This window comes from Pseudorca crassidens, chromosome 11 (genome assembly GCF_039906515.1).
Source record: "Pseudorca crassidens isolate mPseCra1 chromosome 11, mPseCra1.hap1, whole genome shotgun sequence".
Lineage (NCBI taxonomy): Eukaryota > Metazoa > Chordata > Mammalia > Artiodactyla > Delphinidae > Pseudorca > Pseudorca crassidens.
The window spans coordinates 58,434,245-58,506,311 of NC_090306.1; the positions used below are offsets into that span (position 1 = coordinate 58,434,245).

A 72,067-nucleotide genomic window follows, 5' to 3' on the forward strand; every position below is an offset into this window, starting at 1 on the left:
CACACACACACACACATACACTTACACGACAGAGGGAAAAACCAGTAACAATGTGCCTTGAAGGATCAAATTTCAATATTGTTCATTTGTGAATGAAATAACATAATAATATTTAGGGTTAATGACTCTCAATGCTACTGATAACCATGCTTAATTGGAAGTTAAACAGCATGACTCTTGTTAATGCAAATAATCATTAACCATTAATTAGGAAAATTGTAAGTGTGAAGGTTTTTTTAAATCTAATTTTGCAGTTGCAATAAGACCTTTACTTATGTGGACTTTTTAAATGAAACTAATGAGATATAAATGGTATTTGAAGTAAAACTTCTAAAGAGGCAAATACATGGAAAATCGGAAATACCATATCAGGTTAAAGACAGCAAGAGTTATGGGTGAGCACACTATTAATTCACTTCCCCTAAAGAGGGAAAAACTAATTTTGAGCTTCTTCTAGTCTCAGGGGCTAAGACATGGCTATTTTCTCTACTTTCTCTTACAACAGTTCTGTAAGGCAGAGGTTATATATCCCCACGTTGCAGATGAGAAAACTATGCCTCGACACGATTAAGGAATTTGTGCAAGACTATGCAGCTAATAAGCAGTGGAGCTGAACTCTGACTCTCGTGTTGTCCACTATTCCACAGTACCTTAGGAACAGAAAATTCAACAATGCCTATTATATGAAAACCACCATACCAAACATGAGAAATATTTATCCTTATCTTATGGACTTTATCTCCTAGTACCAGTAGGACCTGCTACATAATTTGAGGGACCTAGGGCAAAATGAAAATGCAGACCTCTTGTTGAAAAATCATTAAAAATTTCAAGATGGTGCCATCAGAGCATGAAAAGGATCATGGGGACTTTCTAAGCACCGGGCCCTGTCACATGCCCCCGAAGCTGGCCCTGAGTACAAAAGGGCAAACAATGACAGCCTGTTTTTGTTACAGACATGAGCTAGGATAGTTTTCACATGTTTAATGATTTTTTTTTAAAAGAAGATTTGTGAAACATGAAAATTACATGAAATTCAAATTAGTGTCCATAAATAAAGTTTTATTAGAATACAGCCACACTCATTCTTTATGTATCCTATGGTTGTTTTTGCACAACAAAGGATTGAGTAGTTGTACCAAAGACCATCTGGCCCACAAAGCCTTAAATATTTACTATCTGGCTTTACAGAAAAAGTTTGCAAGCCCTTGTTCTAGTAGGAGGGTAGAAAACAAGTGACAAAAAAAGAGAGCAATAGTGTTATGGGGATTCAATAGAGGAGAGCCCACATTAAATTGGAAATATCAGAAAAGGTGCTCTTTCTTGGAGAAAGTAAATGGACCTTGAATAACAGGCAGAGGTGGGAAGGGGCATTCCAGACAGAGGAAATCACCTCTGCACACCAGAGAAGTGGGAAAGCACTATGTCTGGGCAAGATGAGAAGTCTACCTGACCGTAAGGCATTTTTTAAGTGAAAGGGAAAAATAAGATACAAGGATTTTTAACTTCAGTAGGGCAGGGGAGTAAATGAATGCTCTTTGGCAAAGAGAGTGACTTGGTCAGTATGCTTTAAGATAATTCATCTGGCAACAATGTGTAGAATGGATCACAGCAGAAACAGACAGGAGGCCACAGGCAAGGTAGGAAGGTTCACCTGAAGTCCAGGAGTTGAGAAGTAATGCCAACCCAAACAAGTGTGGTCTCAGTAGAAATGAATTGCTATCTAATAGATGTGCCAATTGACTGATGGTTTCAGGAAAGGCAGAAAAAGGAGTATCAGGATTGAAGACTGGGTCATTTAAAAGATGGCGATACAGTTAACAAAAGGAGAGGAAACTGGTTTGGTGACAAAGGTGATGAGTTCAGTTTGCACACATGACCTGTTCAAGTTGCCAGTGGAATATCCTGGTGAAGTTTTCAAGGGGATAGGAACGAGGAGCTCAAACCCATAAGTGAGTTCGGTGCTTAAGAGATGTACAGTCTGGCATTCTCTGCATAGAGATAATAGCTTAATACGAGTGAAACGATTTCCAGTGTAACAGAAGAAAACAAATGTATTTTTAATCTAACTATTTTACATATTCTCTCAAATTCTAAATAATCCTAGCTCCAATCTTCTGAAACTGACTCTTTCTGGGGAAAAAAGAAAATCAATTGCACAAAGGTCAAAGAGTTAAAAAGAGAGAGAGAGAGAAAAGAAAAAACAGTATACCCAGGTAACATTTTCTCCCATGAACTCAGTTTCAGGCTTTCAGACTTCTCAAAGTTTCATGCAATAATTGAAAAGTTAGTAAAGTCAATTTATTTGAAATTCATTCATTCAGAATTTACAATATTTCCTACAGACTGCTCTGACACGTGCCTTTGAAATTCCCATCAAAAAACGGTTTTTCTAAGGAAACAGAAATTACCAAAATATTCAACATATTCAGTTAACCTAAATCGTGAAACACCTAGAAAGCACTTATACAGAAAACTTAGGATAATTATAGTTCATTCTTATCTATTCCTTTAGTTTTCAATTACTAGTATTCTTAAAAGGAGTGAAATTAATCATATTTTTTGCTCATCTTCCAAATTTATAAAAGTTCATAAAAATTTATTTCAAGAATGCCTGATACGGCTTCCCTGGTGGCACAGTGGTTGAGAGTCCACCTGCCGATGCAGGGGACACGGGTTCGTGCCCCGGTCCGGCAAGATCCCACATGCCGCGGAGAGGCTGGGCCCGTGAGCCATGGCCGCTGAGCCTGCGCGTCCGGAGCCTGTGCTCCTCAACGGGAGAGGCCACAACAGTGAGAGGCCCGCGTACCGCAAAAAAAAAAAAAAAAAAAAAAAAAAGAATGCCTTATAACACAGGGCCCAGTTAAACTCTGAACTAAGCAAAAATTAGCCTTTAATGACCCCCCAACCCCTACTTTTCCCTGCATATTTGCCCATCTTTGAATATTTTTGCTCTCTCTTTGAATATTTTTGCCCATCAAAACCCAGTTTTCATAAAAAAGCTAATATCTTGTATAAAGGGTAGTCGTATTTTAGTCTTTTCTCTAATAATGGTAAATTCCACTGTTAAGTTCCCACCCTTTTTGAAACAAGGCATTTGGAACAGAAAGTCATTTCTGTTGCCCAGTAGTTACATCATAGACCACCTATGGGTAACCCTTTAAAGTACTCTAGTCACGCATTTAAATGTGCGATTTATTTTACTCATATAAATAGTTGATTTAGGTACAAAGTTGTTTGGAATCTTGGATTAGTTAACTGAGTTTGACAGGATAATTTGCAAAGAGTTGTCCTGGGTGAAGACGCTTGACAATTCACGAGAAACCACTTCAAGAATGAAAAAGACTGTGCCCTATTCAAGGCACCCTCACGGGAGCTCTAGGTGTGGAAATTGAGCGCTGTTACTTCTCCAGCCACTTTCCCCAGCACAAAGGAGTACGGGAGCACCAAATGTTTGGTGGCGTTGGTGACTGAATTACAGTTTGCATGAAAGGCACCTTTTGAATTCGTACGGTTTTTAAGCTCTTCGCACCGTTGTAACCCGCTAGGATTTGGGAAGCCGAGGGAAGGCCGAAGAGGCAGTAAGAGGGAGAGAAAAACACCGCGGGTGAAACGCCACGAAGAGTGCCGCGCGCTCCCGGTTTGCGCTGCGGGGACGCGGAAGGCCCCGCCCCTCGGCTCCCCTCGCCCCTCCCCTAGGCCCCGCCCCTTCCCGGCCGCGCACCCGCGCGCCCCGCCCGCGGGCGGAAGCGAGAGCGAGGCTGAACGCTTGACGTCAAGGCGACACCGCCAAACCTCGCCCAGAGTCAGGCGTGTAAGCCAGCCGGAGCGGCGGCGGCGGCGGTAGCGGCAGGACCGCCGTGGCGCCGGTAGCAGCGACCCGGAGGGAGCGCGAAGCGACGCTGGCTGCGGGGACCCGGTGACAGCGTGAGAGGTTTGCAGAGTGCGTGCGTGGCCGCTGAGGGGAGCGGCGGCGGTGGCCGCGCGGGGCGGGGGCCGGGCGCCGGCAGAGGGGAGCGGGTGGGGTGCGGCGCGGGCCGGGAGGGGCGCGCGCGCGGCGGTCAGGGGGCCGGGGCGGCGGCGACGGCGGCCTCAGAGCGCGGCAGGTGGTGCGAGGGCTCGGGCCCGGCCGGCGAGTGCGCTGCCTCCCAGGCCGGCGGGCATGAGCCGCCGCCGCCGCGGGGGAACAGCGCGCTTTGCGGAAGGGGTCAAATGTCTGAAATATGGCGGAGGAAGTGAGAGCCCGAGGACCCCCCCACCCCCACCCGCCTGCTCCCTCCTGCCCGCGGCCGCCGCAGCCTCTCCCGCTGCCCGCGGTCCCCCGCCGGCTCCCCGTAAGACTCGTCCCCCCTGCCCCGGAGCCCCCTCGCCGGCCGCCTCTTTTCCTCCCGGGTGTGAGTGGAAGTTAGAACGGAAACCAGAAAGTTATCCTTTGAGGAGACCCAGCTTCCCCCAGTCCCGAGCTGGGGCGAGGAGCGTTCGGGGGAAACCACTCCCCGGCGTCCTGCGGGCTCGAGCCTGACAGGGAAAAAGTTTGCCTGAAACGGGGCTGGTTTGCTCCATTTGTTGCGGGAAGTGGCAGGAGGAAGGCAGCGGAGGGAGCCCCACCTAGTCTGGCAGCGGCCACCGCGTAGAGAAAAACTGTTAAAGGGGCCTTTCCCTTCGTCAGCAAGAGGAAATCTCTTTCTCTTACAGAGGGAGAGAAAATCCAGGAAGTTTGTCTTCTCTTTTTCGCCATCTCGATGTGTGTAATCCTAACGTTGACTGTCAGCGCCGTGAATCTTATTTAAAACTACCCCCAGTGAATCGGGCCATCCGAATATTTCTTGTGGAAAAAAGAAAAAAACCTGATGGCTTTTGGAGAAAAGATCATCCTTGCTGAGTTTAAGCAGACGATTTTCTTCCCCTTCTCCTGATCCCCCACCCCCTTTTATTAGTTCAGAACAACATTTTTGCCCTGCAGCTCTTGTGTGAACATAAGCAGTTCTGTGTTACAGTAACGGGAAATCACATTTTTAACGGGGTAGAAAGTTGACGCTAAATGAAGATTGTGATTTTAATATTTTAAAATTAATTCAACCTGATTGGATTTTTGTTTTGCTAGTAGCACAGCATCTAATATATAAATATCTAAAATATAATTTATCATGCTTATAAAACTTAAAGCTTCCAACTCGTAAATTCATTTTTTAACCCTCTTTTTTGTAATTAGAATGCTATTTGGACTTGTTCAACAAAACCTTAGCTTAGCAAGAAGTAACATAAAAAGGGTAGACGTTCATTTAACTTAAGGCTGGTATTACTCCTAAAAGCTGACCCTTGAATTGTGTTTGAGTCATATGGAGTCATGGGACTTTTTAAGGGCCGGAAAGGGCTATTTAGATCATCCAGTCCCACCCTCTGATTTTACGGAGGAGGAAACTGAGGCCTGGAAAAGATAAGATAACTAGTCAGTGGTCCTGCTGACTTGTAGGACAGTAACGTACCATAATAGAGAACCTGGAGGGAAATATATGACATTTTTATAGTGAATTACATTTTACAGAGAATGGTCGTCCCATCATACCCCAAAAAAGGTGAGTACGTTAGTCAAACAGTGTAGAATCATTTGGGTAGTTTCATTACCAGGTTTTAAGAGAGGAAGTTGATATCAGAATGGTGAATTAACTTTAAGGACACAGAGCCCTGAATGATAGTCTTATTTGAGCCCATCCATGCTTTTGATCTCTGCACTACGGGAAAGTAGTTTCACTTGCATTTTCTTTTTGTCATTCATAATAAATTGTGAAGCTCCCTTATCTGAAGAAGCCGGAAAGTAAGTCTTTGAAACACGTGTATCCAGTTTGGTTTTAATGTGCCAAGTATGGTAATACAACTGAAGAACCCAATAATAAACTGGCTTAATTTTAAACTTTGGTATGGGTTCATGAAAATGATTGCTCTTTCTGCCCCTTCCCACCCTCCCCCACCCTATGAAAGTCATCTCTCTTCCTTTCTATGACAAGCGTCACTTCCTACCTCCTGTTATCATTATATGTGTTTTTTCTTATCCCACTAAATTATAGACTCCATGGACAGGATGTGTTCTTTGCACAGAGACAATACCAGTTTGTTAAATGTAAACACCATGAGGGTAGGGACTTGGTCCATTTTATTTTCTACTGTATCTTAGTTACTAGAACCTTGCCTGTGCACATAGTAAGTGTTTAGCACTTAGATTTAGGGATTAACTGTAATAAACATTTAAAGAGATGATATTTGAAGAGAACTTTGTCTTCCTTCAAAAAGAAACATTTCCACATTGGTTTTGGAACCATTTTAAGTTTACAAATTGATTTCGATTTTATCCTCAAAACAGTCCTTTACTGTGGAATTTCAGTATTTTCTCTTAGCTGTGTAAAGGGAAAGTGAGCCCCCATGGTAAGGAGCCACCATGTAAGGAGGGTCTAGCGAGGTGTGATAGGGAATTCATAAAAAACTTTGATCCATGTACAGTAGGATCTTACAGGTGTATCTTCCAATATAATTCAAGATTGGTAGAAGACCTATGCAGAGATTGATAACATAGTAACTAATTATACATGTTGTTTTAAATATAAAGTCTAAGATTTGAATGAGAAACTGTCCATGTTCAGTTTTCTTTGACTTCTGTTGTAGGTATTTGATCAATATTTATTAAGGCAGTGAAATTAAATAGGGAAACTGGATCTCATACAAATAGGATTTGACTGATTTTGCAAAGGTGTCGTTTATTTTTCTTCCAAAAATGTAAGTAGGGAGTTTTATTATTGAATATTAAGGTCTTACTGGTATGCATGGGTCGTCATTTTCCCAAAGGCTCAAAATAATGTGTTTCTGTGTTATGTATTGGTAAAGAAGGGGTGGGTATTGATCTTTAGTGTTTAGATTTGACTGGCACCAGGAATAGTTTAGTATTTATGAACTGAATATTCAAAAGCTGTCTTTTGTATTATGGCAGTAATGTCACATGTTCAGTCTATAGAAAATCTTGATGAAGATTGATCTTAAACTCTGTAAGACCATATAGGGTTGTGACTAAATTTATGCCTTGATTTTTCTTCCCCCTCCTATAATTTTTGAGACCCTTAGAGTCAGAGATTAGGCTGAAGTTTTTACAGTTACCCTTTTCAAATTGGATTTCTTTTAGAAAAAGTTAAGAAACAGATATTTTGGCTGATGCAATGATTCATTGTTAACACTGGATAGATTTTTCAGCAAGCAGGAGGTCTGTACTGTGGCTTACCCTTGTGCTGAAAGCCTGATGTTTTTCAGTGTTAAGATATTTTGCAATAGTACTTAAAGGTACTAATTACCATTTGAAAACTTAAGTCTTTTCATTTATTAGTCCTTTGGAAATGTTATGAACACAATGGAAGCATTAGGTGCAAGGAATAGGATGAATTTATCTATTTGCAGTAAAGACTGGCTTGCTGTATAATCTCTTGTACTTTGTTTGAACGTAGTTGATCACTGGATTCTAAGACCAATCCCTTTAGTCATAGAATTTGTATTTTAGAGAAGAAAGACTATCAGGAACTTTTGTGCTGCCTTCAAAAAATTAAAATCACTTCTTAAAATACACCACTAACAAAAAGAAATACCACTTCTCCATACTTCCTAACACTGGTGTGTTTATTCCCAATGTTAGTCAAATTAAGGCTACAACAGCAACTGATTATTATTTCAGTAGCGATTTATGAAGAATTTTTCTTTGCATCAATAGTGGATCAAAATTTGTAAACAGTTTCCAAGGAACCTTAAAACTTACAAAAGAAAGAAATGAATATTTGGGGAATTCCCTGGTGGTCCAGTGGTTAGGACTCCACACTTTCACCGCAGAGGGCCGAGGGTTCAATCCCTGGTCAGAGAACTAAGATCCCACAAGCCGCACGGCGGCCAAAAAATAAAAAATAAAAAATTACAACATAGATTGCAGAATTTCCATTTGGTTTTTACTATACAGAACAATATTCTGGAGTATTACCACACTTAAAATTATATATGAGGTGCTCAGGTACTAGAAATGTGTTCACTTTTAAATTAATCTTAGTCTAACTATACAGAATAATTATCTAACGTTCTGATTTTGAATTTTATATTGGGCTGGTTCCTAACGCTTAACTCTTGTAGTTATGCTGTTTTGTAATTTTGTAGTTGTATGTGTGTGCGTATGTATGTATGTATTTATTTATTTCAGTGAGACATTTTAAATTTAAGCTGGATTCTGATCCCATGAGATAACTTGCTAGGTAATCTTTTCCAGTGGTGGGGATAGAATGTTTTTAACTGTTGTACAGGCAGACTAAAGATGTTAAAGGAAGAGAGCATCCATTAAAAGTAGTTATACGTAAAAAAAAAAATAAAAAAAAATTTTAAAAAAAAGTAGTTATACGTAATTTTGAACATTTTCAGTTATTGACTTCTTGGAATCATCACTTTTGCTACATCATGGAGCTTCTTGCTGAGTTTTTCAGTAGTTGCCTTGAATATTTATTTCAGTAAATATGTACTTTTAATTAAATAGTTTTCTCTCCTCTATTTAAAACTTAGCATTTTGTTAAGTAACTTTATTTTGAAAATATACAGTGAACTAATTGCCCCATTGGTGGATCACCTTTACCTGTTGCTTTCCTCCTCTTTGCCTTGTGGGAAGGGCACAAAGATGAAAGAAAATCTGTTTGTCCATTTAATAACAGTTTTTGGCAAAAGCTTCTAGAAAGGAAATGGAAAATGTTATGCAAAATTCTAATTATCTGAGTTTTCTATAATTTATCCTTCTTATTAGAATATATTTTTCAAGTCACTGTATTCTATAAAAAGGGGGGGGGAGTTTCTAAAAGTTCTTAGTTACTGGGAATGAAGACTATAAATATAAGCTCTTTTTGTTTAATTAATAGTTTGTAGGTGTCAAAGTGGTGTGCATATCGCATCCAACTGTTAGCTACGTGTTGTTAGATTGCAGTGAGATTACATTATGCTAACATAGTTATAGCTGCTGCTTCTAAGATTTATAAGTTATCATTAAGCTCCTCAGTAACTATAGCAAAACTTGGGAATTCCTCAGGAACTTTGAATTCTGTACTGTACAGATAATAACAAGGGATAGTAATGAGGTATATAAACATGTGCATCTGTTATTCTGCTCTTGAAATTGTTGAACTTGAGATTTTGCACTAAAGTGTTTTGAATACAGAAAAGTATAATGAAGAAAATAAGTATTGCTTGTAATCATACCAGTGCAGTGAGTTTTTAGGCAAAGTTTGTAAGCTTTCCGAACCTCTTTGCTTCCTCAGTGGGAAAGATGACGTATAAAGCTTCTGTTCACCTGTAGCATCGCTAGTGCCAATTGAAGTTGATTAGATTGCTTAATTTTTAAGATTCCTATTAAGGTATGAATGAGAAGTAAGGAAGAATAATTGTGATTGTGACCAGATAAATTGTGTAGCTCAGTGGTTTTTAAAGTATGGTTCAAGGAATCCTGGGGATTGCCTAGACATTTTGAGGGAGTCTACAAGTACAGAACTGTTTACAATAATACTGAGATGTCCTTTGCCTTTTCTCTGTGTTGACATCTATACCAATGTACAAAAGCAAAAGTGGGTAAAACTTTTGACATCTAAGAACAAATCAGGTGAGAGTACCTCCCTGTATTAGCAGTCATGGTACATATCCTTCAGTGCCATGCACTCACAGTTTAAAAAAAAGTCTAAATGCACTTGATGAAGAAGTAAAAAAAAAATTATCAGATCTCAACTTTGTACATATCATTTTAATGTACTGTGACAAAATAGGAAGTATGCTTAAAACGCTTTTTCTGCTGTCATACTGAAATATGGTTGCCTCTAGGGAAAGCATTTGTGTGATTTTTGAGTTGCAAGCTGAATTAGCCACTTTTTTCATGAACACCATTTTTACTTGAAAGAATGCTTGACAAACTGAAGAAGTTTTTCAGACTTGGGTATTAGACTGACATTTTCTCAAGAAGCGAACCTGGATCTTTAAAAGGAAAAGATTGACAGTATTTACGGGCAATGATAAAGTTCTAGTTTTCAAGGGAAAATTAGAATTTTGGAAGATTTTTCCGATGATATTGGTGATGTTAATGGACATGATTTTTAAAATAATGTATAATGAAATATGTCAATATTTGAAGATCCACATGACTCTGTAAGCCAATATTTTCCAAGTCACCAGTGCATGATATTATAAGATCACGCAAGGATAAGAAACAAAGATCTAGCTAGACCAATGGATCATTTTTTTTTAATTAATTTATTTTTGGCTGCGTTGGGTCTCCGTTGCTGTGCACGGGCTTTCTTTAGTTGCGGCAAGTGGGGGCTCCTCTTCATTGCGGTGCATGAGCTTCCCATTGTGGTGGCTTCTCTCTTGTTGCAGAGCAGAGGCTCTAGTAGGCGCGTGGGCTTCAGTAGTTGTGGCACATGGGCTTAGTGGCTCTGCGGCATGTGGGATCTTCCCGGACCAGGACTCGACCTTGTGTCCCCTGCACTGGCAGGTGGATTCTTAACCACTTCACCACCAGGGAAGCCCCCAAGACCAGTGGGTCTTAATGTGAATGTAGAGTTTATTGATAAGGTTACCCATTCCAATATATTTCAGCCAATTGAGTTTTGGTATAGTATCAAAGGAGAATATCCACATTTATCTGAAAGGCCATTAAAATATTCCCAAATGTCTGGTTATTATTTACTTTTTTGTGTGTATTACTCATTTTTCCATGCTTTGCAGTATATTGAACATATTTTTGTTGGAGGAGTAGAGAAGAATAGGAACCATAGATAAATGTGAGGCAGTGTTTTCATGTGCTTTATCTTAGAATCTCATTAATATATAATCATTTTAAGTTTAATTTCTTTGCAGTTTTTTCCATTGAGCAGTCCATTCAACTTGCTGCGCTGCGCGGCTTGTGGGATCTTAGTTCCCCAACCAGGGATTGAACCCAGGCCCTGGCAGTGAAAGCACCAAATTCTAACTACTGGACCGCCAGGGAATTCCCCCCATTCAACTTTGGATTGCAGTAGGAGATTAGGTAATTGTTATTTTTTAAGTCAATTTTTGGTTTTAATACTTGTTTTGTACGTCTGATTACTCAACCATAGATAGGTTGCTTATATGTTCAAGTTTTGACATAACCCTAAACAGATTTTTAATAGTTGACTTTCACAATTTTAGGATATGTAGTAGCTTTCATGTAGTAAAGCTATGTACTTTTTCCCACTTCTAGTTTAATCATGTGTCCTTGACCTGAGAATTTGATGTCCTTGACCTGAGAATTTGATGTTGTCTAGATACTTTTCCAAAACAAATGAGAATGTTTTTACCTTCTGGGAGAAAGTTTTTTCTTTTTCATGTTTATTTAAGAATAATTGTAGCAATCCTTGTTAAACAACTCTTTTCATAAAAGTCATGTCTTAGGACCATTCCAAATTTTAAAGGATTTTTAGGACAACCTGCATTTGGTTCAAGTAACAAGTTTCAGGTTATGAAAGAAGTAAGATACATAAGTTGTAGTTTGTAGTTTGTAGTTGTAGTTTGCACCCAGTTTCTTGGAAATTTAGTGCCAGTTATTTCCCTAGGAATAATAAAATGGGTGTGAACAAAGAGAGTATTGAGTCTGAACACCACTGTTTGTAAGAACAGGGTTGGCATCAGAGAAAGAGAAAGATTCGGAGTGGTTTAGGGAAGAAATAAGTGTAAAAAACTAGCTTCAGGATAGCTTCAGGGAATAAGCCCTATAGAATTCCTGCCCCCCCCCCCCCCCCCCCCCCGTGAGCTAATCCCACAGTAGGGGGCGTTCATTTAATAGGAAGCTTTAGTTCTCCCTATATTAAATAATTAACTGGTCAGCTGTTCTGAATTAGGGAACATACTGAGATCATATTTTATGTCCTGGACATCCAAATTAGTCACAAAGTTGCCACTCACTATTGCTTATATAGTTTAAGTTGCTAGCTGAAAAATGTTTGAAATTCCCTGTATTTTAGGTTTTTTATACTTAAGTTTTTTTTTCCTCCAAGAGCCTTGTCACCTTACTTGATCTTCGTTGAACAAAGAGAATACAGGATTTGCAAGCTTTTAAGGACGGAAGAGCATTTATAAAAGTTTTCTATTGTTTCCATGAAAGTGATGATGGTGATAATAGTGAAGAGGTGGAAGGGCAGGAAGTAGAACAGAAGAGAGTGAAGATGGTGATTAAGAGGTTCTCTTTCTAATGAGCAGGGCTGCTGTTACTGCTATTCACTTTAGAGTTCTGGTTGAGCAAAAATGATAAACTCCACTTTGAAAAGCACTTACGGTGCTTTAGTGATTGATACGTCTTGTCCACCAGTGGGTCCTATGTAGAGGATAAATTGATATTTTCTATCAGTTAGAGATTATGGTATTAGAGTAGAAGTTTCATAATTATGCAGTGTGAGTTGAGAGTACTTTTGCTCTTTTTACTCCCAACAGGCCCTTATGCACTTTTCTCTGAACCTTCAGGTGCTCGGATTGGACACTTAACTTATTTCACTTTTTCTCATAAGTTTTAACTGATTCCATTGAGCATGAGGGCTAAACTGAGAAATGATGTGCTAGTTTTGCTTTTTTGTTTGTTTGTTTGTTTTAGAATATGCTGTATTTATTTTTTGATGTGGACCACTTTTAAAGTCTTTATTGAATTTGTTACAATATTGCTTCTGTTTTATGTTTTGCTTTTTTGGCCCCGAGGCATGTGGGATCTTAGCTCCCCCACCAGGGATCGAATCTGCACCCCCTGCATTAGAGGCAAATTCTTAACCACTGGACCGCTAGGGAAGTCGTGATGTGCTAGTTTTGAGTAGTTTGATTCTACCCTGTTTAAGTAGCATGGTTTAGTAGTGGTAACTTTGACCTGCGTGATCTAGGCTTCAGTTCCCTCTGGCACAGGCCATGAAGCCTAGAACAAGTTAACTCCTCTCTTAGAACTTATCTTTATGTAGACAAAGTTTGATTAACAGTTAAGGTATTTTTGAGCTCTAAAATCCTGTGTTGCTGTGATATCACCCTTGTTAAAGCCGCAGTCATCTTTGCCTGGACTCCTACAGGAACTTTCTAACTTGTTGTCATTCCTCAGTCTTCACCCAGAAGACAAAGTCATCCTTTAAAAATGTAAACCAGATCATGTAATACCCTCCAGTCCCAATTTCCTACCCCAGTGGCTTAAAATAAAAACCAGGTCCAGTTCTTGCTTACTTCACAACTTTATCTTCTTTCCATTGCTCACTAAGCTCCAGCCATACTGGACTTCTTTCTGATCTTGACCCCACCAGCCCTTTACCACCTTTTGAGTTTTTGGTGCTTACAACTGCTTTCTGTCTGTCATGCTCTTTCTTCAGCTGTCCGCAGTTCTGCCTTAGTCTGAACCTTACATGTCAGTTCAGATGTCTCATCTGCAGAGAAGTTTTTCCTGATCACCTTATATAAAGGACTATCCCCTCTTTATTACCTTCACAGTTCTTACCAAATAATTATATTTATTTATTCATCTATCCTCTCTTCCCCTCGAAAATGTTTCAAGAGAGAAGAAACACCATGTCACTTTTCCAACACAGTCTCAAATGGTAATTGGCACACATAGTAAGTGCTCAAATTTGTTTTATTTTAATTGAAAGAATACATGAAGAGTTCAGTGGTTTGTCCTTATTAATTCCCATCATAGGCTACTTCTTACACTAATTTTTTTAAGTGTTACATTTATTTCCAACTATAATCCCTCATTACTTAGGGCATCTGTCTTTTGAGGAGTCGTTCATCTGACTGCCTATAATTGGATCTGGTTGATCTCAGTTGCTGTATGTTATGATTAAATTGAGTAATTATGCACAAAAGGTTCTTAACAAAGACATGAAAGTTTAATCATCATGAAATGTAAATAGTTCAAAATAATAATAATACCCAAATGAGTGATATAGATGAGTGCTTATAGAATCAAAGGAAGAAGTGAAAACCTTTAGGCTTTCGTAGTCCAAGAAGACATTAAAAATGAGGTGGGGGCTTCCCTGGTGGCGCAGTGGTTGAGAGTGTGCCTGCTAATGCAGGGGACACGGGTTCGAGCCCTGGTCTGGGAGGATCCCATATGCCACGGAGCAACTGGGCCTGTGAGCCACAACTACTGAGCCTGCGCATCTGGAACCTGTGCTCCACAGCAAGAGAGGCCCCAATAGTGAGAGGCCCGCGCACCGTGATGAAGAGTGGCCCCCGCTTGCCACAACTAGAGAAAGCCCTCGCACAGAAACGAAGACCCAACACAGCCCAAAATAAATAAATAAATTAATTAATTTAAAAAAAAATGAGGTGGGATCTGTACATGATATTAAAAGGGTACGTAAGTTTTAGACTAACAGTGAATCAGAGTAGACAACAATTTAGAAATTGAAAAGTGCAGAGTATGTTTAAGAGAGTATTTTGCTCTAGTAGATGTTTGTGAAATGGATTATAGGTCTGTAATACCTTACCTATATAACCCTTGGTGCCAGGTGTTTTGGAATTCAGAACTTTTTGGAAAGATTTATTTTGCATATTAGTAAGAGTAATCAAGCACTTAATATTTCTAAAGTGAAATATGAATAGTTACACTTAATGGGATAAATAAAAACTAAATAGCCGCACATCAGTGCTTGGGTGAAGTTTTGCTGTGAAAAAAATTTATGTTGGGTCAGGTTTTGCCGCTAAATTAAACTTGCAGATTTCAGAGATTTTCTGATTTCAGAATTTCTGTGAGAAGTGGGTCTGAAATAGTTGGAAAGGCTTTACTCTTTATTACTTTGTGTCTTTGGGGAGGACATCAAGGTCTGAAAATGTTAGTTTGAGGCAATTAGCTTAGAAACAGTTTCTGCCAAGGAATTTTTGACACAGGCTGAGGGTGGAAGGCACTACTGAGAGTGATGAGTCTTTACAGGTATGGGAGAACCACCTAATTCCTTAGAGTCCGGTTAAATGTTTGGAAGTAGTGGAAATTCATCAGTGTATATAGGTGCCTGGAAAATAGTAAATGTTAAAAAAAAAGTGTAATGCTTGAGAGCTCATATTTTAGATGCGATTTCTTCTTTATCAGTTTTTAAAGTCTTAAACCCTGCAGTTTGTGTCCCAATTGATAGATTTGTAAGCATTACATAATACATATAATTGTGAGGTAAGAGCACAAGAGAAGGTTAGAATAGGAATACTGTAGGACTAATGTAATCTGTTTTAACATCCTTGATGGAATCACTTGGTATTGACAAGGAAAGAAGTAAATATCTGAAGATGCTACTTTGAAACTCAGGATTGATTATAAGAAGTGCCTGCTAGCTTTCTGTGTTTTCCCCACTGCTCTCCTTATTCTTGCAACCTAATTAACACCCAGATTCAGTCCTCATTGTCTTTATCCATTCATTTGGTGTATATTAATGTCCAAGAATGAAAACATGTGTGTGCTATTTTTGTATATTGACTTGTATCTTATAGAATTGCCAAGATAGGCATGTTTCAAAACTGCTTTATAAAAAATAAAAGTGCTTACTGACCTAATAATTATGCAAGTAAGTGGAATAATATATGGAAAAGCCAAATGTAAGCATTATTTATGGCTTACAAAGTGTGGCGTGCCTTTTATTTTTCTAAGTGGTCTTTATTATACTGGGTACTAAATGCCTCTTTGAATAAACTGAAGAGGCTAGAGTATAAAAGGAAGAACTGTTACATTAGTCTAAAACAACTTTATAAGACAGCTAGCTGCACAAGCCAGTGTGGGCATTAACTAGCATAAACTGCTGCTTAGATTAAGATGTTAAAATTATTAGAGAAAACTATGAGAAGTACCTGTGCTTCCACTGTTTTTTGTTAGTTGGTTAATTATTCTCCTCTGAACTTGTGGCACATTTACTAGGGGATTTTCCATTAGGAATGTCCTGGTCTTGAAATTTCATTTAGAATGCAATGCAGATTATAAACCCACAATCTGAAATTATGGCATTCTTATTACGGCTTCAAATGCATTTGGGGGCAGTCATATTAAGCTTTGTCTTAATCTTAGGAAGGTAACAGTAAAATGAAATAAAAAAATTGTAGTCATTTGTTCCTTCTCTCATGAAAGACTAATTCTGTTTATTTCTGAATTCAACCTTGTGTTGAAATAGACTGTAAAATTGTTTAAAAAATGTTCCCCCATCCTTGTGGAGGGTGGTGTATTATAAAATCTGAGTATCTATGTTAAAAGAAATATTTGTGGCATTCTTCCAGTCATAAAAGTGGGTGTGGTTTGTTCTGGAGTCCTTAGCCTTAACTTGAATTCTGGTCTGTCTGCTGGTAGTAAAGAGCCTCACTTTGATTTCTTAAAATGCATGAAAGCACATATTTTCCCTAACTAATGGGGATATCTCTGTGGTTGATGTAATCATCTCATTCTGCAACCTATTCAGCAAACATTATTGAGCACCTTCGGTGTAAGTGTTACATTCTGGAATCACAAATTCAGGAGACTTGGAGAAAATGTGGCTTCACTAGGAACAGAGTAAAACATCTGGTTAACCTTCTTAACCCTTTGCAGTGGTGGTGTCCTTTTTTTCTGTGACATGTGGAAGCTAAGATGTTAAGAGTGGATTATTTAAATGACTGAGGATTATTTAAAATACTGATTTCTGGAGACCTGAGGAACACAGAGACCTTCCTTTTCTGTGCTAAATTAGGGGACACTTACTTGGAATCAAAGAAGACTAATAATATGAGCTCTGATAGAGCCTGATCTTTCTTTGCTAGGATATAGGTCTTAGGGTCTTAAGGAGGAAGGGAGGTGTTAAGAGTCTTCCAGAGGTGCTTTTTAAAACTTACACACACACACACACGCACTCCCACTCCCTACAATAATCACAGAAACCACTGCTCTAATGTCACTTTAATTTCTCCCAGGCTTCTGGGTCTTCAGATTTAAATTTGATCTGACCTTGAGACATCGCCTCCCACCATTCCCATCAGTGATTTTGTTTTGCCACCTCCTCAAATACCCTATGCCTGGCTCCTTAACTTCCTATCATGCCAGGGTGTGGCCCATATGGGCCAGGCTACATCTAATAGAAACATAATATCTGATGAAAAATGTCTTATTATATGGACATACAGATGTGTGTGTTTACATTTATCTTTAGAGAGACTCATCAGTGTCTGAATAGATACAGACCTAAATGAGTCTTGATGTATAACCTTGCTTTATAGAAAATGAAAATGGTAGGTTTTTCAGCCTCTCTTGGTAGCTAGGGTGCAAGTACTTAACATAGGACCAAGACACAAAGGATTTTTCTGAAACAAGTCTGAAAGGAAACTTTGCAGAGCCCTAGTGGCATGAATGCTTTAATCTTAAGCTGTTTATTATGTTAACTACTTCCAAAATCAAAGTGAGCAGATTTAATAGATCAGATTTAGCTCCAAATGTAAAAATTCAGTGCTTTACCCAAGATGCCCTTCTCAGTTTTATCTGTAAAGCTTGATGGAGTTTTGGGATATGTTGGGGTCTTACATTAGGTTCCCCTAATAACACTGTTTTTTATCATCCTCACAAATGGCCTTGACAGCTGAATCTGTTGACTAAGTGTATAAGGTGCCTGTTGAATGTTATAAAATAGAGCAACATCAACTATGCCAGAACCAAAATTGTTTTTGATAGACAGTCTTAAGCATTCAGGTGGACCATCCTCAGTGATTCCTTTCAAGGTTTTTGTTGTTGTTGTAGAGGTTTTTGCGTATTATTTTGCAGCTAACTAATTCATCTTTGTAAAACTATCAGACAACATGTTAGCTATGTGAAATATTCTACAGCAGAAATTTTCAAATGTTTTTTAGTTACAGTCCTGTTTCTCCTTTCCCTAAACCATAGTAGACATTGATAACTGAGAACTCTTTCCCTTTGAGTCCAGAATCATTATTAACACTGCACTCCAGGTAGCCATTAATATTTTGAGTTGCTGTTTGAGCTAAAACCCATTTGCCACCAGTGAATTAATGGACAAGATCTATCCTTATCTCTTCCAGGGCATATCAGCACACTTTCTGTAAAGGGCCGGTTAATAAATATCTTAGGCTTTGTGGACCACGTATTCTGTCACAACCACTCAACTCTGCTGTGTTAGTAGGAGTAACCATAGACAGTACGCAGTTGTATGGCTGTGTTCCAACAAAACATTATTTACGAAAAACAGACATGGTGAAGTTTAGCCTGTGGGCTGGAATTAGCCAACCCCTGCTCTAGGGCAAGAAACTGGTTTTGATTCATTCAACAAATAATTGCCTTCTGTATTCCAGGCACTGTGTTAAGTGTTGGTTATGCAGCAATTAACATTATACATAGATCTCTGGCCATGAACTATTTAAGCCTTAACTGAGTATTTTTTATGCTTTAGGCATATCCAAAGGGGCTTTTTGAGGAAAAATATGGCCTGGCCCATACATCTGCCTCATTTGTCAGTACAAGTGAGATCTTAGGCAAATACCCTAAGTGCCATGTTCTGTGGTCGTGGTGTTAACTAAAAGTAATCTCAGTATGCTTTAAATATCAGATGCTGTGGTATCAAAGTGAACATCCTGTTATTAAAAGGGGGAGGCTTAAGATGTGTGGATCTAGTATCTGTACTGCCTGAACATAGTAGGTACTTAGTGTTCGTACGGCGTTGTGGGATAAAACTGAAATTACCAGTTGTCTTAACTATCTTCTGCCAGTCCCTTGCAACTTCTTTCCTCTATGCAGCATATTGTTTCTGACCTCTTAATTTTGGTTTTCATTTTGTTACAGGTTTTTCTTGCAAATCAATCCATGCATTTTAAAAGTAGGCCACATATTAATCATATTTAATAAAATGCTTAACTTTTCTAGATGTATTGTCCAGATTTCTGTTAGAACTCCTTTTATTTAAAAAGTAGCTTTAGGGCTTCCCTGGTGGCGCAGTGGTTGAGAATCTGCCTGCTAATGCAGGGGACATGGGTTTGAGCCCTGGTCTGGGAGGATCCCACATGCCGCGGAGCAACTAGGCCCGTGAGCCACAACTACTGAGCCTGCGCGTCTGGAGCCTGTGCTCCGCAACAAGAGAGGCCACGATAGTGAGAGGCCCGCGCACCGCAATGAAGAGTGGCCCCCACTTGCCACAACTGGAGAAAGCCCTCGCACAGAAACGAAGACCCAACACAGCAAAAATAAATAAATAAAATTAATTTTTTAAAAAAAAGTAGCTTTAGTTTTTCTCAATATTGGTATGTTTTTCTTCAAAATATCCAGTACTGTTGATTACAAAATGAGTCAAATCTCTTGACTAATACTCAGAGATCTTCATTATCTTAACTGTAGACTCTCTTGCTAATTTTTTTTCCTGTCCCTTTGTACCTTGAGGTCCACTCAGACCGTGCTTTCTACTGTAGTCTAATCATATTCCTACATTTTGCTGCCGACCTTTTTCTGAATTTCCATAGTATTTTTGTTTTTCTCATGATATTTTCCATGATTTTTGTCTCACCTTTCTTACAAAATTGTAAGCTTCTTGAGAGCAAGTATGTTTCGTTCATCTTTGTAACCCTTGTGATCACTTGCACTTAATGCATATTCAGATACTAATTCTATGAAAGCTATACTTTTCTAATTAAGGGACAGTGTTCCTTCATGACAGATTCCTTGAATTTTTATCCAAATGAGAAAAGTCGTGTCAAAATACATTGTAAATTGTAAAGGCCATACAAATATTGTTTGTTACCATACACACTCAAACTTTGCTCTTATACTAAGTGATGTACACAGTTTGGTTTTTAGTGTCCATGTTTTATTTCAGAGAAGAGTATGATCACATTGTGAAAAAAAATAAGCTTGTACATTTGCAAGATTTTTTTTTTTTATTGATTGCCGGGAAGATGTTTTTATTTATTTATTTGGTTGTGCTGGGTCTTAGTTGTGGCAGGCAGGCTCCTTAGTTGTGGCAGGCGGGTTCCTTAGGTGTGGCATGCGAGCTCTTAGTTGCGGCATGCATGTGGGATCTAGTTCCGTGGCCAGGGATCGAACCCTGGGTCCCCCCGCACTGGGAGCGTGGAGTCTTAACTCCTGCGCCACCAGGGAAGTCCCTGCAAGATGTTTTCTAAGCCTTCACAGTTCCACATCTTTAAAATTATGAAACATGAGAGGAAGCAAATTCCTATCAATATGTATTCCACAAAAGACGACCAGCCACCTTGTTTTTCTCAGGACTGAGGATTTCTTGGGACATAAGACTGAGTGCTAAAATCAGGACTATTGGTCACCCTGATTTCACTTTGATGTGGCTATTTTTTTTGCTTATCACTGTGTTAGCACAGTTTAATAAATGCCTGGTAACTAGACAGTTGGCTTAGTGGGAAAGGGGTGTTGGGACACTTGGGCTTTTATTTCTTAAGTTTCTGAATATTATTTATTTTGGATAGATGTTCTTTAATATTCAAATGAAAATACAGAAGTGCATTTGATTAATTATTTAGGAATATATTTGTGTATGACATCATGGTGTCCTTATCAGAAGGTGGTGCTACTAAATTTCTTAACTAAAAATTGTATCATCTGTCGGATGATTAATGCTTTATTTAAATGTACTTTATTAGATATAGCAAAGTCCTAGGCAGCTTGAAATTTTCCTCTTAAAGCGGTTTAAGCTTTGATCACAGATTAACAGAGACGGTGTTTGTAAGGAAACATCTAGGGTAGTGTGTGCCTAGTCATTCCTGTGCTGCAGTTAGCTTTTGTATGTGTTCATGTTATGTAAATCAGAGAACACCATGGCTGAGATCTCTCTAATAGCAGGTATATAACTTAAAGTGGCTACTAAAAATCCTTACAAATTTGGTCAGCAGTTGAGCCATTGTGGGACATAAACTATTCTGAGACATGCACTGTGCCTGGTAGTATTGATGCAAAGGAGCCATTAAAAATATTGTTACTTATACCAAAAAGATGTCCTTAATTTGATTAATCTATTGGCTAAAATAGGCTCTTCTGGGATGGTGTGCTTGGTTGTTATCCTTTCATTATTTTTCTTGTTTTAAGAATGTGAATAGAGTCCTTCTGTTATTTTAGCTTTTTATGGTTCTTTTTGCCACCTTGTGAGACTTGCCAGCTTATATCATGGACATTGTTGTAGAAAAATTACTTGAGCCTTTAAAGCAAGTGTATCCAACATTATATTCCTGTATAGAAATGTAAAGGTCGGATTTGGGTGATGAAAAGACTTGAGAAGACAAGAAAATGGGAACATTTAGATTAAAGTCAAAAAAGAATGGTGTCCTTTTCACAAGAGAAGGAGGAAATCTGCATTTCTTTGCTTGTAGTAGTTTTTGTTGATTTTTAATAGATACATTTTATTTTTAGACTAGACCTTAAAAGAATGTTGAGTAAACACTAGCAATGGTGTCACCATAGCCGTAGTATCTATTTATTCCTAGAGAAATCAGAAATAAGATGTAAGGTGCTTACTTCTGCCCTGTTTACAGAAGGCTTAAGATAAAGAGGAAAAGGACGAAGGACCAAGTCCAAAGACACAGTCTAGGCAAGTGATTTTTATATGTTATGGTTTATTGTACATACAATACAAGCTAGTCACTGAGTATTTTACACTGAGAAGCTCATTAAGCCTAGAAAGATTTTTGGTTTTGTACAGTGCTAATTTTTTCTGTTCATATTCCTTTTTCTCATAAACTGGCAAAAGACTCCATCAAAGATAAAGGCTTACAACTAAAATTATAAAACCTTAAATTGAGATTTGTAATCATCTAAATAAATTGTATATTTCAAATTAATACACCAGAAATATTGAGTGAAACAAATTACACATGGTACATTTATAATCTTCCTAAACAAATCAGTGTCCGTTCTATACCTGAAGCCTTTTGAACACAGGCATTGAGCATCTTCTTTCTAATCACTTTGAGAATAAAAGATGCTACTGCCATGTCCATACTGTTGTCAGTTTTTCCTCCATTGTCTTTGAGACCTATTCCAAAAGATAAAAGATACCTACTAAACCAAGTGTGTTCCTCTTAGGCTCCCTATCTGTTTTAATGGTGTCACTATCCATCTTTTTGATCATGCTGCATCTCATCTTCCTTTCCTCACCCAGTGTTGTCTGTCCTCATGTTCTCTTGAGTCTGACTTAGAAATTTCTCAAATATCCTTTCTCTTTATTCCTTCTGCCACTACACTGACTTAGGTCACCATCTCTTACCTGCATTAAACTCCTACTGAATTCCCAGAGTTCAGGAAACTAATACGCTGCTTCTGTATTCTTTCTAAAACACAGATATGTTCATATCATTTCCCAACTTGCAAACTTTGTTTCTGTTTCTTATAGAATGCAGGTCAAGGCTCCCCTTCCTCTTGTACCTAACCCCCTTCCCCATGTACTCATGATGTAATGAATTCTCTCATGCTAGTCCTTTTTCCTGGAATGCCCTTATCTCTCAGTGAACCTCCCTATTCCCTTAAAATATCCACTGGTCTGGCTTAAATATCCACTTAGTGAAACCTTGCCTGATATATCCTTACAGTCAGACAGTTCTCTTCTCTGCACCCATAGCATTTTGTTCTGTAAAATTGACTTGATTGCGAGCTAACACAGTACAAACACTATAAACATTTTAAAGTTCCATACTTACAAAGCATCTTCTGGGATGTAAAAGCCACCGAAATATAGCTGTCATATTTGTTTTTTCTCAGATTTCTGGAATGCCCTACCTCTTTGTCTTCACAGTTAAAACTAACATCTCTAATCTGTTCATGGACATTCAAGTGTATAATAAATTAACGTTTTCCCTTCATATTTGCATCCTGTATCCCCCTTTTTTCCACATGAGAAATGAGAGTTCTTATGAGGTAATGGAGTGGAGAGAATGGAATTGATTTCAGAAACATCAGGGTAGAATGGATCAGACTTGGTAATGGGGTGGAGAAGAGAGACAAATGACAACTCCTTAGGGTATACAATTTTCTGTAGTATACTATAGTATGCTTTTGAAGTCTTATAGGTGCTTCAAGTTTTAAGCACTGTAGACAGCTAGATAGGATAAAAAAATTTTCAAGTACCATTTACTGACTGCTTATTTTGTGTTAAGCATTTTGCATGGAATAATTTATTTTATTTGAAATTTTTTTAATTTTAAGAAGTACTGTTTTTTCCCATTTTCAGATGAGGAAATGAGGCACAGAGAGGTTAAAATATCATGACCAAGGTCACTTAGCTAATATGTGTTAGAACTGGCATTCTAATCCAGGAAATCAGATCTAAAGTCTATGCTTTTTTTTTTTTTAATTAATTTATTTATTTTTGGCTGTGTTGGATCTTTGTTGCTGCGTGCTGGCTTTCTCTAGTTGCAGCGAGCGGGGGCTACTCTTCGTTGCACTGCGCAGGCTTCTCATTGTGGTGGCTTCTCGTTGCGGAGCATGGGCTCTAGACGTACGGGCTTCAGTAGTTGTGGCATGAGGGCTCAGTAATTGTGGCACACAGGCTTAGTTGCTCCGCAGCATGTGGGATCTTCCCAGACCAGGGCTCGAACCCATGTCCCCTGCGTTGGCAGGCGGACTCTTAACCACTGCGCCACCAGGGAAGCCCTGTGCTCTTAACTGTTGTTATATTTTCCTATTTTACCGTTTGTTTGTTTGTTTTTTCAATTTAAAATACAGTTAACTAAGGCCTCCGTGTGAGTGAGTGAGTATGTGTGTGTGTGTATCAGATTCTAAGATATATAGCAAATAATAAAGTTAATGTCCATACTTGGGTTACCTAAATTCAGTTCAGAAGACACAGCAGATTTTGAGTTATGTATGCCTATAGAATTTACAGCTAGATCTGACAGAGGAAAAAAACTGACAGGTTAATTTTTAGGACATGTCCAAGGACCTGGGGAGCAGGGGAGAGGAATCTGTCAGATCCCTCCAAATCCAACCTGTTTGGAGGGATCTGATAGAAACTAATATGGTGATCTTGAGCCCCCGTTATTTCTTCTTGCCTGATTTTGAAACATTTTTGGGATCTCTGTTTTTTTTGTCACTTAACTACGTTGCTCATGTATTGTTGACTGAGAAATCTATTAAGATTTCTTTATATGGTTTTTCTGCAGTTGTTAGATTAGTGATAAATTTTTATGCTGTAGTTAATATATTCTCTCAGAGATGTGATCAAGTACTGAACTTCGAAAGGTAACTACAGTGAAAAGTCCAGTAATAAAACTGGAAACATGACTTTAAATTGCATGTCATAGTATATGTTAGAATAAGCTTCATTTACTGGCAACATTAGTCCATGAAAAGGGTAAAGGAAGAATTTTATTCCTCTGTGAGGTGTTATAAATATGGTCAGAATAGAGAAAATGCTGTAAAACAGTTTGACAGTCTACAAATTCTATGCTCGACTAGATTTAGAAATCTAGTTCACAGAGAAGACCTTTCTTGGCAGAATTTAAGTTAGTAAGATTGGAAACATTTTTAAAAGAGGGTGTGAGGTAATGTTTGGACCTCTTAATTTTTCCTCCAAAAAATAATTTTTTAATCTGCTCAGAAGTTTTGAACACTGTCATTGTGTCCAAAAGATTAGTCCAGTTTCTTTTAATGTTTGAATTAGTTAATTTTATTTAGGAGTGAGAAGAGAGCACAGTAATCCTCTTTAGCTGCTAAAATACTACTTCGGGAGTTGGAGGCGGAAAGGAGAAATCAAGTATCATCTCCCCAGAAAGTGCTTAGTGGGAGTAGTGTCACTTGACTTCAGGAACCAGTAGTTAAGTGTTTTTACTTAGCCCTTTATTTATAATTTAAGATCACAGAATTTCAAACTGGGGGGGATGAAAGGGGGGAGGTCGTAGCTGAACAACTTGAGGATAGGAAAATTGCTAGTTACCAATGTTTTGGAAGAATTTTAATTTGACTGTAGCTATTTGGAGAATTTTAATGGAAAGGAACTATGAAATGTCGCTGATCACTTTTTAAGTATTGTTTCTTATTATAACCTATTTTTTACATTTATTAATGAGACTGATTTAAAGAATAAGTCAGATTAAAAATAATAATAAATAAGTCAGATTATGGGGTTGAGAGTAGGTGTCTCTGGAACCCAAAAGTTGTTGGTTTTAATACTATTTGTGCTGTAGAGCTTTTTTTTTTTTTTTTTTTTTTTTTATATTCCTGGCTGCTTTGGGTCTTCATTGCTGTGTGCAGGCTCTCCCTAGCTGCAGTGAGTGGGGGCCACTCTTCCATTGCGGTGCGCAGGCCTCTCATCGCCGTGGCCTCTCCTGTTGCGGAGCACGGGCTCTAGGCACCAGGCTTCAGCAGCTGCGGCACACAAGCTCCAGAGCGCAGGCTCAGTAGTTGTGGCGCACAGGATCAGCTGCTCCGCCGCATGTGGGATCCTCCCGGACCAGGGCTCAAACCCGTGTCCCCCCCGCACTGGCAGGCAGACTCCCAACCACTGCACCACCAGGGAAGCCCAGAGCATTTTCTTTTCTACTGAAATTACAATTCCTACAGGGCAAATATAAGAAACTAATATTAAAAAAAAATTTTTTTAAAGATATATGCCCAAAGCATCTCAAACGTTCTTTCTTCTCCTCCCCTCTCCCCCCTTTTCCTTTTCTTTTTTTTCTTTCTTTATTTTTTTGGCCACGCTGCGTGGCATGCTGGATCTTTGTTCCCCAACCAGGGATCACACCCATGCCCCCTGCAGTGGAAGTGCGGAGTCTTAACCACTGGAACTCCAGGGAAGTCCCCTCATTTTTTTTTTTTAAGTCTTCTCTTTTTTATTATTTTTATTTATTTATTTATTTTATTATTTTTGGCTGCATTGGGTCTTCGTTGCTGCACTCAGTCTTCCTCTAGTTGTGGCTAGCGGGGGCTACTCTTTGTTGCAGAGCGCGGGCTTCTCATTGCGGTGGCTTCACTTGTTGTGGAGCACCGGCTTTAGGCGCACAGGCTTTGGTACTGGCTCAGTAGTTGTGTCTCGCGGGCTCTGGAGTGCAGGCTCAGCAGTGGTGGCGCACGGGCTTAGTTGCTCTGCGGCATGTGAGAATCTTCCTGGACTAGGACTTGAACCCGTGTCCCCTGCATTAGCAAGCAGATTCTTAACCACTTTGCCACCAGGGAAGTCCCCCTCATTTTTTTTTAATGTCAAGAATTCCATTGGAACTCATGACATCTGTCAATAACTGATGAACTTAAATGGCAATTTACCTAAAAAAGTAACTTGTTAGTGGTCTTTTAAAAATCTAAGTATTTCTTTCCTTTGCTGGAAATGAATTATTAGTCTTTAGATAGTCATTCTTTTATTCAACAAACATTTCTAGACCAAATAGGGAACACCAAAATAAATAAATAATGGCTACTCTGCATCTAATTGATAATGTTAATGACTAACACTTAAGGCTTTTATAGATAATATATATTCTTATTTAATCTGCCCATCAACTCTGTGAAATTGGTATTTACATTGTCCATATTTTACACATAAAAACACAAGCCTAGAAATAAGTGACAGGTCACTTGTAAATTGCATAGGTGGCCAGTTCTAGGTCTTCTTATTTCTAGAATCCATGTTTTACCACCCTGGGCTGCAAAGGTAGTATAAGTTTTACTTTTATGGTATAAGGAAAAACTAAGTTTGGTCCTCAAACTTAGCCAAATGGCTTCTTTATTTATTGATAATGAATTAGCCACACTTGGTTAAGGAATGTCTCTAAAAATATCAGTTGATTATTTGTTTTGCTTAAAATATAGGATTGCTTTGTGTTATTGAAACATAGGTCCATCATTTAAAAACAAAGAATCAGTGTATTTGCTTTTCAAGATAATCTTGATTTCAAGCATTTTCAAGGTACCCTTGTGGATACAAATTTTGTTACTGGATTAATATAACCAAAGTTTCCTTAATTCCTTTGGTTTGATGGTGTATTATATTTTATCCTGGATAGGATTAAAGCAGTCTTTAATTAGAATCTATTATTCAATGTTTTATGGGTCAGCCTGGTGACATTTGGTCCCCACTCCACATTTTTTGCATATTTTATATATAGACTTCTCCTTTACAACCACTTTTTACTTCTTTTTATATTTTACTTCCCAATCTTAATCCCCATAATCGATATGTATAATCCCCTCTACAACCAATCTCTTCATTTGGGGTGATAGTTGAAGAGAAGTATATTTCCTGAGGGAGAATCTCATGCCCATGCCCTAATCTTAAATTACTTTGAAAGAAGCCTTAACTGCACAAAGCATCTTGGACTAGCATGCCAGAAGGAAGAAGAAAATGTAGAAGGCGTTTGCATCTTGCCTTGGTTGAATGCCCAGTAGTTGTTGACAGATTTTCCCATAGGACAGCCTATGAATAGGGAGATTGTCCTTATTGTTTCCAGTCTTTTATTTAGTTTTATCTATATTATATTTGAAAGATGATAATTCTAAAATGTCTATATAATATTAACCCTCCATTATGAAGTTAGGAAAAGAATATTTACATTATCATTAAATTTTATTACAAACATAGAATTTTACAATTGACCCTTGAACAACACGAGGGTTAGGTGAACCAATACACGTGCAGTCGAAAATTCAAGTATAACTCTACAGTCAGCCCTGAGCATCCAAGGAGTCAACCAACCTCCAATTGTGTAGTACGTATTTATTTTTAAAAATTCATGTATAAGTGGATCCCACATGGTTCAAACCCATGTTGTTCGAGGGTCAACTGTGTATCGTTTTTTATATTAATTAAGAAGAGGGAATATAACATTAGGATACTTTAAAAATTATATCTGAATTATAATTCTTCAAAACTTGATGTAACAGTACATTTTGGAATTGAAAGGGACCTTAGAGTTCATCCAGTCCAGAAGTAAAAAACTGGTGTCCAAATCTCCGTAACTCAAATAGATTTGTTGGTTTTCACAATATTCACAGTTTTTAGAATTTGAAAGATTTTAGCTGTATAAGCATTCGCTCTATTTGGCTGCAATCCACACCATTCCCTAATATTAACACCTTGCTGCTTGAGGCATTTGCATGCCTACCGGGCTGAGTAAGGCATCTCTGCTCAATACTTCACTTTCCCTTATTTCCTCATTTTACAGACAAAGGAACCTGGAAATTGAGAATAAATTTATTTATCTCAAATTATTTAACTTCTAAAATAGAGCCAAGCCTCTTAAATCACAAGATAATGTTGCTTTCTACAGCTTTTTTCCTCCTCTTAGAAGACAAGATAGTGTATGATTAAATCCTAAAGTATTTGGTGCAGCCTGTCAGAGGAACGATCAATGTGGGCTGAGATAGTGCGAGGAATACTTCAAAGATGTTTCCTGGACACTACCCTCCTAAGGACTGCATCCTGAGTATTCATGAGTCAGGAGCATTCTCTTCTATCCTGATCTATGTGTTATTCTTTCTACACAATGGGGGGAATCATGAATATCCTCCTGTCCAGAGCTGGCAAAGGAAATCACCGAGGGGCATTTTGTACATGTTGAATAACGGTACCTCCTAAGACCAGCTAATGTTTAGATTCCTCCAGAAATCCCATTTATACCCCTATTAGCAAAGGAAGAAGGGGCATAGAAGCCATGAGCTCTCTCGTGGATCCTAGACAAAATCTCTGTGACTCTCCCCAATCCACATTTAACTTCAGCCACAAATTAGTTGGAACGTTATCCCACCAAAAATATTAAAGTTACTGAACAGAACAAAGCCTAATGGTAGAGTGTTTTGTTAAAAATAGGATTTAATATCAATTTGTTGAAATGACTGGGTACTGAGCTATAATCTCTCCATTCCCACACTATCTCCCTTAACTTGTTTTATATGTTTTTCTCCATAGTGCTTGTCAGATTGACATATTTTATATTGATTTTATTTATTCCCCCACCCCACCCCAGGGCAGTAAATTATTGGGGCAGTGTCTTTTATTCACTGCTTTATTCCCTTTGCCTGGAACAGAGCCTAACATACAGAAGGGACTCACATATGAATGTTGAATATTGAATGCTATAATACAGTAATCTTGATTAGAAGGTGTCATGTCTTAGGTTTTCTTTTTTAATCATCAGGTTCTAGCACAATTCTTGGTTCACTGTAGGTCTTCAGTAAATGTCAACATGAAGTAAATAACCAAGAGGTTTTTTTTAGTACATCTGTTTATCATTTTGTAATGCTTTTTAAAATTCCCCCGATGATATTTAGATTTACTCTTATAGTTCTTAATTGGGGACAGTAATATCTGAACTTGGGTGTGCCCTAGGTCTTGTTAAGGAAAAATATGCAATACAGAATGGTAGATAATTGAATCAGTTGTTTGCTTTTTGATATGTACTTTTATATAGTGAATACATTTAGACTAAAACTTTACTGATTTTTATTTTCTTTGACTCATAAATGTCTTCAGAATTTTCTGCTCAGAATCGTTATAGCATCCATTATTGTTTTGTATTTTTGTAAAAATGCCAATCATTTCTGATTGATGAAATATTATCTTAAATAAATTTACTGAACTTTATGTAGAATATGATTGTGTCTTCTTTCCTCAACTTTCATTTCAAGCAATTACAAAGCCGACACTGAAACTTGACTTGAGAAGGAACCATAGGGGTTTTATTTTCTTGTCATTACATATCTTTGCTATGATTTTCTCTGAGACTAGAATTAAACACTTGCTTAAACTGATAAAAAGAACCAATGAAAGCAAAGATAAGTCTCTAATGTATCATTTACTTCGATTGATCCAGGAGTTGGTTGTAGTCCTACAAATTTTAGGGGATCTATATAAGTAACTAAAATTAGGAATCTTTAAATGCAAACGACATATAATACCGAAAATTACCTCCTAAATTTTTTATTCATAGATAAGTAGCAGAAATATTTATACATTTGAAAAATTAGTGTAGAAAATACTTCCAGTTGTAACCATAGTGGAATTTTCCGTGTTTTGATAGTTCTTTACAAATTTAATTGATTTTCTTCATTTGGAATGTTAGATTGTTGGAGAAGCTGTGTGAATCATGCTTCATATTTATAACTGGATAAATGTCTACTTGTATATATGCACTTTCTCGCTGATGAAGAAGTATAAATGAGAAATGGCACTACTGATAAATTCATTTTGCACGTATTCTATGTTCTTGCCTGTTTAGCCACCCCCCAAAAAATGGGCATCTGAGTTTCCCTCATTAACTAATGAGTTAATATAATTGGTGAATTCATAGATTAAAGCTTGATTCAAATAATTCTGGAATTTCAGATTAATATATAAACAGGTTATTGTTAATTTATAATTCATTACAGATAACTTCCAAACTGCATTCAGATTTTTTGGATAAATGCCATTACGTACAAGAAATGCCATAAAAGAGAGCATATATAAACCAACAAAATCAAATCCCATCACCTACAATGGAAATCAAACTAGAATGTTTTACAGTTGACCAATAGCACCATAATTCTTGGCAAAATATTTAGCCGAGATATCCGCCATTGCTGACATCTTCATCTAACACTTTTTGATGGTGTTGCCGTTAACTTGAAGGTTGTTAAAGTCTCTTTCAGTGTCAGTTTTTCTGTTGATTATAAAATAGTTTTAATTGTTCTTCCCATCTCTTTAAATGGCAGTCCACTGCAATAATACATAATAGTCAGAACTCTAAATTTTTTTTACTGAAGTATAACAATGTTATATTAGTTTCAAGTGCTTCAACGTTTATATGCATTATGAAAGTTATGATCACCATGATGTCTAGTTACCATCTGTCAGTAATTTCTAATATACTTCTAATAATTTCTAAGATACTTTGTATCTTTGTGTGTGTCTTAATCCTTATTTCCTACTTATGTACAAGAAGGCACAACAGATCAGCAGGCTTCTCAGAATACAATCCAAGTACTTAGAACTTAAATACTTTGCTACCCTGTTTATCTTTTCTTTCCAGATTTTTTAGCATGATAATTAATAAAAAAGACAAATACAGCTTATATAAGAGAGGAAAATGTTTAAAATGTCAATATTTACATTGTATAGAGTATTTTTCTATAAAGCACTTAAAATAATAAGTTTAATTTTGTAATGTTTAATAGTTAACTCTTAGCCCTTTTTGAGAAGAGGCATACTAGTTATTAAGGTTTAAAAATAGAATTGAAAGAATTTTAATTGGTTCTTCTAAGCTTGTCTTTTCTTTAAACATACATCACAATCAGCATGTTATTTATCTGAAAAATTCCCTTTTTTGCCAACATGAATATTTTATAATTATAATTCATTGTGAGTTGAGTGACAGGCTAAACTTGGCATTTTTGATTTTCTAATGGCCACTTTTTTTTCCTGGTTTTATTGAGATAAAGTTGACGTACAAGTGCTGTATAAGCTTAAGGTGTGCAGCATAATGAACTGACTTAGATACATCATGAAATGATTACCACAATAAGTTAATGAACATCCATCATCTCGTATAGATACAAAATTAAAGAAATAGAAAATAATATTTTCCTTGTAATGAGAACTCCTAAGATTTATTACTCTATTAGGAACTTTTGTGTAATATAAGCAGTGTTAATTATATTTATCATGTTATACATTACATCCCTTTTATGCACTTATAACTGGAAGTTTATACCTTTTGACTGCCTTCATCCAATCCCCCCCCCTTTTTTTTAACTGCCAGTAGTTACCAATATATATATATATTTTTTTTCTTGCGGTACACGGGCCTCTCACTGCTGTGGCCTCCTGTTGCGGAGCACAGGCTCCGGACGCGCAGGCTCAGCGGCCATGGCTCACGGGCCCAGCCGCTCTGCGGCATGTGGGATCTGCCCGGACCGGGTCATGAACCCATGTCCCCTGCATCGGCAGGCGGACTCTCAACCACTGTGCCACCAGGGAAGCCCCATTGTAATGTTTTTTAAAGACTTACAGGAGAGTTATTTCCCAGTCTTTCTCCCTAAACTACATTTTTAAATGATTAAAAATACTGACATATAATTAGCTTTTTGTATTGACAAGGGAGTTTGCTATAAGGTACATTCCAGTTTCAGAGATGTTAAAATGTATTCTAAAAGTGCCTCTTAGAAAACCATAATTCAAAAAGAGTCATGTACCAAAATGTTCATTGCAGCTCTGTTTACAATAGCCAGGAGATGGAAGCAATCTAAGTGTCCATCATCGGATGAATGGATAAAGAAGATGTGGCACATATATACAATGAAATATTACTCAGCCATAAAAAGAAACGAATTTGAGTTATTTGTAGTGAGGTGGATGGACCTAGAGTCTGTCATACAGAGTGGAGTAAGTCAGAAAGAGAAAAACAAATACCATATGCTAACACATATATATGGAATCTAAGGAGAAGAAAAAACAAAGGTCATGAAGAACCTAGGGGTAAGATGGCAATAAAGACACAGACCTACTAGAGAATGGACTTGAGGATATGGGGAGGGGGAAGGGTAAGCTGTGACAAAGTGAGAGAGTGGCATGGACATATATACACTACCAAACGTAAAACAGATAGCTAGTGGGAAGCAGCCACATAGCACAGGGAGATCAGCTCGGTGCTTTGTGACCACCTAGAGGGTGGGATAGGGAGGGTGGGAGGGAGGGAGACCCAAGAGGGAAGAGATATGGGAACATATGTATATGTATAACTGATTCACTTTGTTGTAAAGCAGAAACTAACACACCATTGTAAAGTAATTATACTCCAATAAAGATGTTTAAAATAAATAAATAAAAGTGCCTCTTAGATGATGCTTAAATAGTAAGTATAGCTAAAGAATTACAATATAGTTCAGTTGATTTTAACATGTTCCAAACTGGTTGTAGTGACAGGAGGACTAAATTAAGGATAGAAACCCACATATGATTGGAAAATAGTTTTAGGCTATGCATTGTATAAAATAGTTCTGGCTATGCATTGTACCTCTTTGCCTAACTAGAAGAAACTTTCTAAATTAGACAGAAGCTGGATAGCAGCCCTCCTCCTGCATTCTTAATGTTTTATTAAGCTAGTAGGTAAAAGGGTAGAGCAGTGATTCTCAACTGAGGGAACATCAGTTCTCCTACACTGTATTGAGCAGTAGCCCAGACCATTGCTGTTATAATTATTTTTAAAGCTATCTTTTATTGATTATTACTATGTGTAAGTACTCTTGAGGGAAATCACTACATTTCATTCTTTAATTAGTTGAGCACATACTATATGTCAGTCACTGTTTGAGGTTCGGGGATATTATAAAACAGACAAAAATTGTTGTTTTTGTGGAGTTTATGCTCTTGTGTATCCATCTCACAACCTTCCCATGTAGGCATTACTGTCTCCATTTTCCCTGTAAGGAAAGGGAAGCTCTGAAAGGTTTCATGACTTGCCAAGTTTATACAGAACGAGGATTTAAAACTTAGGTGCTGTGAACCACTATGCTATGCTGTCAAAATTGTCCCTCTTTTGGAGTTCAGTGAAAGAGAACAGTTGTTCTCAATGTCTCAAACAGCAGTTATCACAAATCCCTTTGAAATTCTGTTATAACTCTACCCATCTTAAAATTGTGCATGAAATTTTTAAAACAGAAGTAATGGTCATTGCCAGTCAATCAGAGTTGGCATTCATAATGAAATCCACGTTTTATCCCAGGCTTAGAATATGTGAACAGTTTTTCAAAGCTGGTGTAGTAGAAGGCACAGATTTGAAAAGCAGGTATTAGCTCAAATCTTGGCTTTCATACTGCTAGACTTTTTTTTTTTTTAAGGAAAATAATATCCGTAGCATTGGTATTTATTAGGATTTAAATAAAAATATTTTGGTCGTTTGTCCATATTAGGAAATACTGGCCAAAAAAATTAATGAAAGAGAATGACTGTTCATTTGTGGTTGTTACTTACCAGTGTTCCTTGTTAGAAAGCTGCTTATTGGTAAGTTAGATATGTTTTGTCACTATGTTTTTAAATTTGAAAGTCTATTGATGACTTTCATATTTCCTACTTCAAAATTTGAAATGTTCTCAATTTCCTGTGATCTTAGAGATCTGCAGTAAAAATTCTTGGTTGAGTTACTAAAATTAAAACAAATTGATAAGCATTATTTATAATATCCACAAGCTGGAAACAAACCAAATGTCCATGAGCGGGTGAATGGATAAAGAAAATGTTATCTATATCCATACAGTGGATCTGCTTTTTATCAATAATAAAGAGATAGAAGGAACACAAATTACTAATAGAAGCAATAATATGGATGAACCTGACTCATTCTAGCAACAAGTAATACTCATTTATGGGTAAATGAAGCAACTGGGAAGTAGGACCCCAGGCATCGCATTAAGAAATGCAGTTCACATAAATGTTTACTTTTTTTAGTCAGTATGTACAAGTTTCCTCACCCATAGGCCCCCATTTCTTAGAAAACAAAGACCTTTTGGTTTAATTTTTCTTTTTAGCTTGTTTACTTTGTGAGGATCTCTGAAAATGCTCAACTATTGTAGATTTTCTGATTTTCCATTTTCAGTTTCCTATTCAGGTCTGAGCCCATTTACAGAAAGAAGGGACATGTCTCCCTTTAAAATTTCCTGGAGTCAATTTTTATTTTGTTTCCTATCATGTAGTGTTCATTTTGTCTACAATACTAAATGTTGACCAATCTAGCCCTGAAATAGTGTATTTCCTAAATAGGTTCTTGTTCTCTCAAGGCCAATTTTTTTTTTTTTTAACAGGCTGGGCTGTTTGAATCTGGTCTTGACTATCATGCTGCTTTTAACCTTTTTCCTCTATGATGAAATTAAGTAATTAGTAAGTAAGTTGGGATCCTGCAACAAATTTCTGTCAGTCTACCTGAGATTTAGAAAAATCTTTAAGCATAACTCCCAACTAAATTCTAGACCAGTCTTTAAATTCAGTTTCTATAGCTCTGACTTCCACTTCAGCAATTTAAAGAGGCGGTTGTTTAGTATAATTTTTCCTTTGCTGAGAAACCCCCAAGAAAGGTAGTTCATTTCAGAGGTATGAGTAAGGAGCAGATGGAATAGAAGGGTATTGTGGATAGTATAAAGAGACAATGATTCAGGGAGGGTAGGTTTCCAAAGGTTTGAGCAGGGGAGTAAAGAGAGACAATCTTAGTCATTTTATTTTGAGGCTTCAGAATACCAATTAGAGAAGTTGATTATTGAATGTTATTTTTGTCTCATAATTTTTCTATATTTATAATTCCTCTTAAAGTATTAATTTTGACATTTTAAAAGTTGGCCGTGGGCTTCCCTGGTGGCGCAGTGGTTGTGAGTCCGCCTGCTGATGCAGGGGACGCGGGTTCGTGCCCCGGTCTGGGAGGATCCCACATGCTGCGGAGCGGCTGGGCCTGTGAGCCGTGGCCGCTGGGCCTGTGCGTCTGGAGCCTGTGCTCCGCAACGGGAGAGGCCGCAACAGTGAGAGGCCCGCGTACCGCAAAAAAAAAAAAAAAAAAAAAAAAGTTGGCCATAAGTCCTGTTGTTATGTTGCAGTTGTCAAAGTCACCATTTTTGTAATTTACCAGTGTAAGTGCAAGAGTTGAGATTATATTGGAAGTTTATAAAAGACACAGAAGTTTTTCCTAGAAGAGGTATGGCCTTGGCAAATAAGAAAGAGATCACTAGAGTCAAGAAAACGGTGTTGGGGTAATTAAGTGGGAAGAGGCACATTGGGAACTGTCTGGGTAATGGAAGTGTTTTAAATCTTTTTTTAATATAAATTTTCAAATATTTATTTTGCTGTGTCGGGTCTTAGTTGCGGCACACGGGATCTTTCGTTACGGCGTGCAGGCTTCTCTCTAGTTGTGGCGTGCAGTCTCAGTAGTTGCGGTGCGCAGGCTCAGCTGCCCCATGGCATGTGGGATCTTAGTTCCTCGACCAGGGATGGAACCCGCATCCGCTGCATTGGAAGGCAGATTCTTAACTGCTGGACCACCAGGGAAGTCCCTGGAAGTGTTTTAAATCTGAATGAGGGCTGTGTTTGTGGTTGTGAGGGTATTGGCATATGCCCAGACTCATTTAATTGTATGCTTAAGATCTGCTTGTTTTACTGGATGTAAATTATTCCTAGATAAAAATGACTTAAGAGTGCTTTAAATTTTTTTTCCATTGGGGCTTTTTTTTTTTTTGGCTGTCAGGTCTTAGTTGAGGCACATGGGATCTTTGTTGCCGTGCGCAGGCTTCTCTCTAGTTGTGGCGCATGGGCTCCAGAGGGTGGGCTCCAGAGCATGTGGGCTTAGCTTCCCCAGGGCATGTGGGATCTTAGTACCCCAACCAGGGATCGAACCCGCATCCCCTGCATTGGAAGGCAGATTCTTAACCACTGGACCACCAGGGAAGTCCCCATTGAGGCATTTTATTTGCATGTTTGTATTACATCCCTAGAAAAAGAATCCCAGGATTTTCTCTCCTGTGTTTTTATCTTGCTTCTTCATGGTCCGTGATGCCATCTGAAGTTGTCAGCTCAGTGAAACCAAACTGATAGGACAGGAGCAGGTTTTTCTGCCATTTTTCTAGATCTTTGAGTTGCACATCAAATCTAGGGACTGATCACTTCACACTTGTTTGACCTGCCTGTGAGGTTCACAACAGTTTTCCCAGCCCTGTGATCATTGATTTCAAATTTGCTAATGTAACCATGCTTCATTATCACAGAAACTGGATGATGACTTGGGAGCATGGCCTAATAAGAACCTGGCACTTGCCTCTCCTTTCAGCATTATTGATGCTCTTGAGAGCATCAGCTAGGACTTTCGTGTGCACCATTATATCAGCACAGAAAGATGGCAGAAAGAGTTTAAAATTTTTTTTAACAAATGTGTCCTTACAAACAGATTCTCAGGTTCCCTGATCAAGCAGAAGTTAGGAAGGTGCCACATAATAAACCCCATGGTTATTGACCTTGTAATGCTGTCATGAAAGTTTAAGTGACCCGAGGTGATGTTTGGCCCATCACTCAACTTTGCCTGAATTGGTCACTGATGTTACTCATCTTTAACCTTTAGTGCTTGGGGCCAGTTTGAATTGCATTGGAGGCTCTCAGGCCTGTGTCCATCCATTCCACACGGAGCACTCCCTTATTCAATGAATGGAAACAAGACAGTACAGGACAAAACAAAACATGTGAGACAAAATTTTGAGCAAGTAGATGAACAAAAGCAAAGCAAGTAGCTGAAGAATTATAAACTAATGGCAAAAATATTTATCAAATAGGACACTCCAAGCCAAAGCCAAAAGGCCTAATTGCCTTATACAAAAACCTACTTGGTACAAATCCTAGGGTAACAAAGTTAGCAGTGTGAGCTCAAGCACTGATTGGAGCACCCGTCATTGTTGAGATTGACTCATCTGATAGGAAAATCAAAGAACAAACAAGTTGGACACAGGCAGCCCATTCAGTACACTTGTTTGTCTAAGGGCATCATTTGGAGTGATGCCAAATGAGGGTCTTAGGTTGACTGTCCCAAAGAACGAGAGACACCATTCAATATATAAACAGAAAACACAAAGCTGAAATTATTGATTACTTAAGGAAAAGCTATCCTGGTCTGATACTGCCTCCCCTGAGCAGAGCAGATTGCTAGTCTTATAGGGTTTTTAGGGAATTTCAGAGTCCAAAGATTCACAGACTTTCAAAGGCAGGAGTGAGTTAATGTCAACAAGTAAAAAGCAGTGTTACTCAGGTGAGGCAATTGCTGATTGGTTGGCATTTTGCTGCGTGTTCACTGAAGTAAGTCTTTTTTTCTTTTTTTTTTTTTAAGTTAATGATAAACAATGACAAAGAAGGCATCAAAAAGTGACACAGCCCAGCTACCTAAAGGATAAAAGATGCAGGGAGATGAGTCTAATTTTATTTGTGTTAAAGTTAGTTGGTTTGCTCTTTGGGATGTTTAGGAAATTCTTGTCCCCAAAGTTACCATATTCCCTCTAGATGGGTTCAGAAACAAAAATTTATTTGAAGGCATCTTTCATGAAAATCCTAAGTTTATTTTTAAATATTTCTCAAATATTAATGTAGGTCCATGGGGTTGGCTAATGTGTGCATGGAACTGAATAGAATTATCACCTAAGTAATCCTTTTTTTTTTCTTTGCGGTACGCGGGCCTCTCACTGTTGTGGCCTCTCTCGTCGTGGAGCACAAGCTCTGGATGCGCAGGCTCAGCAGCCATGGCTCACGGGCCCAGCCGCTCCGCGGCATGTGGGATCTTCCCGGACCAGGGCACGAACCCGTGTCCCCTGCATTGGCAGGCGGACTCTCAACCACTGCGCCATCAGAGAAGCCCTATAATTTTTTTTTTTTTTGACATTGGGCTCTTTAATCAATTTGAAACTTAGAGTTTTTTTTGTTTTTTGTGGTTTTTTTTGCAGTACGCGGGCCTCTCACTGTTGTGGCCTCTCCCGTCGTGGAGCACAGGCTCTGGATGCGCAGGCTCAGTAGTTGTGGCTCACAGGCCCAGCCGCTCCACGGCATGTGGGATCTTCCCGGACCTGGGCACGAGCCTGTGTCCCCTGCATCAGCAGGCGGACTCTCAACCACTGCGCCACCAGGGAAGCCCAGTAATCCTATTTTTAAATGATTTTTTACATTAAAAGAAATAAACCTGACTGGAGTTATATGTTTACAAAGAAAGATTTATTTGTCCCAAATTAAATGCAGACTACCATGTGGAATATTCTTAAAGCTGAAAGGTGATTCAACTTTTATTTCATATCCTTTTTCCTAAAATCATATCTGGTAAGAACCATGCAGTTCACAAAAGTTACGGAGACAGTGTTCCGGAACTGGAAAAAAGTCTATGGAAATAATGAGTTCAGTAAGTTTAGAAATGTAGGAACTAGTAAGTGAGAAAGTCAGCAGCCGACTTCTTTGGTGGTTTTTATATTTGCTTCCCTGACCCCCCCACCCCCCCATTAAGGAATGGAGAAAACACAGGAAATAATCCATGTATTTAAAGGTGGGAGTGAAGGAGAAATTTTTGAAAAGAAGTCCTTGGAATTAGACATGGCGTCCTGAGAAGAAATAAAGAGATGGCATATAGAGATAGGTAAAACAAATGCTATCTTCTAAGAGTGTGGACTGGAAGGAAAGAACGTATAAAGAGATTTAACACAAAGAAATATTATGCCAAAGTGAGTCCATTCTTAACTGACTGACTTTCAGAAATAAGGGGCTATCAATAATAGGCTGGTTTGCAGAAGCATATTCACTGAAGCAAATGGTTTTTGGTTGGTTAAATGTGTTTAAACCAGTCCTGGTATTGTGTTACTATGACTAAAGAACTGTCATTTCTTGATTAAGAAGGTTTAAAACCTATTCTGGTGGCTACTTTTGTACCATGGCCACTGGCCAATTATTTTTCTCTAGGAATGTGGGAGCTTTGTGTTCTCATGTTGTTCCCCACCCTGAAACTTTAGGGATCTCTCTTTCTTTCTCCTTAGTGTACTGAAATTTTCTAATGATGAGCCTTGGTATGGATTGTTTCTTTTCAGTTTTATTTTGTTTTGATTTCCACCATTTCAGCATACTGAACACTCAGTAGACTTTTTCAGTCTGGGCTTTCGTGTTCTTGAGATCTTCTGATTCCTGACCATTTCAGTTTCCTTGTGCCACCCCATCTGTCCCCCAACCCCACACCCCACACCCACTTCAGGAATATATATTTGGTCTGCTTTCTCTGCTAACTCACTTACCGTTTATGTATCTCAGACCAGCAAGTTTTTTCTATAAATGCCACATGGTAAATATTTTAGGCTTTGTGAACCAGACAGCCTCTGTTATAATGACTTAGCTCTGCCATTACAGGATAGCAGCCATTGACAATACACAAATGAATGGGTGTGGCTGTATTTCAGTAAAACTTTATGTACAAAAACAGGTAGTCAGTTGGATTTGTCTGCAGACCCCTCCCCTATCGTGTTCATCTTTACCAGAATGTTAGCTCAGTTGAGGTCAGGAATTTTTTTGTTGTTCATTGGGTATATCCTTGTACTTAGTAGGCACTCAACTACTTGTGATTCAGGGTTGCAGATGGTTCAGTAAAGGGGGATAACATGTCTATTATTGCCATCTTATAGCTAACAGAATGCCCCTTAATGTTGTTTTTCAGCCTTCCTCCCTTTTTTTCTTGATGGAGTAAATATTTTATTGTAATTGAATTTAGGATAGGGCTAAAAGTCACGTCTATAATTCTGCAGTTTCTTTCCTCCTCTGATGTTTTGTAAAGGGCACCACCAGCAGCATCCTTTAGTAAGTCTGTTTGTGAAATGCTCCATATTAATATGGTATAGTAGTCATTTTAAATAAATGCTTGAATGTCTTGTTTATATAAGAAGGACATGAATACAAAGATAGTACTTAAGAATTCTTTTTGTTTTTTTTTTCTTTAATAAGGTACTAGATTTTACAAATTTGCACCATGCGTGAGTATAAGCTAGTCGTTCTTGGCTCTGGAGGAGTTGGAAAATCTGCTCTGGTAAGACATTCTCACTGTACCCAAGCTATTTACTCCAAGACGTGTTCTTTTTCTGTTGAGTTTTAGGTTTTGCTTATTTGTCTTTATTTATTTGTTAAGGTGAAATCTCGTAATGATTTTAGAAGTAATATAATATTTTTCTTGTAATTTAGTCAACTTTTAGTTGTATCTGGGTAGATCATATTCTCTCTGAAACATGGGTTCCAGACTAGAATACAGTTTGGACTAAGCACGGAAGGGAAAGAACACATAAAGAGATTTAACACAAAGAAGTATTATGCCAAAGTGAGTCCGTTCTTTAACTGACTGACTTTCAGCGCATATAAATGGGTGTCTGCATTTCAGAGCCAGACAGGAATAAATTTTGGTCCATCTCATTGTGAGTTGGCTTACAATACAAATTTTGTTACAAAAATTAAATACACCTTATATAAAAAACTTTTTCAAAGATTACCTTTGACTGTCCCACCATGTTTTCTGTATCAAGAAATAGTAAAGCAAGAAAGAAGACACAACTTGACAGTGGTGGGTGGGGAAGGAGAGAAACTTACGGGAAATAACTTGATGCACAGTTCAGAGTTTAGCAAAGCCCCACAGTAAGATAGATTGACCATCTTACTTTGCCACTTAAACACCTAGCACAGAATTTGACATGCTTGGATCAAACTGAGAAGTGTGTACAATGGAGCATGAACTGCTTTTTCATTTGTAAATATATCCAAAGTAATGGGGAGGTGTTGTGAGTGTGCACATATGTGTGTACACAAGATAATTAGCCACTTTCTAACTAAAATTCAAATTTAAGCCCTTAGGACTGAAACAGGAGCCATTTAATGATTTTTCAATATATGATCTCTAAATTTAGACTTAACCAATAAGGAGCTTGGTGGTTATTAACTTTTTTTAAAAAAGCTTTCTAAAGTAATTTTCCCACCACATGCGTATGTTCAAATATAGTTGCGGTTATGTTTTTTTAATCAATGGTATAACTAGCTATATGAAGTCAATACTTTAAAATGTGCAGAATTGAATATGTTCTTTTGGGGGGAGTATAATGGTATGTTAATTTTTTTCAGACTGTACAATTTGTTCAAGGAATTTTTGTTGAAAAATATGATCCTACGATAGAAGATTCTTATAGAAAGGTATGTTAACTTTAGAAGGCCTTTTGCTTTTGACTTTAAATATAAATTCTTGTTTTAGCTTAATAATTATTAAATGTTGTTTACAAAGTAGGACGAAGAAGCAGAGTTAATTTATAAAATTAGTGGGGAAAGATCACACCTGATTATTTCCTGGCATTGTGTGTTTACCAGCTTGAGAATCTCAAACAGTCACTCTTGTTCTCTGTCTTATCTCTCTCTCTCAAAGAATTTTAAGTTTATACTGACCACAAAATTGTAATTTGACACACTAACCTTAGAGCTGGGCCATGCATTTCAAGTGGTAGCTCCATGTTTCTCTCCCCTTTCTGCCCCCCAAAGACTGAATACTCTCAGGCTCCCTTCTTTTTAATATAAAGATATAAGTACAAAAGTCTCCCTAACCTTCCTACTTACAACTCCTTGAGAAAGTTCCACTGCTCATAATAGTAGAAAGGTTTATTTCTGTCCATATGTTCACTTGTACAACATGTGACAATAAAACTATAAATGCGCAGAGATTTTTTATTTAGCAGGGAGAGAGTTATCCACCTTGATATAGTGGCCAGCCTGGCCCCTGCTGCTGTGCAGACATTGTGTTTCCGTTCCTCCCTCTGTGTCCACAGTCTACCAAAACAAACTGGAAACCCCTTTCTGCACCCCAGCAGTGAGGCAATATTACTCTTCTTTCCACGTATATAACTTTGTTCCCTAGGAAATGTTAGGTAAAAAGGGTAGCAGGGATATATAATTTATTTGATAGCTCTCCTCTGCTTCCTTGCTCCCAGAAATTTTGTTGTTCCAATATGGTGAAGGGGATGTGGTTATCTAGAGAAATGAAGATATATCTAAAGTATGGGAGAATTGAGATGGACAGTTACTTCTGGTATTATTGGAACTATTACTGGTTTTAAAATAATTTTTTGAGCTATTTTGAAATCGTTTCCTCTCCAGATTTAAGTGCTGAGTGATTCATATTGAGGTTGGATCTTGTGTATCTTGTATCAATAGATATCCTTGTGTTAAATTCAGAACACATGGTTTTTGCACCTAATGCAATTTGGGGGTCAGTAGACCTGTTTTCTAGCTATTTTTTTCTCCTGTTTTGTTAAAGTGAGGATTGCTTGAAATTAGTTGTGAAGTTGCTATAATCTGTGTCTCTGTTTCAAATATCATATTAGCTGTTGGGTATATTAAAGTAGTCTTGTATACGTTTAAAAAAATGAATATCTATTTTAATTTTTCCCCAAGCAAGTTGAAGTAGATGCACAACAGTGTATGCTTGAAATCTTGGATACTGCAGGAACGGTATGTAAAACAGAGTACCAAAGTATATGCACAGCTTGTGCAGTATTGACCTTTAGATGCTAGTATTCTGTAGACAAACATTAGTTAAGCTTATTTAAAAGTACTGCTTGCATTAAATCTTAAAGCTGTTTTCCTTATCCTCTTGAATTCTTTTCTTGTGTGTGTGCTTTGCCATTGCAGTGGGTCATTTATTGAAGAAATAAGTAGAAATTTTGTATGAAAGTTTTCATAGTCCCGCTAGTACTTTTAAAACAAGTTAAACTGTATTACCATTTATTAAATAATGTGGAAAATAATATTAGAGTGTACATTTATTCCTCAGTGGCTATATGAAGTATTTTGAATGCTATCTTTCCTCCTTCAATATATTTACAGACCAACTAGATTTGTTGGTATCTGAAGGTGAAGGGAAAATTTATTCTGGATATGTGGTATTCATTCAACTAATGTTTGAGTACCTGATATGTGCTGTGTATTGTATTCTTACACTCAAAGACTTACAGTTTAGTGAAGGAGGAAAGTGTGGGAAAATGGCAAGATACAGGTAACGTGCTGGTGGCCCCCATAGAACTAGAGAGTTGTGAGCTAGCTGTGGGTAACGTGATGTGATTTGGGTGCCTTACACATTATGATATATTAAAAAGCTGCCTTTAGCATTTGGACACAGGACATTTCTGTTCCACTTGAGTATATTTACTGCACATAAATCTGCTCTGGTGTATTATTTTTAAGTAAAACACTTATTTCTTGAAATACTGATTTTTTCAAATAGCCACAGGCTGTAATTTTAAGAGATGTTACATAACACTACTGCATTCTTCTTTGAGCTCTAATTATCGACTTCGAAAATTGTCAAATTATCTGTCAAAACATTTTTTTAACATTATTTTTTTTTAATGATTCTTTCTTTCTACTGTAGGAACAATTTACAGCAATGAGGGATTTGTACATGAAAAACGGACAAGGCTTTGCATTAGTTTATTCCATCACAGCACAGTCCACATTTAATGATTTACAAGATCTGAGAGAACAGATTCTTCGAGTTAAAGACACTGATGATGTAAGCTGGCTTCGTAATAAATAAATATATTTTGTTTCAAACCCTTATTATAGTGATATCCAACTTAAAGGTTTGAATTTAAATCCAGTTTAAAGTTAATGTATTTGGGGGGCTTTGTTTGTTTTTCAAAAGCTTTTCCTTGATGGGGAAAAACATATCTTTAACACTATATATAATGTAAAAAGTGAGAAATACCCTCCTCTCCCCTGTGTAAAATAAACTTTATACCCTTCCTGTTTTAAAATCATGATTTGGTGAAGAAGGAGAGGTGTTGGTGGCAAATATTACTAATAGAGCATATGATGTTCTGGCCACATTTCTGGCAGATTTAAGAGCCTTTTTAACATGAATCAAAACAACATATGAACAGATCTCAAGCAACTGTGACAGAAGGAGCATAATGATAATAATAATTTTTAAAGAAAGGCAACAGATATATTCGATTCTAATGTAAATTTACATGCCCCTTCAGAGTACACCATAATGGAGTTTAATCCCTTTAGGAAACTTCAAATGGATTATGTTAATTCCTCTTCACTATATATAAATTCATCTTGCATCGAATTGATCTTGCATCAGAATCACCTGTAAAGCTGGTTAGATTGCCAGGCCTCACTCTCAGAGTTTCTGATTCAGTAGGTCTGGGATAGGGCTTAAGAATTTGTATTTCTAACAGATTTCCAAATGGTGTTGATGCTGCTGGTCTGGGCACTTCACTTTTAAGAACCACTGTACTATGTATAGTTTAATTATAGCAAATATTTCGAGAGCTTGAGGGCACCTATGGGAAATGCTGCCATTTCCTGGACTTCTAAAGCAGGAGAACTTTGGGGGACCCTGACATACTTACAGCAACCTCGGTAAAGCTGTTTGTTTACCAGTGTCTCTGGTAACTACTATGGTTTTCTGTCAGTTGCATTAAACAGGTATTTATTAATATAATACTATATATCTGTTCCTTAAAAAGCCAAAATTCTTAAATTTTTTTTTTTTTTTTTTTTTTTGGCTGTGTTGGGTCTTCATTTCTGTGCGAGGGCTTTCTCTACTTGCGGCGAGCGGGGGCCACTCTTCATCGCGGTGCGTGGGCCTTTCACTGTCGCGGCCTCTCTTGTTGCGGGGCACAGGCTCCAGACACGCAGGCTCAGTAGTTGTGTAAAAAGCCAAAATTCTTGATTTTCTAGTTTGGATTTTTTCCAAAACTTCTTTAGAAAGACAATCTCTAAATGATTAATAGGAGTTTTGCAGCATAAGTAGTATTTTTCCCTGTAGTGTCCTTCTAAAATTACAAACATCACATGTATCCAAACACGTGATTAATATGGTCTAGATTTTTAGTAAATTAAGATGATTTTACTTTTTGGCTTTTTAATATACACTGTATGAGAAGCTAAAAGTTCTGCTTTGGGGGCTTTCCAGATTTCTCCTTTTTGTGTTATGAAATTGGGAATGAGTATTTAATAAATACATGTTAGAAAACCAGAAAATTTTAAATTGATTTATGTCCCTTGGAGAAACATTTTAAAATTTTGGAATATATTGGCTTTTTATGGTATACCCTTTTGCACTTCCTTTTAAAAAGGTTTTGTGTTTTGCTTACTATAATTAGTTAAAAGTCCACTGTGAGGGACTTCCCTGGCGGTCCATCAGTTAAGACTCTGAGCTTCCACTGCAGGGGGCACGGGTTCAATCCCTGGTTGGGGAACTAAGATCCCGCGTGCTATGCGGTATGGCCGAAATAAAATAAAAGTCCATTGTGTTATAATTTTAAGGGTTTTTCACCCTCTTTTATAAGTAGATCATAGCTTGTTTTCTAAAAAAATTTCATGTGAAAAGTTCTTAAATTAACATTGTCAAGGCTTTCATATTTAACTGTAAATTTTATTACACGTTATTAACTTAGCATTTTTTCTGGCATAGTATAAAAAGTAATCCTTAGAAATATTTTAATTTGAATTTTGATTTGAATTTATATTGCATATTTGTTTACTTGTTTTTACCCTTTTTAGGTTCCAATGATTCTGGTTGGTAATAAGTGTGACTTGGAAGATGAAAGAGTTGTAGGAAAGGAACAAGGTCAAAATTTAGCAAGACAATGGAACAACTGTGCATTCTTAGAATCCTCTGCAAAATCAAAAATAAATGTTAATGAGGTATGGTGAAATACAACTCATGATTTGGAATTTAGCATTCAAAATTAATGGAAAATAATGAGTCTATATTAACACAACCCCAGGTTAATTAGTACTCAGGGTGCTTTGTTGATCATATAGGCAGAAGTCTTGTGTTGATCATATAGGCAGAATTTAGCATTCAAAATTAATGGAAAATAATGAGTCTATATTAACACAACCCCAGGTTAATTAGTACTCAGGGTGCTTTGTTGATCATATAGGCAGAAGTCTTGTGTTGATCATATAGGCAGAAGTCTAAGTAAATGCATGTTAATAAGCAATAATGCTCTTTGAGCCTCTTTATTAAATACTGGTACAGTGGAATTTACCATAAAATGAAGGAAAACTGGACAGAAAATAATAGGGGTGGGGAAGACAGATTAAGTCTTCAGGTATATGAAGGCAAGGACAAATTCAAAAAGGCATGAACGGTTGTTGCCTTGAAGGGACTTAAAATAATGTTGTAGAATAAGGATACATAGAGTTGAAGAAGAGTACATAATTGTTCTCTTTGGATGGTGGTAAATGTTCTGTCTGAACTAAGATCCCTGCAGCTCCTTCAACTCCGTATTTATTTTGAGGAGAACGATTTTTAGCCCTCCCAAAAAATAAACAGAAAAGAACTTGGCGATTATAAGAATACCTGGCTTTACTCTCATTCCTTAACTGAACAGAATATTTGCTTTCTGGGGAAAAGTTCATGGAAAGTTCAATTTTTTCATTTTACTCTTTCACTTTTAGTTCTTTGGGGGCTTTTTTTCCCCTGTAAATTTTTTTAAAAATTTAATGTGTTTGCAGATCTTTTATGACCTAGTGCGGCAAATTAACAGAAAAACTCCAGTGCCTGGGAAGGCCCGCAAAAAGTCGTCATGTCAGCTGCTTTAATATACTAAATGCATTGTAGCTCTGAGCCAGGTATGTTGATTTATCTTTTCCTCTGTTTTGTTTGTTTGTTTCCTCTAATTTTTAACCTCAACTTTATTAAGGGTTAAGAAAGTAAATATAGGATTTTTTTTCCTAAAAGAGAAATGGTTACTTCCCTTTTAAGATACGAGTTAATATGATATCCTAGTAATTAAAATAATTATTTCATTTATATATCATCATCAGAAGTAAGGTATTCCACATAAGTGAGAATTCTAGATGAGTTTATCCAGTATATACTCATGCCTCAGTGGGTCACTGGTTTGTGTTGACAATACAGTGGTGATGAAAACCATTCTTCTCTGCTTTCTTCTTTGTTGCCTTAAGCTAGCTAAGGTCTAGTTGGAGAATTAGACAAACAATTGCAAAATATGATAAATGCTATTGCAGAATAAGTCCAGCATGGTACTGATAATAAAAAACCCCTTATATATTATGTGCCAGGCAGTCTTAAGTACTGCCTATATATGTTAATTGCACTCTCACAACAATCCTGTGAGGCAGAATTATAATTCCCATATTACAGATGAGTGAACTGAGGCACAGAAAGATTGTTACTTGTTCAAGCCCTGCAATTAGTGAATAGCCTAGTCAGAATTGAATCTAGTGATCTGAGTACATCGCTCAGAATTTGAACTGTGATCTGTCTCCCAAGTCCATAATTAGTCACTATTATGGGTGCTATTGGAGCATTTAACTGGGGCACCAGACCAGTCAGATGTGAACTGTGGATTCAGGGAAAGTCTGTCAGAGTGAGATACATGTAAGTCGAAATCTGATGGATAAGTAGAAATTGTGTAGGGGATGAAGAGTTCCCAGGAAGAGAGAACCACAAATACAACCCTGAGATGAGACAGCAAAGGAAAACTGAGCATACAACACTGTAACATAGTTTTTGAAAACAGTCATATTAAATGAGTTAATACTTGTAAAGCAGTTAGTTCAGTGTCTGGCACATGGTAAACCCTTACCTATTAGCTGCTGTTTGCCAGGTATTGTTAAACCATATCTTACTGTATTCTTATCCTTGGGAACTTTGAATGTTTGTAGCTCTGCTGCTTCCTGTGTTAAATGGCCCTATACTACCATAGAACTCTGATTCTGTATCTCTCTAGAGTTTTTGTTCCTACTCTCCATTTAAGGCTTTCTGTTTAGAGATACAACCTCTCATGTTCTATATCCTCTCATTTCCAACCACATGCCCATTCTTAGCAGCACACATGTGCCTGAGCTCACACACTCCCATCTGTCCTTTCCAATTTGCTACATTCAACCTGCTAAGATTTAGGAAACTTAGAAAACTCATTCAGACTCCAAACGAGGGCTTAAAGTTCAAAGCATTTGTGGAAATTATTTCATCAGCTACATCTATATTAACAACGTTTCTGAAGCTTGCAACAAATCTGATTCCCAGAAAACCAGTTAAAAAAAAAAAAAGAAACATTTTTTTAGCCCAGGCATGTGTGCAGAAAATCATCCAAAGTTAAATAAATAAATGACAGACCCATGAGTTCTGATTTTACCTTCTTTACATCACTCAAATTTTTTTAATTTGGTATGATTTTAGTGTAATAACAGCCTTTTCTGACATCTATCTTAGAGTTGGTAGAATCTGTTTATGTAGAATTAAAAAGTATATAGCTGTCAACTGTAGAGAGCCTTCGTGAAATAAATTCTATCTTGTTCACTTCTCTGCACCAGCTTTTTAGCCACTCTTATTGGAAGAGTAGGGAAGAAAAGTCTTGATTTTCTAATACTAGAAAGCCTGGTTAGATGTGCATTCTGTATTCCTCATGTAATTCTAGGGTTGTAAACACTTATAGATCAGCCATTTTGTTAATATTGATGTCTGTTTTATAATCCTAATTCTAGTAAAGGTGACCTAATGTACAATTTTAATGTGGTGGTTTTTTTTTTTTTCCTTGCTTTTAATCTTTGGAAGGTAATACAAAGAAATTTGCATTAAGGTACACTCAACTTACATTTGACTGACTTTCAAGAAGGCAGCAGAATAGATGAAGTCATTCCAAAAAAGATGAAAATGTCTACCTATGCTTTGCCATGAATCGTGGTACCTGGTCATAATGTAATGACGAGGATAAGAACCTGTATTATATTTATTTCTGACACTTTAGCACTGTTGTCTTAATATGTCCTTTGGATCTTTAGTGTGCTGTTTACACCCCATGTTTTCAATTAATTTAATTTTCTCATTTTGACAGGTCTGAAGAACTGTTGCCCAATTCAACAGTGCCAGCATTCCAACTTTGTTAAACCTACCAACATCTTAAATGGACTTTCTGTGGTGGTACCCTTTAAGAGGCGGATGAAAGCTACTACATCAGTTTGCACATTCTAATCACTTTCCAGTATCACAAGAGAGATTTTTACTTATATAATAGTCCTAGAGTATGCAGCTGGTAAAACCAGAGGCTACAATCCAGTATTACTGCTAAGAGACATTTTTCATCCACCAATGTTGTACATGTATGAAAATGGTGTACTGTATACTTTAACACGCCCTATACTTTGTATTGGAGAGTACAATAATGTAAATCCTAAAAGCACCACTATTTTAGCATAATAAAAGAAAGTCCAAAGAGCTCCTATATAGACTACTCCAGATAACTTCGCTTCTTTGATACTTGTAGCTTATTGTAATTTTTTTTAAGAAATTCAAGGTCATTATCATTGTATTGTACAAATAAGCGCTTTGATTAACACAGCTATATAGTTTTTTTAATTTTTAAAAACCTGTGGAGACAGTGATCTTGTCTTTAAAATATGATAGTCCTTTCAGTATGTCTTAGATTAAAGACGTTGCCTTTAATATCTGTTGGGAAGGAAATGTCCAGACTTTTCAAATCTTTTATTATATGTTTCCTTTTTTGTTTACATAGGGAACAATGTTTATAGTTGTGTGTACAGTGGGGGTCTACAACAAGAAGTGTATATTTTCAAACAATTTTTTAATGATTTAACAATTTTTGTAAATCATTTTCAGGCTTCTGCAGCTGTAGATTCTCACTGTGAATCCCCTGCTTGCTCATGCATAAGTGTATTTGCAATACCAAATATACAGGTTTAGTATTTTTGCCTGTTAGTGATTGTTTCACATGTGTAACGTTTTGGTTGAGATGTTAAATGGTGGACGAGTACTGTGGATGTGAATGTGGGAAGTAATTTTAATCATGTGTAATTGGTCACAAGGCCTAAGTTGCAGTAACTATTGCTGTTTTATTTAACAATGCCTTGTTGCTTTGTATGCATTAACGTTTGGGTGTAAAGATTGTGTGTCTATCCAACAGGGAGCCACAGTATTTAAATTGACCAACCTAATGTTACAACTACTTTTGAGGTGGCCAAATGTAAACTAAAAGCCTTAATTAAAGTGGTGCAATTTTGTATAACTTAGCATCAGTAGTTCAATAAATTTGGATTGCCATGCAAGGGCTTGCATTATAATTACTTGCCACTTGAATGTGTTTTGTGTAATGTTTAACAGTGCTAGTAAATAAATATGGGTTTAACTTCTTTTTAAATGGAATGGGTGCATTTTGCATAGTGTGGTTTCATAATTTAACATTTGGGCAGACTCATTAATTACAGAAATGATGAGAGAAAGAAGTCAGATATTGTTCTTAGTATTGTTTGAATATCCACATAACCATCTTTTGAATTTTTCCTTTGGAAAGAATTTTGTAAATCAAGCAATATTACTTATGAACGTATGCTTTCTGGGCAGTGTTCAGTAGCTCTTTGAGGTATAGGAGGAAGAATTGAAAATACTTTGGCAGGTGTTACACTTAGATTATTTTTAAAACAATAGGGCGCAGTTGTACTTGTGGTCATAAAAATCTTTCAATGAAGTGGACTCAAGTACTACTTTCTTTTTATATAATGAGTGTTTGTCTTAGATGTGCTGTAATTCAGTTCTTTTTTGAAATCTGTAAATGAATCTTAACTCAAACTTTATCAAAATATTTTCCAGCCACTGAGCATATTAGCAATTAACTAGTGATACCATCTAATTTAGGGATGTCTGCTAATCCCCTAAATACTTGATATTTGAATGGGACATTTAAAAGCTTTCATTTTAAAAAAGAAAAATGTCTTATTCCTTACATATTTCACTCACAGAGTTCCATATATTAAAAGGTTCCATGTTATCTAAAGAAAAAAATGTTCTCTGAGAAACCCCACTTAACTAAGAGACTTGTTTTGGCAGAACTGGTTTTATTTAAAGTCACTGGGAGAAAATTAAATCCGCCAGAGGTGGAATTATGGAGCACTAAAATCACTTCAATTTATTATGTCCTGTTGTTACATCCATTTGGCCCTCTTTGAGGGCACCACCGTTAATTCAGTTACTTTCATAAATGTTTGTTACCTACCAGCTATGTGCCAGGCTGCGTTCTAGGCTCTTAAAAACAGATAAATATCCAACAGATAAATTTAGTAATTTCTTGTCAGCCATTTATTCTGGGTCTGAGGATAGAGCAGCATCCAAGATCAACTTAGGACCCGGCCCCCTAGGATTGATACTTTACTTTGGGGTTTCTCAGCCTCAGCACTGTGGATGCTGTATGCTAGATGATGAGTTGTTGGGGGCTTTCCTGTACATTATAGGGTTTTTAGCAGCATCTCTGGACTCTACCCACTAGATGTCAGTAATACCACCCCCGCCCCCAAGTTGAGACAAGCAGAATTGTCTCCACACATTGTCAAGTGTCCTCCAAGTTAGATTCAGGGAAAGGGGAGAGGGGTGTTGAAGGGCAGAATTGCCCCAGTTGAGAACTGTTGATCTGGTGGGAAACAACACATTAATTACAGATGAGTGTTAGGGGTACAAAGCAGACAGTTTAGGGCTTCCCTGGTGGCGCAGTGGTTGAGAGTCCGCCTGCCGATGCAGGGGACACGCGTTTGTGCCCCTGTCTGGGAAGATCCCACATGCCGCAGAGCGGCTGGGCCCATGAGCCATAGCCGCTGAGCCTGCGCGTCCAGAGCCTGTGCTCCACAATGGGAGAGGCCACAACAGTGAGAGGCCCGCGTACCACAAAAAAAAAAAAAAAAAAAAAGACAGTTTACTATAGTGAATAAGGATGGGCTCCAGAACCAGATTTCCTAGGTTTCTAATCCCAGCTCTGCCACCTCCTAGCTTGTGACCCTGGTTAGTTTCCTCAGTTGCTTTACCTGTAAAATGGGAATGATAGTAGCATCTACTTCACAGGAGTTAAAGAGAGTGAAGTACATGGCCAGTGTCATCCTCCAGGTCAATATTTTTGTTGCTTTTTATTTTGTATTTTGCTAACAGAAATGGGGCTGTGGTTTTGGCAAAAAACACCATTGTCTCCCATACAAAATAATAACTGCAGCTTAGGAATGCAAATCATATGTAGATTGACTTTTCTGGTACTTAAATGGACAAAAATATTAAAATAATTAAGTCAGAAAACTAATGAGTCCCTTTTTATGTCCCCAAGGATACTTGGAAAAAAGCAAATTTTTGGAGAAAAACAGTGGTATTTCACGTAATTTTTCTAAAAAGTGTAAAAACCTTGTTTTAACTTGCATGTTGATTCAATTCTTTTCCTTAAATATATAATCTTTACCACACGTGGATATTATGAGTAGGAAGTTTTAAAACCTCTGCTTATGAGAATAACTTTGCTTTGCTTTTTTTTAAATCGTCTCTAGATGTGGGGCAGATAGCTTAGAATCAAAACTCATTACTGCAACATTTTTTCTTCTGGTTTGTCTGTGTCTTCATTGAATTTAATCCCCATCTAGTCTGCCACTCTTTAAATCATGGAAATGTAGAGTTACAGTATTTTATAATTAATACTCCTACAGCCTTATCTTAGAAATAATCATAGTGTTTGCAGTCTTTTTTTTTTAATTTTAATGTTATTTTTTGGCTGCATTGGGTCTTTGTTGCTGCACACGGGCTTTCTCTAGTTGCGGTGAGCGGGGGCTACTCTTCATTGTGGTGCGTGGGCTTCTCATCGCAGTGGCTTCTCTTGTGGAGCATGGGCTCTAGGCGCGCGGGCTTCAGTAGCTGCGGCACTCAGGCTCAGTAGTTGTGGTGCACAGGCTCAGTAATTGTGACGCATGGGCTTAGTTTTAGTTGCTCTGCAGCATGTGGGATCCTCCTGGACCAGGGATCAAACCCTTGTCCCCTGCATTGGCAGGCGGATTCTTATCCACTGCACCACCACCAGGGAAGTCCCAGTGTTTGCAGTCTTTATCTCTCAAACTAGCAGTGAGCCTTAACAAATTGTGACTTATAAGACTCAAAAATTTTTTAATCTGTTCTATAATTTGTTACAGTGCGTCAGTACATCTGGTATTTTATGAATGTATGAGAGAAGTGAAATAGAAAACAGAACTAAACTTCTGTTCCGTTAACTGACCATTGAAAGAAGAACGTATGAGTCCTTTTTATGCTATTGATGATACTTGTCAAAATTCTAAACCTATTAATGGAGCAACTAAGTTTGTAGGCTTGACATTAATTTATCTTTGAAAGGTAGAAATAAAATACTTATTGCTGAATAGGTCGGTTTTCTAAATGCTACAGAAGTAATCCATATGTTGCACATACTTTGAACTTGTTCCCTTAAAACACCCTTTGTGTGGCCTATAGATTACTGACCTTAAAAATTAAAGATTTTTTCCAGAATTAGGGATATCCACCTGATTTTTGTATCTTAAGAACCAACAAACACATTGAGTATTGCATATTTACCATGGTTCAAGCACTGTTCACTATGCTAGTGTGGATACAGCAGGGATGTTCTGCTCACGTGGAGCTTACATTCTATTGGGGGGAGGGGGGGAGTCAACAAATGAGCAAAACTCAATTGGTGTAAAACAAACTGTCTCAGAACTTTCTATTTGGGACAACTTAATGATTTTAGAAAAGCATGGTATCGTTTTTAATATGTATAAAGATGTTATCATTTGTAGGCAGTTAATTTCTCTATTCTGATTTATTTGAAAGGGTGTGGAGAGAATTTTTACTGTTTTGTTATATTACAAACCTAGTTTAACCAGATTTTCCTGATACAGTGACTTAAATAATTATCCATATTCAACATTTGGGTCAAAATGCACGTTTTTTCCTGAATACTAAACAAGGCAGATCATACAAGGTTTTAATGTGAATAGAGTATTCACTTAAATCAAAAGGGTACAGCAGTTTTTTAAATAGGCAGAGATCAAAGCCTTCAGTGTTTTTGTCACCTACCATTATTACCCATTGAACTTTCTATTTATAGTTTGGTAGTTTATGCCCCCTGGGAGCACTAAGTTCAGAACAGGAAACTCTGTTTCTGTCAGACGTGAAATGTGCTGTGTTTGGAGGAGAGGGGAGTAGGAAAAAGTAAATGAGAGAATAAACCCAGTCACTGCTGGCAAGGTGCTTAATGTATCAGTGGTGGGGAAGGCCAGTCAGAAAGTATCTCATAAGCAAAAATCTAGTACCTCATATCTAACCACAGAGAGTTCATGCTCCATTATCCACACTAATCCAAGTGACTAAGAGTAAAAATTGTATTTTGCTTGTATGGACTATTTGATTTATATTTCTATGCGTTTTACTCGGGTCAGTGTTAATTAGATTCTCTGAGTAAATCAACCACTGATGGAGAACTACATGGCTGGCAGAAAAAAATGAGTGTCTTTCCATACTGGAAATGGAGCAAGATCAGATGGCTACAGCATAGAGTGGGAGTAATATGACTAATCAGCAGATTCTGACAGCTGTGTGAAAGATAGCTCAGGAGGTAAAATGGTCGAGCTGGAGGTAACCCAGCCAGCTTGGAGGCTGCTTGGGTGTGTAAGCATCAAGTGATAGCGTTGGAGCTGCGGTGAGAAGGAGAGCCCACAAAGTTTTAAAAAGGAATAACTGGAGAATTGTTTAATGGCTTAGATGTGGGAGCTGAAGGAAAGAGTGAAATACCGGGTTATATGAGCCAAACCAGAGGGATTGAAACCAATGATGATACAATACAGAAGCCAACAAGAAATCGTGGTTTTTAGTGCATGAGCGAAACAACTTTTTGGTATGATGAAGTTTATTTTAAGTGAAATGTTTTAAAGGGTATCTTCTGAGGAGAGGTGGATTTTAACAGTTAGACTTTGAAGTCATTGACATACAGGAGGCAACTGAAACCATGAGTGTGAATGAAATTATTTTCATAAGGATTAAGTATAGAGAAAGAAATGTAAGAAAGCCTGGCCTCAGTGGGATGGGGAGGAGAAAGGTTGGAGTACAAAGGATTGCTGTTACAAAGACAAGGGCGTAGAAGGCAGCAAATAGCCTTCTATAGCCAGAGAATACAGCATTCTTAATGGCAAGACAGTGTCCCCCTCTACTTGGTTTACACTGGTAAGGCCAGCAGTAGTTCATTCTCTCGTTGCATCATAATTTCTATCTGTCTCTTTATATACTTCTTGGTGGGGAATTAGCTACTAATCTAAGGAGATGATAGGATAGTTTTAGAAATACCATCCTCGGATTAGTACCAGGTCTGTGGATGTCTGTTCAGCAACTACAGGCACACTTCAGAGAGATGGCAGGTTTAGTTCCAGACCACTGCAATAAAGTGAATATTGCAATAATGCAAGTCACAAATTTTTTAGTTTCCCAATGCATATAAAAGTTATACTGTACTGTAGTCTATTAAGTGTGCAGTAGCATTATGTCTAAAACAAACTACAAACCTTAATTTAAAAGTATTTTATTGCTTAAAAAAGTGCTAGTCATCACCTGAGCCTTTGGCAAGGTGTAATGTTTTTGCTGGTGGAGGGTCTTGCCTCAGTGGTGGTGGCTGCTGAAGGGTGGGGTGGCTGTGGACATTTCTTAACATAAGACAGCCATGACGTTTGCCGCATGGATCGACTCTTCCCTTCATGAACGATTTCTCTGTGGCATGCAGTGCTGTTTGATAGCATTTTACCCACAGTAGAACTTCTTTGAAACTTCAAGTCAATCTTCTCAAACCCTGCCGCTGTATTATCAGCTAAGTTTATGTAATATTTAAAATTCTTTGTTGTCATTTCGACAGTCTTCACAGCATCTTCACCAGGAGTAGATTCCATCTCAAGAAACCACTCTCTTGATCCACAGGAAGCAAATTATCAACCGTTGAAGTTTTATCATGAGATTGTGGCAATTCAGTCACATCTTTGGGCTCCACATCTAGTTCTAGTTCTTTTGCTGTTTCCACCACATCTGCAGTTACTTCCTATACTGAAATCTTGAACCCCTTAGAGTCATCCATGAGAGCTGGAATCAACTTCTTCCAGATTCCTGTTAATGTTAATATTTTGACCTCTTTCCCTGAGTCAGAAATGTTCTTTCTTTTTGCTTTTCCATTATGGTTTATAATTCCCTTTGGTGTACAGTAGGACCTTGTTGTTTATCCATTCTGTATATAATAACTTGCATCTGCTAATCCCAAACTCCCAATTCAACGCTCCCCGCTGCCCCCTACCGGCAACCACAAGTCTGTTTTCTATGTCTGTGAGTCTGTTTCTGTTTCGTAAATAAGTTCATTTGTGTCATATTTTAGATTCCAAATATTTGTCTTTTTCTGACTTCACTTAGTTTGATAATCTCTGGGTCCATCCATGTTGCTGCAAATGGCATTATTGCTTTTTTATGGCTGAATAGTATTCCATCGTATTATATGTGCCACATCTTCTTTATCCATTCATCTGTCAGTGGACATTTAGGTTGCTTCCACGTCTTGGCTATTGTAAATAGTGCTGCTGTGAACATAGGGGTGCATGTGTCTTTTCCAGATATAGTTTTGTTCAGGTATATATCCATTAGTGGGATTGCTGGATCATATGGCAACTCTGTTTTTAGTTTTTTAAGGAACCTCCATACTGTTTTCCATAGTGGCTGCACCAATTTACATTCCCACCAACAGTGTAGGAGCATTCCCCTTTCTCCACACCCTTGCCAGCATTTATTATTTGTAGATTTTTTAATGATAGCCATTCGAATCAGGAATGTTCTTTTTTTTTAAAAATATATTTATTTAATTATTTTTGGCTGCATCGGGTCTTCGTTGCTGTGTGGGCTTTCTCTGGTTGCAGCAAGCGGGGGCTACTCTTCGTTGCCGTGTGTGTGCTTCTCATCGCGGTGGCTTCTCTTGTTGCAGAGCACGGGCTCTAGGTGCGTGGGCTTCAGTAGTTGTGGCTTGCGGGCTCTAGAGTGCAGACTCAGTAGTTGTGGCACACGGGCTTAGTTGCTTCGCGGCACGTGGGATCTTCCCGGACAGGGCTCGAACCCATGTCCCCTGCATTGGCAGACAGATTCTTAACCACTGTGCCACCAGGGAAGCTCAGGAATATTCTTAATAGCATCTAGAATGGTGAATTCTTTCCAGAAGATTTTCAAATTACCCAGATCCATCAGAGGAATCACTATGGCAGCTATAGCCTTATGAAATATATTTCTTAAATAATAAGACTTGAAAGTCAGAATTACTTCTTAATCCATGGGCTGCAGAATGGATCTTGTGTTAGTGGGCATGAAAACAACATGAATCACCTTGTACCTCTCTGTCAGAGCTCCTGGGTGACCAGGTGCATTGTCAATGAGCAGTACTATTTTGAAAGGAACATATACATTTTTTTTTGAGCAGTAGGTCTCAACAGTGGGCTGAAAATACTCAGTGAACCGCGTTGTAAACAGATGTGCTGTCATCCAGGCTTTACTGTTCTATTTATAGATCACAGAGTAGATTTAGCATAATTCTTAAGGGCCCTAGAATTTTCAGAATGGTAAATAAGCATTGGTTTCAACTTCAAGTCACCAGCTGCATTAGCTCCTAACGAGAGAGTCAGCCTTTTAAAGCTTTGAAGCCAAGCATTGACTTCTCTCTAGCTATGAAAGTCCTAGATGGCATCTTCCAATAGAAGACTGTTTTGTCTACATTGAAAATGTATTGTTTAGTGTAGCCACCTTCATTAATTATCTTAGCTAGATCTTCTAGATAATTTGCCGCAGGTTCTCCATTAGCACTTGCTTCACCTTGCACTTTTATGTTATGCACATGGCTTCTGAAATCTCAAGAACCAACCTCTGCCAGCTTCAGACTTTTCTTCTGCAGTTTCTTCACCCCTCTCAGCCGTCTTAGAATTGAAGAGAGTTAGAGCTTTGCTCTGGATTAGGTTTTGTTTCAAGGGCATGTTGTGGCTGGTTTAATCTTGTATCCAGACCATTGCAGCTTTCTCCATATCAGCAATAAGGCTGTGTAATTTTCTTATCATTTGTGTGTGCGTTGGAGTAGCACTTTTAATTTCCTTAGCACTCACAATTTGCCTATCTGGTACAAGAGGCTTTGGACATGTCTTCCTCACTAAGCTTAATCATTTCTGGCTTTTAAAGTGAGAGACATGCAACACATTCTTTCAGTTGAACACTTAGAGGCCATTGTAGGGTTATTAATTGGCCTAATTTCACTACTGTTATGTCTCAGGGAATGGGAAGGGCAAGACAAGAATGGCCAATCAGTGGAACAGTCAGAAGACACACAACATTTATTAAGTTCGAAGCCTTATATGGGCATGATTTGTGGCACCCCAAACAATTAAAATAGTAACATCAAAGATCACTGATCACAGATTGCCATAACAAATATAATAATAATGAAAAAGTTTGAAATACTGCAAGAACTACCAAAATGTGACACCGAGACACGAAGTGAGCAAGTGCTGTAGGAAAAATGGTGCCAGTAGGCTTGCTTGCTGCAGGGTTGGCACAAACTTTCGGTTTGTAAAAAACACAGTAGTCTGCTAATTGTAATAAAGTGAGGTATGCCTGTATAAAGTCTGTTTCAGAGCCAGTATTGACAAACTTCTTTTCAAATTCAGCTGTACCACGTCCCCAAGGCATCTTTCAAATACATGTCATTGAAATATTTCTCCACCTGCATTTCCAATGATATAAACATGTTTGTTCCTCTTTTAAATGGCACTTTGGTGTTTTACCCACAAAAATGCATTAGGGTGGTAAATTATTATTTATTAAGTGGGTTCTCATATGTTGTCGACTTGTTTCTGTTATTTTCTAAAAAGACATTGGTGTCCTAGCTAAGCAGTATGTGTTAGTTCCTAGGGCTACTATAACAAATTACCACAAATTTGGTGACTTAAAGCAACAAACTTTCTGTGACGGTTCTGGAGGCCAAAAGTCCAAAATCAAAGTGTTGGTGAGGCCTCGCTCCCTCTAGCGGTTCTAAGAGAGAAGTCATTCCTTGCTGCCAGCATTCCTGGGCATTAGGCCGCAATCACTCCAAACTGCCTCCATCTTCATATCGCCTCTGTGTCTCATCTGTCTTTTAAGGACATTTATGTTGGCATTTAGGGCACAGCCGGATAATCCAGGATAATCTCAAGATCCTTAATCACACCTGAAAAGACCCTTTTTTCAAATGAAGGTAACATTCACAGGTTTGGGGATTAGGATGGGAACATATCTTTGGAAGCCATTATCAACCTACTACACAGCGTTTTACTAATTTTGCAGTAACAAAGACCAGCATGGGTCTACTCTAGGATAATCCGAAACATGCCAAATTGAATCAGCCGACCTAAGGGTCTCCCTAGAAAGATCCCGCCTAGGAAAGCCCCAGAATTAAGCTACTCTGCAGAGATCCTTCTAAGGGAAACCTAAAGTCAGAGGAGACCTTCATGAATCAATAAGAGGTCCAGTCTGGGCTAGTTCCACAATTCCAGAACCAATATAGTGTCCAGGAAATGCTGTTAATCATTATCCCACTGAATTACCTTCCACTTGGGTTAGCACACATCCAGTCTACCCGACATTTTATAATATTCAGCGATGACAGAAACTTCCCCCTTCTACTGACTGACTTCTAGGAGTGATAAATAGTAAATAGTAAACTTTATTTTCTCTGCTTTTCATTTCTAGACACAACAAAAAGTGTTTTGCCTCCACCTCACCCCCTCACCTTCAGTCAGACATACATGATTCATATTAGAAGAAAATGAGTGCTTCTGAAACCAGTGTCATGATTTAGATTTTATTCAACCTCTGCACTGAATTGCATGTTTCATTTACTGCCTTTCTTTCTTTGTTTTTAGAAATGGGAGCAATGGATGGGCACAAGAATTAAATGATAAAAATTCATTTGGTTGGAATAAAGTACATTGAACACTCAAGCAAATAAGGGATTAATTCAACCCAGTGGGATTTGGGGGTTTTATATTTTTTAGTACATCCTGCATTAGGTTTCTCAAAAATGAATTTGAACCTTCTCCAGATAGGCCTTATCTGTTCGTTATTTCTGGTAACTATTTGAAGTAATGGTAAAAGGGGACAGTAACCATCTGTGGGGTTTATGTGTTTAAGATACAAACTTATAGTTCCCAGAAGTTGATTCAGTCATTCTCTATCAGAACTATTCTGGAAAAAGTTCTCACTTTGTTCATTTATTCCTTTGGGTTTTCTGACTTCACTAAAGCATGACTTGGATTGTGCAAGATTTTAACTGGAGACATAGAGTCTATTTTATTAGACTAAAAGACAGTCATGATTCTTGAAATGCATCTTGGGCTCCTGCAGAAGCTAGACCAGCTGGTAATTACTATGTCAAACACCTAACAGCTAGCTCTTAACTTGTTCAGAAACAAAGAGATGATACTAGCTAGCTCCCACCATGCCATTAATTTCATTCCACCAGTGCTGTCATAGAGGATGGCACTAAAGAAGGAAGAGGCACCCATCACCCCTCCCTTCATCCTTCCATTCTGAACCAGTACAGGATATTCTGATGGGCAGGGCATCCTCTCCTTAGCAGGATGTGGCTAATCCAGATACAGAGTTAGCCCTGGGCCCCCTGCCAAGGTTCTTGTTCAGGGAGGGTAAAGAGGACAGGTCTCAGGTTGTCATCCAAATAAGAACTAAAATGTCAAACCATGTCAGCCCTGAAAAGTGAAGACAATTTACAGTGCCACCTCCCTGCCCCACTGTCTGCCGGAAGAGAGCTATAGCTACCCTAGAGTTCATCTCCCCAAGGCTATTACATCATAAGGAAGTACTTTTTTCTTGGCACAGTTGCTTGTGAAACGCACTGAGAGGAGCAGTAGAATTAGTCACAATTGGCTCAACTGCCCTATCTCACTTCGAGGAAGAAAGGTAACAAATTCTAGGAAGCAAAAGATTTTGTGACATGTCTCCTTGACCTGCACACAATAAATTCAAAACCACCCCATGAGTTAAACCAAAACATATTCAGTATCTAGCCTTAAACCTAGTTTGACTATAACATCTCTTTTCCAAAGGAAGGTAACCTGTGGAATGATAATGATTCTAGAAATTGTTGTTATAATAATTATGTAATAATTTTTTTTAATCTGTTATTACATAATAACAATCTATGGAATCATCCCCAAACATAGACTATTTCTCTGCTCTCTTTTCCTGTCATCCTGTCAAGGTGAGAGAATCACAAATAAAAGCTTAAGAAACCTGTTACCCATGCTCCCCAAAACCAATTTAAATGCAGAATGATGAAAGAATAAGAAAAACCAGCAAGTGATAGCTGAATTCTTGTTCTTTGGCATGATGTTCTGATGAGAAACTTGGGATTCAAGAACTCATCAACTCTGATAGTTTAGAAGTAATAACAATATTAGTTATTTCTTGGACCCCTACCATGTGCCACCCACTGCTCTAAGCACTTTACAGGTTTTTATTTAGCCTTCAAAACGATGCTATGAAATAGGGGATATTAGTGTCCCCAATTAGTGCTAATGGATGCCTTAAATCAATAGAATAAAACATAAACACTAGAAAAGGAAGTTATTATAAATAAATACTTGAAAAGCTCAAAAAGTCAATTAGAATTATTCAGGAACTTAGGAAGGTAGCTGAATACAAAATAAATATGCCAAAAATCAATAGCTTTTTTTTTCTATATTCACAATAAGCACTTAAAAGTTGATATGAGGGTAAATATTGTAACAGACAAAAATTATAAATGTCTCAAGGAATAAAGTAAACAAGAAAGAGCTACTAAAAAGTCATTAAAGAACATAAATCAAGATCTGAACAAACTATATTCTTGAATGGGAAGACAATATGAAATATCAATTGCCCCAAATTAACATTTTAATGTAATATGATTCCAATTTGAATTTCAACTGGTGAAGTTTTGAAATTGAACTAAATGATCTTAAAGTTCAAGTGAAAGAAGAAATAACATTAAGGGACTTCCCTGGCCCTCCAGTGGTAAAGAATCCGCCTTCCAATGCAGCAAATGCGGGTTGGATCCCGGGTCAGGGAGCTAAGCTCCCACATAGCACAGGACTACTGAGCCTGCACACAACTAGAGAAGCCCTGCACACAACTAAGAGCCTGCCTGCCGTGACTGAGACCCAACACAGCCAAAAATAAATAAATATTTTTAAAAAAGAAATAACATTAATTAGTAGAGTAGAACTGAGTCCAGAAGTAGATTCTAGTATATAACATTAATATATGACAAAGTTGTATTTCAGTAAGAAAGAATGTTTCTTAGTAAATGCTGGCACAACTAGCTATCCATTTGAAGAAAATGAAAGTGCAACCCTTATATCGCACAAAAAGCAAATTCCAGATATATTAAATTTTTTAAATTAAATATAAAGTAAAACAAAAAGAAAGAAATCTAAGAGACTGGAAGTGTAGTCTAGAGATAGGGGAGACTTTCTTAGCCAATTTAAGAAACTAAAAAGCTATTTTTTAATTAAAATATTTTATATATTTATGGGACTTCCCTGGTGGTCGGTCCAGTGGTTAAGAATCCGTCTTGTAATGCAGGGGACGCCAGTTCGATCCCTGGTTGGGGAACTAAGATCCCACGTGCCAGGGGGCAACTAAGCCTGCACACCACAACTAGAGAGGAGCCCGTGCACCACAACAAAGAGCCCACGCACCACAACGAAAGATCCTGCATGCCGCAACTAAGACCTGAAGCAGCCAATAAATAAATATACTAAAAATATTTTATATATTTAAATTAAGATAATGAAATTAAAGAATTTATAGATTTAAAATTTGACAAAATATATTACAGAGTTCATGTGGGAAAATATAACAAAATATATAGGGTTAATATCTACAAAATACAAAATGTTCTTAAGAATTGAAACGAAACAATCCAAAAGAAAAATGGGTGAAAGATATTACTAGGCAGTTCCGAGGAGAGCAAATTCAAATGGCCCATAAACATTAAAAAAAAAATGCTGAAACTAACTTGTAGACAGAGAGATGCAAAACAATATACCAAAGAACCCAACACACGGGGAAAATTTGCAAAGAGATAACACTACAAGCCCAGAAGAGAGGTTAGAGGGCAAGAAAGGAGTCATATATTGCTGATGGAAATGTGCCTTGTAGAGCCTTTGGTAAGCAAAAATTTTAATTTGCTATCTGCCATTACCTATTGAAAGTCAAAGTAGGCTTATTTGACCCAGCTATATCCTACTCCTGATAGCTACACCAAAGAAATAAAAGTATATATATATATATGTACTTTACTGCTACAGTGTAGTAGAAAAACAGAAATAGGGTGAATGACCATCAAAAGAATGATTAAATAAATTATGATGCATTCATAACATAGAATATTATGCAGCCATTAAAAATGAGTTTGAGGGGATTCCCTGGCACTCCAGTGGTTGACTCGCCGCTCTCACTGCGGAAGGCCAGAATTCAATCCCTGGTCGGGAAACTAAGACCCTACAAGGCAAAAAAAAAGTTTGATATTTGTTTTTTTAATTAATTATTTATTTATTTTTGGCTGCGTTGGGTCTTCGTTGCTGCGAGCAGGGGCTACTCTTTGTTGCGGTGCAAGGGCTTCTCATTGCACTGGCTTCTCTTGTTGCAGAGCACGGGCTCTAGGCACACGGGCTTCAGTAGTTGTGGCACACGGGCTCAGTAGTTGTGTCTTACAGGCTCTAGAGCACAGGCTCAGTAGTTGTGGCGCACAGGCTTAGTTGCTCCGCGGTATGTGGGATCTTCCCAGACGAGGGCTCGAACCCGTGTCCCCTGCACTGGCAGGCGATTGTTAACCGCTGCGCCACCAGGGCAGTCCAAGTTTGATTTTTAATGGTTGATTTAGAGGGATTTCTATGAGGTATTTAAAGTGAACAAAGCAAAATACATGGAAGGATTGTGTTACGTTTGTGTGTGTGTGTTACATGAGCCTGGGAAAGGTACTGAAAAATACATTCCAGGTTGTTAACATGGTTTTAGAGGAGGGGAGGGTTGAGGAAGTTAGAGTTAGGGGGATCTGAGTAGATAAGGGAAGAATAGCAAAAATACAGCTGTGGGAAAACAAAACAGGATCACAAAGGCATAGAGAATTCCTCATTGTCAGTGTCAAGTAAATAACAGTTTCTGGAATATAAATTTTAAAAGCTGTATGAATCTCATTGCTATATGTAAAATATGAATATCAACATATGGGGGATAATGTGCTATAACAAAAATAACTGTCCTAGCCGTAGTAATATGGATGACTTTTGAATTATTTCTTTTTCCCTAACATTCTTATGCTATATTTAAGTAAAAAATAATTTTTTAAAAAATTAAGTAATAACTTCATAGCTAAATCAGAAAAAAATAAGTCATCATTCAAAAAGCAAAAGGAGTTTAACTTTCTTCTGTTACCTGAAATTCAATCTTCTTACACAGCTGAAGAACTTCAGTTGATCTTGTGAAGGACAAAGAAGCAGAAGGACTCCCCTAGGATGGCAGGCAGTTTCCTGAAGATTAAACTCAATCTTTTAAAAATTGCAAATAGGAAGCCAGGACAGATTTCTAAGCACAGACGTACCTAATGCCCTTTCGCGGCACAGACTCCAGCGTCCTAACAAGTTTCAAGGGCAGTGTTCAAGACAGACGCAGGTTTTTCTTGGCATTATAGTGCACTGCCAATACTTACATTATATCATTTTATGCTTTTAAATGCTCTTCTATTTATAGAACCTGCATAGTTGGCTCTTATATGTCAATATGTTTGTAGCTCAAAATATCCTCAAAGTATTTACAAACTAAATATACTGCATTTTCAATCATTAAAATAACCCCTTGGGACTTCCCTGGCCGTCCAGTGGTTAAGACTCTGCACTCCCAATGCAGGGGACACAGGTTGGACCCCTGGTTGGGGAACTAAGATTCCGCATGCCGCACAGCATGGCCAATAAATAAATAAATAAATGACCTCTTGAAAATTGTGTTGTTGTTAAAGAATAGATTTATAGCATACATTTTCATAGATGATCTAATTAGAAGATATTTACTTATAGAAAAAGATAACTGTACATATATGGGATCCATTCAAGTTTTTAAATTACTTGTTATATTGTTTCTCAAAAGGTTTTCATTTAGATAATGATGTGTTTGTTTTCGCTGTGTTCTTTTAACCCCTCCCTACCCTCTTCCAACTCACTGGGTATGCAGCATCTTTCTGACTGTCAGACACAGAGACCTGGACAATGACCTGCATTTGGTAAAGTGGACTGAAGGCTGAATGCCATTTTCTGTGTTCTTAGCACCATAGAAGCCACCGCATGGATTCTTATGCAAACCCTAGAGAAGAGGAAAGACCCTCTGTGATGTGTGAGGTTGAATTTCCTGCCTTCAACCCACCAAACCAGGGAGGATGAGGGCTCAGTCAGAAGTAAGACCATTATAAGAAAAACAATTTTTAATGTGACTTTCCTTAGCCAGTCGAATTTATGGGGTAAGGTTCATGCTAGCTACCTTCTCTTCATATTAAAAGCTAAATAGAGTATAAATCATGCTATTTAGAGAAAAGAGAACAAAGCAATGCTGTCTCAAAGGCCCTAAGAAATCATTCATCAGGAATGCGAGTGCGTATTTGATTTACAGAATTTCTATGCCAAGCAGAGAAGTATGCGAAAACAGCAAAGCAAAATGCAGAAGCTGCAATAATAGTTTCGTTTAGCTGGAGCATGTCCTGTATCAACAGGGATTAACGATTTTAGTTTTTTGATCGCCCCCAAGATCATGTTCACTATTGATGACGCCTAAGATGTCTGTAAAGAGTCACTGCAATTGATTTATTTGTCCAGCAAACTTTTTGTCAGCAAATTCACTACCACCTTAAAAATGTCACTGACTGCTCTATGCTTTCAACACTAGAAGCACAAGCTGCAGTGAAAACTGTATTGAGCTCACCCTTACTGTCAGAATTCTAAGAAGCAATAACATATTTATGATTTCATGTTAAAAATCTCCCAGACATCACTGTTGAAATCACAATTTAGCAATAACAGAGTAACTTGAAATTATGAAGTTTTACATTTCACCATTCTGTTTTCCTCTTCACATTGAACAAAATTTGAAAGGATTAAGAGGAGAAGCTATAACATATAAATTATTCAAGAGTTCTTCCTGTTTTTAAGCTCCACAAGACTGAGATGACAGCTCTTTTGAAGTGGTAGAGAGTACTGTGAGGTATCTATATATGATAGAATATAATATAAATGAAAATAAATTCAGTCTGATTATATAAATGTAGATATTCTTATTAGAATATTTGTTGAGGAATTGAATGCAGTTGTATTGATTGGAAATGACCCACTCATTCAAAAAAATTTGAGCACCTACAAAGTGACAAAAGGTAGAGATGAATAAAACAGATATGGTCTGGGGCTTCCCTGGTGGCGCGGTGGTTGGGAGTCCGCCTGCCGATGCGGGGGGCGCGGGTTCGTTCCCTGGTCCGGGGGGATCCTGCGTGCCGCCGAGCGGCTGGGCCCGCGAGCCATGGCCGCTGGCCCTGCGCGGCCGGAGCCTGTGCTCCACAGCTGGAGAGGCCACAGCAGAGAGAGACCCGCGTAAAAAAAAAAACAAAACAAAAAAAACAGATATGGTCCCTGCCTTCTTGGAGCTGAACAAAAGAGCAAACACATACTAAATATTTACTATATATGGTGCATTGTAATATTAGTCTATGTTTATTATTATAGACCAAACGCTGTTCTAAGTGATTTGTCTGTGTAAACTCATTTAATCCTCGCGATAAATTTCTCAGGTAAGTACTATCATTTATGTTATACAGAAACAGAGAGGTAGTTTGTTCAAGGCTCCACTGAGTAAGTGGAGGAGCCAGGATTCAACCCAAGGAGTCTGTGTTCTGTGCCACCTCTCAAATTGCTACATAATTATACTCCAATAAAGATGTAAAAATAAAAATTTGCTACATAAATAATATTTAATCACGAGTACAAACTTCTGAGGACAGTACTCTTATCTCAGTTTTGCAGAAGAGGAAACTGAAGTGTAAAGAGGTGAAATAACTCATCAAATATGAACGGACAAGACCCTACCCACCACACTACACTACACTACACTCTCTGCTTTACAGGCAAGATAGACACACAAGGGTCAATTAGGCTCCGTATTTAAACTTTGACCCCATTTGACCTCAAGGGAAAGCATTTTCCTTCAAACCAGATACTAACCCCACCCCACCCCCGGCAAAAAATGTCATATCGGAAAAGACATAATGTACTCAATCAATAGCTTTGTGCTATCACCACCACAACCACATCCTTTCCTAGACTCCTATCAATGTCTCAGGAAGTCCTTCCATTAGCATTTCTCCTATATGTGAGGTTCCGATAACACATCTGAATCTTCGAGGGCACACAAGGTTTACGCTCCACACTTAAATATTTTTTTACTCCCCTGATTCATGAGCTTCTTCTTCTTGAAATTTAACATTTTTTTCTATCTTTTTTGCTCCCTGATCTCTCCGGACCAAACTCATATCTTGCAGATTCCCCATAAAATCCATTCGAAGCTCTGTTTTCCTTCCCATCACTGATGTATAACTGCTTTACAATATCACTGCTACTTATGCATGAAATGTGTGTCAGCATTTTATTCTGACTACCAAGATCTGATGCATCTTGAGCAGGAAGCCAAATTAAATAAAAAATAATTTTGGATTTATTTTGGTTTATAATTTGGTTTCTATGTTTAAGGCTAAAATATTTCCTTGCACAATAATGTGAAATGTACCTAATGCCACTGAACTGCACACGTGGAAATGGCTAAAATGGTAAATTTTATGTGATATATATGTCATCACAATTTTTTAAAATTAATAAAGAGCTGAAAGAGCTGGTCGACATCAAAAAGGAAAAGAAAAAGAATAAAACATTGCCAATCAAGCCCTGATATCAATTTATGAGATCTAACGGTTTTACCTCATAACAGGTTTTAAGTAAGAATATTTTAAGAAAATAATGGCCAGGGAATTCCCTGGAGGTCCATTGGTTGACTCCACAGGGACTTAAGATCTCACAAGCCACAGCACGACCAAAGGAAAAAAAAAAACGCCAAATTTTATTTGGTGACTATAATGGTGATCTAAAATATTTATGTATTCCAAGTTTGTGATCAGTTATGTATATTTGAATAGGTAAGTTTACATGATTTATTTTTTTTTAATAAGCAAATGTCCTTTTCCCCAGTCAATATCTCCCAGCTACAAGCACAGTGCCTGGTACATAATTGACACTTGATAATTATTTGTGAATGGTTGAATAAAGGATTCTTCAGGATTATAACCACTGAGCTACTTTATATGGAGAACAAAAGGAGACTTTGCAATTATATTTATATTTATCAATATAAAGTATTAGTTATTTTGAGATCTTTATATAAACAGGGAAAAATGCTTCTGCATCAGAGGTGAAAAGTAAGGATTGGAATTAGTTCAATCTATGTTACTAAAGTCTCTTTCTCTATGTCTTAAGTTTGATGTTGCAAAATGAACTGATAATTATTGTAAGAATAAGATAATTTTTGAACGTGTATAATATGCCACACATTTAATGCCTGGTACTATTCTAAGGCTTTACACATATTAACTCACTAAATCCTCCTAACAACTTTATGATTTCATACTATTATTACACCCAAAAAGAATAAACTGAGGCACACACTTGCACCCAAGGTCATGTAGCTGGTATGTGGTGGAGCTAGGATGTAACCCAAGTCAATCCAACTCTCAAGTCTGAGCTTTTGACCACTTTGCTCTATTGCTATTTTTGTATTTAGTCCTCACAATTACCCTAAGAGAATATTTTCATTTATAGAGGTGAGGTTTAGAATAGTTAAATAGCTGATAAACTGCAGAACTGAGATTTAAACCTGGGAAACCTGATTTCCAAGACTGCTCTTAACAGGCCAGGCAATATTGTCTCCTGAGCCAAGCTAGGTCTTAAAACTTACATGTGGTTTTGGTTCAGCCAAAAACTGGTATTTGTATTTAATTCATGATTCATGTTATTTACTATACTTTTGGCTTGTGATTCAATTTAGCTCAAGTCCATGACCTGAAGTAAATTACTTAATCTTACTGTAATTCTACTTCTTTAGATAAAAAGAATATTATGAAATTTTAATAGCATGTTTGCAATGTTTTGAGCTCAAAGAAGAAAACTGCTATTTTAGAATTCGAACATGTTAAATTTCAGATACTCTGTATCCTCAAAGTGGACATGCCCAGTAAGCAATTGGATGTATGAGTCTGGAATACAAAAGCAAGATATGGGCTAGAACTATAGATTGGGAATCTGGGAGGAAAGAGTTGGTAGTTTAAAGCCTGAGGATAGTGCAGAGTTGAAGAAAAGAGAGCTTAGGTCAGAATTCTGGAGAAAATGAATTAACATTTAAGGGAAAGGCAGATTTCAAAAGCCCACATAGGAGACTAGTCAAGAGAAGCCAGAGAAGACTTAAAAAAGTTCATGAGGAAAGTCATGAGACCTAGGGACAGGACTGTGGCAGAGAAGAGAGTGGTCTGCAGTGTCAAATGCACCCAAGATGATGAGAGATGAAACACAAACTTTTACTGACAAAGAGAGCATTGGTGACCTTGTTTGGAGCAGTTTTCTTTTAGCAGTGAGGGTTGAAGTCAGACTGTGTTAAGTTGCATTGTCAGTGTAAATAGAGACAAAGTTTCCTCCTTCAAAATATTTGGCTAAATTAACAATGTTGCGGATGAAAAATATTTGATATGATTAAAATGTTCATACTGTTAAGTGAAAAAGCGTTTATAAAACAGTGTTATAGTCTGATCCCACTTGTTCCAGTTATCTATTGCTACATAACAAGCCACCCCAAAATGTAGTGGCATAAAACTGAAACAGAAAGGAAGGGGGCAGGGCACATTAAAAGAATGCCTAACCACTGAGGACAAGACATAAACTGGTTAGAACCAACTAGGTCCAAGATGGCAGAAGATTCAACTTCCAGTAGACCTCCAGTCTCATTATACACTCATTGTAATTGTAATACATTAGCATCTAAATGACACACCCACAGATGCCATGACAGTTTCCAGGCCTACCATAAAAGGCCAAAAAGTGGGCCGTGGCCCAGTTCCTGAAAATCCCCGTCCCTTCCCCAAAATAGTTGGAATAATCCTCCCACTTGTTAGCCTATGAAATTACTCAGTCATAAACCAACCACTCCATATTTTGGGGCTCACTCTCGCCTTTTGAGATGGACTGCATTCTGTCTATGGAATGTGTCTCTCTCTAAATAAATCCACTCCTTACCTATCACTTTGTCTCTCACTGAATTCTTTCTGTAACGAGACATAAAGACCCTGAGCTTCATTAAGTCCTGAGACCAGGTGTCGGATTTCAATTAAAAGTGGGTTCAAGGGCTTCCCTGGTGGCGCAGTGGTTGAGAGTCCGCCTGCCGATGCAGGGGACACGAGTTTGTGCCCCGGTCCAGGAGGATCCCACATGCTGCGGAGCGGCTGGGCCCGTGAGTCATGGCCGCTGGGCCTGCGCGTCCGGAGCCTGTGCTCCGCAACGGGAGAGGCCACAACAGTGAGAGGCCCGCATACCGGGAAAAAAAAAAAAAAAAAAAAGTGGGTTCAAGTCCCAGTTTGAGTTCTGGCTGGGTTCGACTCCCATCCGAGTTGTGCGGTTTCAGTATGGTGTTTATGCCTACTAGTCGATTGTTTCAAAAGTGAACCCCAGTGCACTTTTTAACAAGTGTTCTCTCTTTGCATATGAACTGAACACTAAGCTAATCCTTTGCCCAAAGTTGCTCTTCACTTTTATTGTGTGCCTTAAGGTCAATCACTTCAAGTACATTACATGAATAAAACGCATTGGAATTCACTTGCCAGGGGACACATGGCAAGAACCTGAAACACTGGCTCATACTTTGAATAAACCTGCCTCTGGCACTGACAAAAACCATTAAGACCACATTTCATTTTCCATAAGAGAAAAGTGTTCTTCTGTACAAGAAAATTAGGATATGGGAAAAATGAGAGAGCACTAGGGTGAGACCCAAGTAGTGATTGGAAGAGGAGAAAATTAACATTTCGATGAGTGCTATGTGCAGTGCACATCTGACATCTCGGTTTTTTAAAAATTTTTTGCGGTACGTGGGCCTCTCACTGTTGTGGCCTCTCTCGTTGCAGCACATAGGCTCCGGACACGCAGGCTCAGCAGCCATGGCTCACGGGCCCAGCCACTCCACGGAATGTGGGATCCTCCCGCACCGGGGCACGAACCTATGTTTCTTGCATCGGTAGACAGACTCTCAACCACTGCGCCAGCAGGGAAGCCCTGACATTTTGTTTTAATCCTCCCAACAACTCTTCGATAAAGGCGTTACCTCTGTTCTACAGATGAGGAATCTGCAGCGCAGGGGTTTCGAGCCTAGATGGAGCCCAAAGCCACGTTTCTTCAAAACCCCACGTCGTCTCAGCAGAAATTAGCTATGAAGAAGCCTTCCTAGAATGACATTTCCCAGGATTAGAGTGGAATGTAAATGCCTAAGGCAAAACTTCGACTGATTCCTTCAGGGCCAGAACATTCTTTTTGCCTATCCTGCACTTTGCAATAGAGGGCAATACCAACATCTT

General features: G+C 37.9%; 1 protein-coding gene and 1 pseudogene across 3 annotated transcripts; one reads left to right on the forward strand and one right to left on the reverse strand.

Annotated features, from left to right (window-relative positions):
* The first annotated feature begins 3,776 nt into the window (after window positions 1–3,776).
* Window positions 3,777–50,576, forward strand: RAP1B (RAP1B, member of RAS oncogene family). 3 transcript variants are annotated; one of them, XM_067697269.1, is made up of 9 exons: window positions 3,783–3,934; window positions 10,900–11,068; window positions 40,425–40,506; window positions 41,583–41,651; window positions 42,900–42,956; window positions 43,876–44,016; window positions 46,023–46,166; window positions 46,986–47,102; window positions 49,334–50,576. In XM_067697269.1, exons 3-8 carry the CDS (start codon window positions 40,450–40,452, stop codon window positions 47,070–47,072), a joined length of 555 nt encoding a protein of 184 aa, XP_067553370.1. In that variant the 5' UTR covers window positions 3,783–3,934; window positions 10,900–11,068; window positions 40,425–40,449; the 3' UTR covers window positions 47,073–47,102; window positions 49,334–50,576. The 3 variants fall into 3 exon arrangements, with proteins under 3 accessions (XP_067553368.1, XP_067553370.1, XP_067553369.1); XM_067697267.1 differs by lacking the exon at window positions 10,900–11,068 and having other exon boundaries at window positions 3,777–3,934; XM_067697268.1 differs by lacking the exon at window positions 10,900–11,068 and having other exon boundaries at window positions 3,785–3,943.
* LOC137202175 (small ribosomal subunit protein uS8-like) lies at window positions 36,415–36,799 on the reverse strand (annotated as a pseudogene).
* Window positions 50,577–72,067: the final 21,491 nt, after the last annotated feature.

Excerpts from the sequence above, each read along its gene's own strand:
- RAP1B (XM_067697267.1), top strand. The coding sequence starts at position 40,450 with ATGCGTGAGTATAAGCTAGTCGTTCTTGGCTCTGGAGGAGTTGGAAAA. Across the intron at positions 41,652-42,899 it reads TAGAAGATTCTTATAGAAAG|CAAGTTGAAGTAGATGCACA; the intron begins GTATGTTAACTT and ends TTTTTCCCCAAG. Across the intron at positions 44,017-46,022 it reads GAGTTAAAGACACTGATGAT|GTTCCAATGATTCTGGTTGG; the intron begins GTAAGCTGGCTT and ends TACCCTTTTTAG.